The 72,089-nt window shown below is 42.0% G+C and overlaps 1 protein-coding gene across 1 annotated transcript; it reads right to left on the bottom strand.

The window, feature by feature from the left end:
• Positions 1-29,930: 29,930 nt before the first annotated feature.
• On the bottom strand, positions 29,931-55,507 carry LOC126284293 (uncharacterized). The gene is made up of 2 exons (XM_049983123.1): positions 54,653-55,507; positions 29,931-30,061 (listed from the first exon to the last, which is right to left on the bottom strand). The coding sequence occupies exons 1-2, from the start codon at positions 55,481-55,483 to the stop codon at positions 30,032-30,034; spliced, it is 861 nt and encodes a 286-aa protein (XP_049839080.1). The 5' UTR covers positions 55,484-55,507; the 3' UTR covers positions 29,931-30,031.
• Positions 55,508-72,089: the final 16,582 nt, after the last annotated feature.

Below are 72,089 nucleotides of genomic sequence, written 5' to 3' on the forward strand. Positions count from 1 at the left end.
GACACTGCGATAACCCTCGAGGGGTATCATTTCATGCGTGCCAGCGAAATCACGACACATATTCGATATTATACGGTGTGAGACATAATTATGTGAACACGTTTCGAGGGAAAACACTCATAATACAAAGAGCAACCTGACTGCCATCACAATTAATGCACTCCAACCAACGTTCGACAGTACAGTTTAGTGCCAGAGGACACATTTATGGAGAAACATTGGATATCACAGCTTCGATTCTGTCCCTGAGTTCTTCGAGGTCTCTCGTTTTTGGGCTATACATGAGCTCCTCTATCTTACCCCATAGCCAGCAATCAAAGGGTGTGAGATCCGAAGAATAAGGAGACCATAACAACGGTCAAAAAATGGTTCAAATGGCTCTGAGCACTATGGGACTCAACTACTGTGGTCATTAGTCCCCTAGAACGTTTTCTTGTGACATGAAAATAATTTTGTAGAAAGCTCTCACACTCTGGGAGTATATTGCTGGAAATATCAAAAGCAACATCGGCAGCATTCGTTATCTCACTTCGATAGTGTCTCCTACGAGATCTCACCACATATGGCGAACGACAGTGTGTCGTAACGACAGATGAACTGTTGTATTTAGGCGCAGTGACCAGTGTACACTGGCTAATACCTACTAGTGCAAATAATAATAATAAAACGAGGGTTGAATTTTACAAATTTGGATAGGATAAGGAATTGCACCTTATGCATGACCCCTTTTCAGTTTGGTTTCACCCAGACAAGTTTCAGGGCTTTTTGTGCTATCTTCATTGGGTTACTTTATTTTCTTACTTACGTGAAGATATTTTGTATTTATGTTGGTAGCTAATCTGCTACACAATCTACAACTTGTCTTGGCTTCGATGTTGTAGTGTTTTCAAACATGTCTCAAAATTCGTAGAAAGTGCATTGTCAAACGACCATAAGTCACAAATATCGGCGTATTCATCTCGACAAAACATATGAGACAATACTACAACACCAAAGCCATGACAAATTGTAGACTGTGTAGCAGACTAGTTACCAACATAAATACACAACAGCTTCATGTAAGTAAGAAAATAAAAGAACCCTTAAAGGTAGTACAAAAAGTGCTTAAACAAGTCTGGGTAAAACAAAACCGAAAATGTGTCTAGCATAAGGCGCAATTCCTTGTCCTATTTTAATAGCAACTGTGGACATAAGAAGAACTGCGACACCACAAGATTATTATTTACATATTTGTTTTGCAACGCTTTGCTGGTAGACAGTACATAGGCTATGATACAAAATGTCTGTCATTTTTCATTAGCGCAAAATATATTGGTAAGCTTTCCTTTTTCACCTATTAGTCTTGATCATTAATTACAAGTGAAACTTCCTGGCAGATTAAAACTGTGTGCTGGACTGAGTTTCGAACTCGAGACCTTTACGTCTCGCCGGCAAGTGCTGTACAATCTGAGCTACCCAACCACGACTCACGACCCGTCCTGACAGATTAAATTCTGCCATTACCTCGTCTCCTACCTTCAAAACTTCACAGAAGCTCTTCTGCGAACCTTGCAGAACTAGCACTCCTGAAAGAAAGGATACTGCGAGACATGGTTTAGCCACAGCCTGGGGGATGTTTTAATCTGCCAGAAGGTTTTATATTAGCGCACAGTCCCCTGCAGAGTGAACATCTTATCCTGGATAAATTAGAAGTGGTTAGAAGCTGTGCTTAGGAGTATTATACCTCTGCAGTTTAAATGCAGTTATGTTCCCTTTCTTGTATATAGGAATTATTATTCCAGTTTTATTGTTATCTGGCATAGTTTCTGTTCCCCATATATCTGATATTAATGTGTGCAGTTCCTTTATTACAGCCTCACCACAAGTTTTTATTAATGCAGGGGTTATGCTGTATTCCCTAGGTACTCGATTGTCACTTTGACTTATGCGCAGCCTGGGAGACCTCTTATAGTGTTGGCTTTCTTGCCACATTGGTTTCATTGTCTGCTTCCAGCTCCACTCTTTCCTCCCCTGAAGCTGTCTCTTCATCTTCTAGGCTGGTGCTTTGTGTATCTTTGAAATACTCTGCCCGTATTACCACTATCTATTGTTCCTTCCTTATCATTATTATCAATATATTATTTTTTGCAATTTTTAAACTTTTTTAATTTCAGCCCCAGATTTCTTTTCCGTCACCAAATTGTGTCCTTTTTGTCCCTCTCATTTTTTATCAGCTTTCTTTTTATTTATTACTGCCTTTGTATTGGCTACAGAACCACCAGCTAGTGAACCGATAGTTGCTAGATATGATTATGCAGCCAGTAGTAATGGCGAAAATCGGTCTTCATATTTTGTTAATCAAGAATCTTCTTTCTTTTCCAATAGATATTCATCGATTTCGGTTTTGTTTTACCACTAAGTAGCAAAGTATAATCAATACTGAAGTTATTAATTTATATTGATGAAAAATTATCAAAGTTTTCACAAACCCCATCGATTTTCATCGACAGCTAAACCAACAACAGCTGACACAGTCTTAATACAGAGTCCCATTCCTAATTTTCGTTTTCCGTAAATTGTTCCTCCGACTGCAGTTGCCGTCGATTTTTCACAAAGTGAAGCATCTTTAAAATACATTCTTTCTTTTGCAAGTAAGTCCTTTATCTGCTTCATACCTTTTTCCCCAACTCTTTATTATCTCAACAGGTAATATCATGCTTTTTATAAGGTTCGTCTAATGGATCAGCAGCTCCTTTATCACCTCTGGATAATCTTTCTTCTAATTTTGTTCCAGGGTCACAGTACATTTATAATTAGGAAGATGCGTTTCAAACGGTAATTTGCTAATCAAAGTATTTACTAATCCTTTTCCATATTTTTCACTTTTCCGAAATGTGGGAGGGATATTATTCAAAAATCTAATCAGGTATAGAATTCCTTTTGCATTGTTGATGATGAAATCGGTAAATTTATTAGTAACGTTTTAGTTATTCCAACATTTTCAATATGATAATTTTTATTTCCAGACAATTCTTCACCATAAACTACTGACAATTTATTGATTAAATGATGGACATCATCCATCCAGCCATACGTGATTTGTTTTTCCGAATATTTCTTTATTAGACCTTGACCTGTTTTTTCATCTAAACTTGATTTTGTATCAATTATGTTTTCTCTAATTAAGTTTAAAATACTCATCAATAATTTGTTTTATCAGTGCTAGAGTACCCATGTCGCCACTGTAGTGTCTTGAACCACAAAGGAGTAAGCGAGAGGACGTTGCAAGGGGCTAGTGTCCTCTTTTTACAACACAGATGCGCACGTGGATTAATGTAGTTCTTTATTTACATGAACATTTACTTATCTGGTATACAGTCTGTGTGTTGTGATACATGCTCATTTGTAATAGTTCTCTTGCAGACAACATCGGTAATCTTGCTATTACAAACTTTAATCTCAGTGTTAGTTAGCCGTGGTGCTGCTCTCGGGCGCAAGACGCTATCGATTACTCCTCTGGTTGAGATTGGCACTATGTGCGATCACGAGCGCCTCCTGTCGGAGCGGGTCCTAACGAGGGAGTGAGTGTGAGTACGGGAGTCTGAGGCGGACAGCAGGGGAGAACGGACATTGCGGTCGCACTCTGAGGCGACAATAGAAGAGTTGTTGTGCACGGCCGAGAAGGGAGCGTTGAGCAAGGCGGCAGTCAGCATCGCTTTCCGGGGGACAGAGTGCAGACACCAGCTCCGGGAGCAGTGCTCCGGTTCGTGGACGTGACGTGGATCGTATTTTGGCGCAGTATAGTTTGCTTGGTACGCATCTGCTGCTCCCTTTATGCCCACGTGTTGTTCTGTCCGTATGCTCATTGCCAAGGTTACGCTCGGCTGCAACAGTGGCTTGTGCTTTACGTGCATGCACCCTGACTCATTTGTTTTGCTGCAGGCAGCTGTAATTTCAGATATTTTTTTCGTCGCGGTTGTCTTAGCCCGGTGGTGCTTAGTATCCGAGAACAAGACAGCTAACGTGTGACCTGTTGTTTTAGGTTTTGGAGTCCTGTTTGGGCAACCTAGTTATCACGCACACAAATGTACTGCTGCCGAGTGAGGTTAGTCCTAATCTTGTGGAAGTGAGCTTTCAGTGACTGGCTCGTCTGCAACTTAATTAATTTAACCTTTGTGGTGTGGTGTATTTTGCTTTCAATGGTGGATTTCTTGTCATTCATTTGTGTATGTTTCGCCGTTAATGATAACTGTGAGTAAGATAGCAAGGTCTTAAACAGTTGCCAAAAATACAGTCACGAAAAGCAAGCCCTTGAATTTGATATCTTGTTTATCGGTCTGGTGAAAACTTATGCCAAGTTTACTAATTTCCGCCTGTGGTCCGGAAGTTAGTTTGAAGGTAAATCCGTGGGTAAATCTTTACTGGACTTAACTGTTAACTGATCTTGCGTTGAACTAATGCCATTATTAAATCGTTTCTTGTGTGCTATAAATTGTATTACCATAGACAAGGAGACAGGGCACATTATGCGGCACGGTTGCTGCTTTGCGCGTGGCGTCTTGCCGCTCGCTATCATTTCCCGCATTAGTACGAGCGGCGACAGATTTGTTTGCTCGCGGTTGTATGGCCGCCAGTCAGCTGTGCCTGCTCCCGCTTCAGGGTATGCCATGTTTCGGAAGGCGTACGTCGACTTTGTCACTGTTACTCCTGTGTTGCTGTCGGTCGCTTACCGAAACGTTAGTCTGTTTTAGCACGGTGGCCACTGGGTCATGACGATGTCGGTTGATGACCAGTGTTGGGACGGTCGTCCGCTCTGAGTGGCTTCGCTCGCTTGGACTCGGCAGTTATCTTCTGGTTAAACAGATTAAACTTGTTTATTTGCTGTAAATTCCTAAGTAGTTTGTGAGAAAAGCTGTAACTCAGCTTTTCATGATTTTACACAATTCAAGCATTTTGGTAAGGCATTTTCCTATCTATGTTTTATTTAAATGAGAATTCTTTATTGGGGTTATTCACCTGTTGAAGCTTAACATAAAATTTGTAGCTTAGCTTTCATGATTTTACCTAATTTAAGCATTCTTGTAAAGCAGTCCTTTATCTTCGTTTTATTGATTGGTGATTCTGTATTGGGGTTATTCACTGGTTGAAGGTTAACATATGTTTGTAACCAAGTTTATGTCCTTGCTTAATTGAGATTTGTTAAGAGCCTTTATTGCTGGAAGATCATTAAAGCTTGGGTGCTTGTAATTGTGAATACTGTTGTCTGTCTATGTTGTGGGCTACCCTTCCACCGCCAAGCTGTCCTATCTACCAGTACAGTTAGTCCCACTATCATCCCTCATATGGTCACTGTGAACTGTCGTAACCTGTGATGTGGACTGAGGCTGCTCTGTTAATGTGCCGACAAGCACCAAAGTCGATTAGTAAGTCAGTGAGACGCTCGAGTAAGCGGCCGCGACCTAAGTACATGCTGTCGAGAGGGCGTTGGCGGCGTGTTGCTTGTCGGTGTGTCTGGCCTCACTGATGATAAGTGCGCTTGATCCAGCCCCTACCACCAACCTTCGAGCTTCATCTTTGGCGACCAGTGTGCTAGCGACAGCTAAATCTAGCACATTCCTCCGTCCCTGTAATGCCAGACGGTCGACATGTATGGAGGATGCAAATGATAACGGGTGAGGGAGGCAGGATGCTGGGGACAGAGATGAGCTAGCAACCCTGACTGGTGGACGGCATTCTTTCGACCCTACCCTGCAATATGGCTTGTGACGCAAAGGGAACATCCTTCGGAAGACTGCTGCCAGGGCACACATCCAGGCCTGAGAGCGTGTCCTGGAGCGATGATGGCGACAGCGACGGAGAAGACGGCTCCACGTCTGTGGGGTCGGCGAGCGGGGGTGGTGGGCGGGGGCACACCGTCCATCTGCCCCTCCTGGGTCTCTGCAAAGACCACGCGGTTCCGTGAGTCCGTGAGTAATAGCAGCAGAATCACGGGGCAGATGGCACACACGAATGTGGGTCTGGTGGCGGCGCTGCAAACAATCCGTACCTGCAATGAAGTACATAACAGAACCTGTACGTTCCTTTGTCACACCTCTTTTCCAGCGCCTTGTTTGCCATAAACAGCGAAAAGAACAAGATCGCGTGATGCAAAGTGATACCAGCGGACCATTGGCGGCACCGGGTGTTGCGCTGGGTGCAGGAAGTGTAGCAGCGTTCGATGGCGGCTGCCATGCAGATGTACCGCCGGTGATGGTCCGTCTTGTGGCTATAAGCGACAGGAGGCGAGAAAGTTGCTGCACCTGTTCCCGTGTGGGGGTGATGCGGACCTTGCCCATCTCTTCTTTAAAAGTGCGTAGGAAGTGTTCTACTTCTCTGTCGGACTGGGGAGAGGGGGGTGAAACGTAGCACTTGTTATATGACGAATGTTGGATAACGAGCTTTCAGAATCACGTAAAGTGAACTGTAGTCTCTTGTCTGACACAAGTACTCCTGGGAAAACTTTAATGCAAAATATGGAGGACAACGCTTGAATGGGCTATGTGACGTGGTAGTCTTCATATGAGGCAACGAGTGTTCCAAAATCGTCCTGCAAAGTCTACGTGCACTCGTTGCCGTGACGACTGTTAGGCCAAGCTGAGAATGTTTGTGGCGGAGCGGATTGGTTTTGCTCGCATGTGCGGCACTGCGACGTCACCTGTGAAAGATAATCTGGGCCTGAGAGTGCCCGGAATTTACAGCATTCCTTGCGAGTGTGGCAAAAATTATGTGGGTCAGTCTATAAGAACTGTTGCCGATCGCTGTGTGGAACATCAGCGTCACCTGAGAAACAGGTATCTAGAAAAATCAGCGGTGGCTGAGTACAGTTTGTTAAATAAACATAAGATTTTATTCGATGAAACAACACTACTTGCTCACGCTTCAAACTATTGGGTCTCTGTCATCAAGGAAGCAGTTGACATTAGACTCTGTGAAAATAATTTCAACAGAGACTCCGGCTATGCACTCAGAAATAGATGGCAGCGCGCAACTGATAAAGAAAGAGCGCAGAGGGAGACTTCTTACATTCCTCGCAGTTATCCGCCTGTTGCGATGGATGGCGCTGCAAGAAACGCTGGATAAAGTGCGCCAACAAAATCTGCGGATATAGAGGCCGCCAACTCGGTACGGGCTGTTTTCACTGTGACGTCATCCAGCCAATGAAAAGCCGTCTACTGCATATAAAAGCGGAAGCCTCACCGGTCCACAACAGTCAGGTTTTACCCTGACGAAGATGAAGGAGGTAGTCACCAAAAGCTTGGGATTTTATCCAAATTTGACGCGGCAAGTAAACCGAGAACTATTAATGCAACCATTCTATCGATCTTTCCATGTGGGTCAGGCAGTCAGGGAAATGGCGTCCCACGTGCCGTACCGCCAGCGCTGAAGCTGCTCTGCCACCTCTTGTGGAACGGAGCTGAGCAGGCGACCAATAAGCTTTCAGCACTCAGATAGTACAATTTTTAAGTGTAGCGGGAATGGCAGGCCGTTCATTCTCTCTGTTTCTGACCGCGACGCGCCACAGATCGACTTTATGAGATACCTCCTCCTGCGCAGGACGCCTGCATCCCTCTTCCTATAGAACACTTTCGTGTCAGTTACACCTCCTTCTCCTTACCCCTAAATTTCCAGCACATCATTTCGTTCACATTCCTAACTTTGTCACTCTGTACAGCCTTTGCACGCTCCATAATTTCACTAATTTTGTCTTAGTGCACCTTAGTGCATACATATGTACGCTTCTACAATATATTCCTATATTACTCACTTCACACATGTTTTTGAAACATCTCTCAGGACCTGTACATTACTTTTACAGGGAAATGGATAACCGTATGTCTTACTTTGGTGTACTATTGTAAGAAAAACATGAGAAAACACAAATCCGAATCCTTTAATCTATATTACCTACATTCAAAGAATTCGCCATATCCACCTAAATGATGCTAACGAGATATCCATTTCTCTTAAAACCATATTATCAAAATTTTCTCGTTGAAGGACGATTTCATAATGCCGTATATGTTATGTAAGGCATTCACAGTACAATGTAGCAATGTAGATGAGTAAGAGAAACAGGGAAAGAGGAGATTTAGTTCTGCTTTGACTGACATACAAACATAATAACACGAAAGTATCAATACAAGCTTAATATAAAAGCTCATCAACTGTTTCTCATATAATTTTTCCCTCTACCCCAAGCCAAATAAACTCTAATAGAAGAAAAACTCAGAAAAAAGTTTTAATGGTTTCAGTATGACACAAGTTACGACTGACCAGATTTGCAAAAAAGGTTATTAAAAGTATTTAAATTCTAAATACATATACTCCAATATTTTTACTGTTTCAAATGTAAATACAAAACGGTTTTAAGTAAAGGTATTTAAATACGAAATGCTAACCACATGTTCTCGAATATCTTTATTCAAATACCTTTATTCAAATAAAATAGCTCCAGCTAGTGGACAATTTACAAACCTTTTGTTTCACCGATTTTAACACTAATAATAGTTCGAATATATCATCTTTTATGTTGCACGTATGTGGCCTTATTATTATTCCACATAAGGCAAGTAGTCGTTCAACAGGAGCAGAATTTGGTAAAGAAGTATTATAAATATATTTTTTAAAAGTTTGATATCTCTTCAAGGAACCTAGACTATTATCGTCATCCTTAAATATTGTAGTGGTATCGAGATCTATTATAGTGTAGCCACTATCCCTGTCCACAAAAGAATCAGTTCTCAATCAGAACATAATAAACTTCAACCTTTTCTATATCAGACTGTCGAAAGTTCTTCCCATCTTCTCGTTCTTGTTTCTTCTTCTGCACTTCTGAAATAAACTGCTCTTTAGGGTACTCTCCGCTAGTTTTCGGCACCCATTTCAGCTTGGAAAAAAGGACAAATATCCTAATATGCCATCATTTGCTTTTGGTTTCTCTACATTATAGACTCTTTCAAAAAGTCTATAAATACCTTCTACATCACAGTGCGCAGGTTTATCCATTTGCAATCTGCTTAACAATTCGTTAGTTCTGGCAGAAGACACCCGTAGTAGGTATTTTTCTTCCTTTCTCATACCGTCAGCAAAATATTTAGAACAACTTATGTATTCATTAATAAACTGTATTTCAGTTTCCTTAAAAGCTCCTAATTTGAGTTTCGTTTAAGCATCCTTGAGTGTCAGTAGATCTTGAAAAGAATTGTAGTATGTATTCCATTGTGTTGAACATGTACAAGTAGGGGATTTTCCAGTTGCTATTAAGTAGGTTTCATAGCCTTAGAAGACTTTGAACAAAAACTTCAATTGTCTTCCTATGTTGATGTAAATGTGTCAGAAACTTTCTTGTATGGATTACTTCTAGATCTGGCCTCATACTTAGCTCTTGAAGTTGTTAAATGTAATGTGTGTGACGTTGCTTCCGCCTTCAGCCAGACCCATGGCGTTATCAGATCATTTGTGTGCGTTTTACATTAAAGCAACAATAATGATAAACACATAACATGTACTCAAGTCTTACAGACTTTTCTAATAATTAGGGTCATCGACATATTCACTCGACAGGTATACCTTTGGCGCTTATTGCGCCATTTGTATCTGTCGTGGATGAAAACTACGAAGTATGATATTAAAAATTTCAAGAGAATCATTTTGAATTTTACAAATTTCTATTTTTAAGTGTTTCAAATAACGTACGAAATGCTTTTCGAAAAATAATGTTTCAAATGCTGAATAAAAATAGGTATTTGCCATTTTGTATTTGCTTTACCGAATTTAAGCGCCGTACGGCTAGGCCAGCACTTGGATGGGTGACCGTTTGGTTTGTCAAGCGTTGTTGGAAAGCGGGGTGCACTCAGTCATTGTGAGTCCAATGGAGAAGCTACCTGATTGAGAAGTGACTGCTCCGGTCACGAAAACTGGCAACGGCAGAGAGACTGGTGTGACCTCTGTCCATATCCGCACCCAGTGGCGCATGTGGACTGGGGTTGACACGGCGGTCGGTCAGTGCCGATGGTTCCTCCTAGATCTGTTCGGACGGAGCTTAGTTTAGAATTTTACATGCGGGTAATGCCAGGCACCACAGATAAAAGAGAGTCGGGAGTACAAAACTTTGTTATTTTATTAAAAATAGTACCATTTAGAATCAGCGTATATATGTCATAGTTTAGGATGCACTCCTGCAATATGAATTAAATTCAAAAGTTCCCATCTATGTAGATGATCTTTTTATACCTACTAGACAATGTGAGGGGCACTGTCAGATACCTGGAGAACTATTCAGAGCACTTAATTAGGGCAGATATGACGCTGAAAATTGATGAATTAGAATCTGTAAAAGAAAGAATCATGGTTTTCGAACATTACGTTTCTCAAAAGGGAACTGAAGTGAATTCAGAAAAGGAAGAGCAATCAAGGAAGCACCTCATTCGAAAGATAAAAGGCAGTTAAAATCACAATTCATAATGTGGAAACTATATCGCGAATTCATACTGAATCAAGCATGCATTGTACAATCAGAATTTAGCAACGTTACGTTAGATCAACAGCATTTTACTATGGAGTCTCGATGACAGCAAGTATTTGAACAGATTAAAGGAACTTTAGCCAACGTCTTAACATTGCAGTGGCCTAATTTAATGTACCATCTTGTCTTGGACCAGAATCAGGTGACCGTAGGACAGCATGCCATCTATTTCAAGAAACACAAGAGAGTGGGGAGAAACAACAGGAAATAACATCGTTTTCAGTCATGATCTAACGACCTGCAAAGGGAATTACAATATTTTGAAACGGAAGCTCCGTCTGTTATGTAGGGTTTAAAGACAACATGCGGTAGTCGTCACAGATCGTAAAGCACTGAGATACTTGAAGGGACGACATTTCTTACATGGATGCTTGGTCAGGTAGTTATTGTTCCTGCAGCAATTACATACTGATATTATAAATGTAAAAGGAGAACACAGTGTGTTAGCAGATGCACTTCCGTAATGCCAAGAGATACAGAACTGGAAGATAACATACTAAAAACCAAAAGAAAATTCAAAATTATGTATTTCAAAGGGATTCCACATAAAGTCAAAATTAAAAGAATTATGAGAAGCTACACGTAATGAAAGAACAGGACACTTGTTTGAGAATAATACGAGACATAATTCAGCAAGAAGAAAAAAAATTCAATCACTACTTCATTCACAGGGAGACCCACTTCTGGAGAAGACAGGAGGAAGATTCTGACTGGACAATTTGTTGGCATGAAAAGTTTGTGGCTACACGTATGGCTGTTGTGATGCTGTTGGGGTCCGATAGTGTTTGGTAAAACTCCTAGTGTACCCAGTGGATCTACCCTCACAGCAGGGTGAGTGGCGGATGGTAATGCATTCGTGTCGCTCGAGGCGGAGGGCCAATGAGCGTGCTGACCATCCGTCCTCGCATATTCACCCTGTGAGTAAACAGGTGGGGGCCATTCCTTCAGCAGGGTCTCAGTAGGCAGACTTGGGCAGAGGTTAGCTGGGCCGCGGGATCTCCTAAATTATTCAGCTCCTTAGGAAGACATCACTTCCACCTAAAAAAAATGTTCACTCAGTATGAAACTTCCTGGCAGATTAAAACTGTGTGCCGAACCGAGACTCGAACTTGGGATCTTTGCTTTTCGCGGTCAAATGCTCTACCATCTGAGCTACCCAAGCATGACTCACGCCCCGTCCTCACAGCTTTACTTGTGCCAGTACCTCGTCTCCTACCTTCCAAACTTTATAGAAGCTCTCCTGCGAAACTTGCAGAACTAGCACTGCTGAAAGAAAGGCTATTGCGGAGTCATGGCTTAGCAAGAGAGATTCTGTAAAGTTTGGAATGTAGGAGACGAGGTTCTGGCAGAAGTAAAGCTGTGAGGACGGGGCGTGAGTCGTGCTTGGGTTGCTCAGATAGTAGAGCACTTGCCCGCGAAAGGCAAAGGCCCGAAGTTCAAGTCTCGGTCGGGCACACAGTTTTAATCTGCAAGGAAGTTTCATGTCAGCGCACACTCCGCTGCACAGTGAAAATCTCATTCTGGTTCACTTGGTATATCTGCCAGGGGCCCTTATCCGAGATGCAGATGCGATCTTGCCTGCGGCTATTGAGTGTGGAGGATGCAGTTGTGGCTCACACTATCACCAGTGATGCCTGTCGCGTGGGTTCTGATGCCATCCGCAGTTCATACAGGGTGCTGGCAGAGTTGATGAAGAATGCTGGTCTTGCGTGCAGAGTGCAAGCAGAGCTCGCAAGAAAAGCTGTTCCCAGAGTTGATTGGGGTCTTTTGGTTTGGAGCGGAGGAGAGAATCTCAACAAAGGCCAAATCTTGGTTGCACATTTCTGGACGTGCGTGGGGATTAGTAGAGCTAAGTTGACAGGAAGTCATGGGTCCCCTGTTGTACAGCTACTCCGGTAGGAGAATACTTGCGGACTGCACATCGGTTTTCTTATGCTAGACTGTAGGGACTCAAATGAATACTCGCCAACCAATGCGCATATAGCGTTATCAGACCGTGTTCAGGGTAAAGGCACTTCGACTATAAAAATTTATCAGTAAATTTGTCAGTGTTTTTCACATATTCCTTTTCTGTCTGATTCTGCGAAGAACCTCCTCATTCCTTACCTTACCGGTCCACCTAATTTTCAACGTTCGTCTGTAGCAAGCACATCTCAAATGCTTCGATTCTCCACACAGTCCATGTTTCACTACCATACAATGCTGTGCCCCAAACGTACATTCACAGAAATTTCCTCCTCAAATTAAGGCCTATGTTTGATGCCAGTACGCTCTTCTTGGATAAGAAAGACTTTTTTGCCAGTGCTAGTTGGTTTTTGTGTCCTCCTTGCTCCGTCCGTCATCGGTTATTTTGCTGCCTAGGTAGCAGAATTCCTTACCTTCATCTTCTTCGTGACCATCAATCCTGATGTTAAGTTTCTGGTTGTTCTCGTTTCTGGTCTTTCTTCAATTTACTTTCAAACCATATTCTGTACTCATAAGGCTGTTCATACCATTTAGCAGATCCTGTAATTCTTCTTCATTTTCACTCAGGATAGCAATGTCATCAACGAATTGTATCACTGATGTCCTTCCACCTTGAACTTTTATTCCAATCCTTAACCATCATTGCTTCTTCAGTGTATAGACTGAACAGTAGTGGCAAAAGACTGCATCCTTGTCTTACAAACTTTTCAATCCGAGCACTTCGTTCTTGGTCGCCCAGTCTTATTACCTCCTCCGGGCTCTTGTACATATAGTATATTACCTGTCTCTCCCTATCGCTTACCCCTATTTTTCTCAGAATTTCGAACATGTTGCACCATTTTACATTGTCTAACGCTTTTTTCCAGCTCGACAAACTCTATGAACGTTCCTTGACTTTTCTTTAGTCTTGCTTCCATTATCAATCGCAACGTCAGAACTGCCTCTGTGGTGCCTTTACTTTTGCTAAAGCCAAACTGGTCATCTAACACATCCTTAACTTTCTTTTGTATATTATTCCCGTCAGCAACTTGGACTGCTTTAGCTGTTAACCTGATTGGGCGATAATTCTCGAATTTGTCAGCTGTTGCAGTCTTCGGAATTGTGTGGATGATAGTTTTCCGCAAGTCAGATGGTATGTCACCAGACTGATACATTTTACATGTCAACGTGAATAGTCGATTTGTTGCAACTCCTCCCAAAGATTTTAGAAAGTCTGATGGAATGTTATCTATTTCTTCTGCTTATTTGATCTTGAGTCCTCCGCAGCTCTCTTAAATTCTGATTCTAATACTGAATCCCCTGTCTCTTTCAAATCGATTCCTCTTTCTTTTTCTGTCACATCAGACAAATCTTTACCCTCACAGAGACCTTCAATGTACTCTTTCCATGTATCCGCTCTCTCCTCTGCAATTAAAAGTTGATTTCCCATTGCACTCTAAGTGTTGTCATCCCTGCTCTTAATTTCACCGGAGGCTGTTTTGATTGTCTTATATGCCGAGTCAGTTCCGACAATCAGTTCTTTTTCGATTTCTTTATATTTTTCTAGAAACCATTTTGTCTTTTCTGCCCTGCAGTTCCTATTTATTTCATTTCTCAGCGACTTGTATTTCTTTTTTCTTGAATTTCCCTGATTATTTTTGGACTTTCTTTTTTCATCGATCACCTGAAGTATTTCTTCTGTTACCCATGGTTTCTTCGAAGTTATCTTCTTTGCACCAATGTTTTTCTTCCCACCTTTTGTGATTGCCCTTTTTAAGGATGTCCACTCCTCTTCTACTGTACTGCCTACTGAGCTAATCCCTACTGCTGTATCTGTAGCCTTAGAGAACTTCACGCGTGTCTTGTCATTCCTTAGTACTTCCGTATTCCACTTCGTTGCGTATTGATTCTTTCTGACTAATCTCTTAAATTTCAGCCTACTTTTCATCACTACTATATTGTGGTCTGCTCCTGGGTATCCCCTACAGTCCAGTATCTGATTCCGGAATCTCTGTTTGACCATTATTTAATCTTACTGAAAGCTTCCCTTATCACCAGGCCTCTTCAATGTATACCTCTTCCCCTTATGATTCTTGAACAGAATATTCGTTATTACTGGCTGAAATTTATTACAGTACTCGATTATTCTTTCTCGTCTCTTATTCCTTGTCCCAAGCCCACATTCTCCTGTAACCTTTTCTTCTACTCTTTCCCTTACAACTGCATTTCAGTCCCGCATGACTATTAGATTTTCATCTCCCTTAGGGCACTGTATTACCCTTTCGATATCTTCGTGTAGTTTCTCTATCTCCTCATCTTCAGCTTGTGGCGTCTGTATGTATACCAGAACTGTAGTTATCGATGTTGGTTTGTGTCGATTCTGATAACAACAACCTGTTCACAGTAACACACTTTCTGCCCCATTCCTCCTATTCACAGCGAATCCAACTCCCGTTATACCATTTTCTGCTGTTGTTGATATTACTCTATACTCTACCGACCAGAAATCCTTGCCGCTTCCCTGACCCCTACTGTATCTAGACTCAACCTTTGCATTTCCATTTTCATATTTTCTAGTTTCCCTACCATCTTCAAGCTCCTTGCATTCCACGCCCCTTCTCGTAGAACATTATCCTTACTTTGGTTAGTCAACATTTTTCTCATGGTCACCTCCCCCTTGGCAATCCCCTCTCGGAAATCCAGTGTTGTCACTTCCTTTGCAGCCTCATGTCGTTTATCGCTGCTGATTCTTCCGCCTTTATGGCCATTTTCCCACCCCAAGGACAAGCGAGTGCTCTGAATCTCTGCCATCTCCTCCGCCTTCCTTGAAAAGACCTTTGGCAGAATGAGGGTGACTGATTATGCAGAAGTCTTCAGCCACCAGTGTTGATTATTAATCGAAGTCTAAGTAGTGGTGGGTTTCGAAGACGGGACTGCCGCCGTTTTGATTGCTAATGAAAGACGCTACCCCTAGACCACCAGTGAGTTATTCTATCACATTACGTCTTTGGACTTGTAAGAAAAAAGTACTTTGAGTTGTAATGCTATTTTTAATATAATTATATGTAACGTCTGTGTATTTTTGAAAGCTTTGGCGTGGTAGGAAATATGGCACATATGTAAAAAATTATAAGTGCATCAGACCAAAATTTCTTTTGGTGTTACGTTATATAAAAAAGGAACTGTGATTTTTACAGTTCTATGGATTTATTACAAGTGGAGACTGTTCAATATGGTTCTGTGTATTGAACTATGTATTATCTTTAAATATTAGACCTAACAGTGTGAGGATCCTTGCTCCGAAATAGTTATTTCCAAAGTCTTAGAGTGTGCTCATCCACGAAACAACGTGTTGCACAATAACTGAAATTTTATTAGAATTTCAGTGATAAATTTTCTAATTGAATAAACAGCAACCGCCGCAACAACCGTTTTGCTATGTCCAGAAGTCTTCAAAGAACAGCAGCATTGCACAAGCGGCAAATAACTTCCTCCACTGCCATGCATCTCTAGATGAGCCATATTATCCATTTAGCGATTATCATTCAGAGGCCAGCTTCATTGTTACATCCTGTGAAAAACACAGTTTTGAGAAACTACTAAAGTAAAGTGAGCAAAAGTATTTGGGTCTCTACATAGAACCCACTATCAGTAGGAAACATTTTAGATATTAAAGAAAGATGATTGTATCCAGCAATATTAGTCAGTTACAGTAGGAAGTATTATAGTTTATATCAGGATTTCCCACACTTAATTAAAATTTTGTAAAACTGTTTTAACTAAAACAGTACTTGCGGATCGGCTTAGTCAGAAGAGTCAGAGAAGTATATTGAACCCGTTTGCACTTACCTCTCCCAACTTAATCTCTGCCACAACTGGTAGCAGGGTGTGGTTGTGTATTCCGAAGCTGTGCTCTTTTTGCTATGCCTACATTACTGATTAGTAGTTTTTCTTATGGTATTGCTTAACTGTTAAGGAATGCAACGACAGTGCTCTTTTATGCCTTACGGTATGACCATTTCATTTGGTTACTGTCTGTTTATTCGTTTATTCAGAGTCAATGATTGTGAATATTATGGAAAGATGTGAGTAGTGTTATGATGAACATTGTTAGGGGGTGTAGTAATAAATGTAAATGAATGATGTGTTTTCAGAAAACTATTTTTAGAAGGTAAACTTGGAATAATTAGAAAACGTTGTGTGTGTGAGTGTGTGGGGGGGGGGGGGGGTGAAATTAACCTGAAATATACTAAATAGGACACAATTGATTGAAGATGGGATGCTTACAGACAGTTCCTGTCATGTTTGTCATGAAAAGTGGATTTTTTTCAATGTTGTATGTATGTATGATTTTTTTAATTGCATGACATTCTGCCTGTAGCAATATGACCAGAGACAGATGAAGGGTAAATGTTGATGTGTACTCCCCATCGAGTATATCCTGTAATGATTTATTTCAGTAAATTGGCTTAAGGAGATATATTGTGTTTGCTGTTGATTAGACTGAAATGTCTGGGACATTTAGTTCCTTATGTACTGGTGAGGCATGCACTCCCCTCACTGTTGTGCTGCTTCTAAATGTTGCAAACACGCACGTTTGACCTTTTGTGATTAACTTGTCCACAAGTACCACACCCATGACTTAACAAACCATGGTGTGGCACCAGATGATGGAGCTCTAGCTTCCCCAGAGCCATTTTTGTAAGAAGTATCTGACTTTACACTCATCTGGTCTAACTGCATCATACATATCACGTAAGGACGTAATATGTTATGCTTGATACCAAGACGCTGCTGTGTTTCATTATATTTTTATTACTATAGGATTATTTCGGCCTTATTGGCATCGTCAGGCTATATCAGGTTGTGTTGATGTCCACATGATATCGCTTCTTAGTTGCTGCACTACAGTTACTGCTTGCTCAACTGTCAATATAGCTGTCAGTTCACATCATTACGAAATAAATTTTCATATTTGATAAACTCCAGAAGCAACATCCAGCTACAGTTTAAAACCTACCATACCTCCACCACCATCAAAGGAGCAAACTTATACTGTAGTGACAGCAACTAAAACAGCGATATCATATGGATATCAAGACCACCTGATACAACCTGAAGATGCTAATCAAGCCGAAATAGGCTTATAGTAATAAAAATGTAATCGAACACAGAAGCGTCTTTGCCTCACAGCATAATGTATAAAATCAAAAGTGTTAAGTTTAGTAATGGGGAGATTGCCCATAGATGTTGCAGAATAAATTCGCGTGCAAAGTAAAGAAGACAATTTCTGCAGGAGCCTTGATGTCTTGTGCAACATATTTAAATGACTGGTATTATGGAGAAAAGGCTTGCACCAGGCGAACGGTCCACGCGATGGGAAGCCCTAGCCACACGACATTTTATTTTATTTCATGAAGAATTACTACCTCTGGCCAGAGTTGAGTGACATGTGATGTTTAGTAGTAAACACGTACTGTTTTAATTCCAACTAGAGCTTTATGTAAACTGTATAAAATAAAATTTTGTCTAGTATTAGCGTATGTACAATGTGTATTACTTCATTCACAGTGTCGTGCTGCCAAGTATAGGAAACATGAAATTTTCATGGCCTTACGTTTGTTCACACATTTTTTTTCCAGTGATCCAGTTACATTTAAAAGAATGGAAATGAGGAAGGGTTGCAGTGTTCGAACAAAGTCAGTCAGATTGTAGAGATTGTGTGTACGTAATTTTCGGACCAAAGCAGACATCTGTTGTGTTTTGACAGTGTCTAAATGGAAGCTTTGTTCTGGAATAATTGTGATCACTACACTTGTTTGATCAGCTTGCAGGATGAATTAGCTCATGAATGCTGGTACCATTTCTGCTTATAGTTTATACAGTTCTTCCCAGGTATACTGTTTCAGTCCAGATCACTTTAATAATGTTGAGCAACATAGTCAAAAGAGTCACTCATTTGTGCTATTGACACTGCTTTTAACTTAGTATCACTTTGCAGTATAGTGCTATTGGAAACTTTGTCAGACTCAATTACGATGATGAAGAGATAAAATTAATGAACCACATTAAGTGCCTAATGCATGAATTTTTTCGGATGGCTGTTGTCAAACGATTGATTGAATAGCAAGCTGAGGGATTACATTGCTGTTACATTATACATACCAGTGTGTGCATCTTACAGTACTCTGTTGGGCGTTTTGAGACTAAGTCCTGGATGTAACCTAATGTTGAAGTTCTACTAAATGAAGTGGGACATTGTAAGGGTCCCACTAATTCTTTACCTTGAAATTGTTTTTTGACTGATACTTACGTTATTGTATTCTTTATAGATACTTCTGTGCCGATGAGACGGACTTCCCACTTTCATTAAATACGACTCTAGGCGGTGATGAGCTGTGTTAAACCGCTAGACTAACTACTGACTCCAGTGGAGAGCCACCTATTGTTGTAAGTAAATAGTGAAGTAATACATATGCTTAGTGCTTGTTTTATCATAGACAGGTATGATGAGAAAAAATTATTTTTATTGTTACATTTAAGAATGCACCACCGTCGGTCTATATCGGCAAATCTGCCTGCAGTCGGTTTTGGTGTGCTTGTCTGTTAACGGCATTCTAACTTGGCACACGTCTGTCATTGAAAAAATAGTCATTCACATAGGCTTTATTATGAATTTAAAGAACATGTAACGAAATTTAAAAAAAAACTGGTTATCGTATCATGAGAAAGGGTTCTGTTTAGATTAACTGCATAGCAGCAATCATTAGACAAATGTTCTTCTCCGTTATCGGGATCGTGTCCCATATCGCCACATCACTAACGGTTCTCAGGATGTTGCTTCAACGGACAAATGGATGAAAACAGTCTGATGATGATTTGTCCCAGTCCGAAACCGGCCATACTGGATTCGCAAGTAAATATAGAAAATACATTTGTGACTGACTGTTATTTAGAATATCACGACGCTGCCACAAACCTAACAGGATTTCGTGCAATTTTGTAGCTGCAGATGCAGAGTACGATGTTGAAAGTAGTAGTAGTAGCTTTATTCACTCGTAGATCACTTTTTGCAAGGATGTAGGACATGTAAAAGTATTTACAAATTTAGGCCAATTTAAAATAAGCTAATTCGTACACACAAATATTTACAGACTTCTAGTTAAAGACAATCATTAGATTTACTCCTGGTCTACTATACTTTTTTTTACAAAGTACTTATTAAATAATGTAATGCCACATTGTTCACCCATATCTCGCTATCAGTCACTGCACACACTATGCACACATTGTTTCATAACACTTCACTCACTACACACACACACACACACACACACACACACACACACACACACACACACTAGTGATCTTTGGGCCATTTTCTGTAACGCAACTCTTCATTTGCTATCCTGAAAAACTGAGTCAGCATCCCTCCATAATGAGTGAGATGTTGAACTGAGAAAGAGGAAGAGGTGTTAGTATTGTGCCATGCATAGCTTGGGGGTAAGTATTTCTAGAAAGAAAAAAAGCAGGAAAAAAACATAAAGCGATGGTGTTATGTGGAATGTTGGATATTTTATAATCATTATTATTATTTTATTTATCTGTATATCATTTTTTGTCAAATCCCTACTCTAAGTCATCCTTCAATGTATAAATTTTATTGCATAACAGGTACTTTTTGTCTGCCTTTTTAAATAAGTCTATTTTTCTAATTTCTTTAATCTCTTTTGGTAATTTATTGTACAGTTTTATTCCTTAGTAGGAAATGCTATACTTGGCTGTAATTCTGCAAGAAAGGTTTCACTCACTTTTGAGCCATGCGTGGCCCACGCTCTTGCCATCTCTTATTTTACATCCTGTTTTTTTCGTGTTTTCACCCGGTTATGTTAGTTTCAATTTCTGTTGTCACTGAATTGCTGTTTTGTCTGTCCGTCTTTGGCAGCAGCAGCGCCTATCGATATAGCTCTCAAGTGTTATCTTTGCTTTACTGCTATTACTTCCCGGTTGTCGTCTGTCGTGGAGTCAGTTGGAACGTGCCAGGAGGGCAGTTCGGACCTGCCAGTCGTGGAGTTGGGATACGGCACTAGTTCAGTCGGGCTGTAGCAGCAGTGAGGCCTGCATGTCCATGGCTCACCCGACCGTTTCCGCCTTGCATCACTTGAGCCGGGGACGGTCTTCGTGGATCGTCGGTCGGTCGTCGACCACGTGAATTGGCTCGCCGATCGTTTATGGTTGGCTGTGTGTGTGTACCTGCTCCAGATTTGTCTTCATGGTTGCACTGTTACTGCTGAGTGTTATTCAAGTCTTCGTGCAAGTGTTTGTCAAACTGTGTGTGTAGCTGGTGTCATTTCCACTGACAACTTGTTTTAAATGTTGTCGCCGTACTGGCAGTGAGTCGGTCGGTTCGAGCAGATCAGGAAGCAAGTCCCTACGCGGCACAGTTGGCCGGCTACGCTGGCGGTCTCTACGCAGTGTCTGAGCGTGTGGGGGCTGTTCCGAGTGTTACAAGGTTCGTGGCTCACCAACCCACGACATGAAAGTTGAGTGGTGATTTTATTCCCTAAGCCACGTCTGTTCACGTTGTCCCCTTGTTTGGCTGTTGGCAGTATTCCTGGAAGCAACAGCGAGTGTTCGAGTAGGTGAAGAATTATCCTCTATGTGGTGGAATTAATTATATCTGTCGATTTGAAATTCAAGTGCACAAGTGGAATTTTCTGCCTTGTGGCCGTTAGTGTTCCGGTTACCTGCACTGGTCGCTGACGTAGATTCAGGCAGTGTCCTTTCCTCACCTGTTATCGCTGTCCCACATGGTGTGTAGTTTTTGACCGCTTAATGTATTTTTGATTGTGGGTGGCTACGCCTGTAACAATTTGGCTTTGGAATTCTCGTATAGTGGTCGGTGGTTAGCAAGTCGTCTGGTCGTGGAACCCTGACTGTCTATTGGTTGTGTTGCCGGCTGATCGAGTATAGCTGGCCCGACTTCTTGCCTCCGCTAAGCGAACGTTAAGATGCCAACGGCTGACCCCCCTGAAACTTCTAAGCGCCGTTGCCTATAAATCCTTCTTATTAGAGTTTAATTGTGTATTTTTAATGGCTCATAGCCGATGGTTAGAATCTGTGTTTTTTTAAAACAAAGGCCATCAGCCCATTCAAAAGTAAATTTTCTAAACTGGGGAAGTCTTACGTTGTATGAACATAAAGCTTGGGCATTCTGCCTTTTAAAAATTTATTGTAGGTGTATTGTTCTTAAAATGATGGGCTTTCAGCCTCTTTAAATATTTGGATTCTTAGTTACCAGGGCTTACATCACTTGGGCTTGAATACTATTTAAGGATAAAAGCCTTCTGCCTTGGAAAATTGCTTGCAATTTTTTTTAAAACAGAGACCTTCAGAAATTTGAAGTAAAATTTCTTATTGGTTTTAAGGCTTGGGCTTTCTGCCTATTGAAAGATTATTGTAGTTGCGTTGTTTTAACTTTATGGGCCTTCAGACTCTTTTAAAAACTTAATCTGATTAGTAAAGTCTTACATCGCTTGGCCTTAAATACTATTGAAAGTTATATATATATATATATATATATATATATATATATATATATATATATATATATATATATATATATATACTCCTGGAAATTGAAATAAGAACACCGTGAATTCATTGTCCCAGGAAGGGGAAACTTTATTGACACATTCCTGGGGTCAGATACATCACATGATCACACTGACAGAACCACAGGCACATAGACACAGGCAACAGAGCATGCACAATGTCGGCACTAGTACAGTGTATATCCACCTTTCGCAGCAATGCAGGCTGCTATTCTCCCATGGAGACGATCGTAGAGATGCTGGATATAGTCCTGTGGAACAGCTTGCCATGCCATTTCCACCTGGCGCCTCAGTTGGACCAGCGTTCGTGCTGGACGTGCAGACCGCGTGAGACGACGCTTCATCCAGTCCCAAACATGCTCAATGGGGGACAGATCCGGAGATCTTGCTGGCCAGGGTAGTTGACTTACACCTTCTGGATCACGTTGGGTGGCACGGGATACATGCAGACGTGCATTGTCCTGTTGGAACAGCAAGTTCCCTTGCCGGTCTAGGAATGGTAGAACGATGGGTTCGATGATGGTTTGGGTGTACCGTGCACTATTCAGCGTCCCCTCGACGATCACCAGAGGTGTACGGCCAGTGTAGGAGATCGCTCCCCACACCATGATGCCGGGTGTTGGCCCTGTGTGCCTCGGTCGTATGCAGTCCTGATTGTGGCGCTCACCTGCACGGCGCCAAACACGCATACGACCATCATTGGCACCAAGGCAGAAGCGACTCTCATCGCTGAAGACGACACGTCTCCATTCATCCCTCCATTCACGCCTGTCGCGACACCACTGGAGGCGGGCTGCACGATATTGGGGCGTGAGCGGAAGACTGCCTAACGGTGTGCGGGACCGTAGCCCAGCTTCATGGAGACGATTGCGAATGGTCCTCGCCGATATCCCAGGAGCAACAGTGTCCCTAATTTGCTGGGAAGTGGCGGTGCCGTCCCCTACGGCACTGCGTAGGATCCTACGGTCGTGGCGTGCATCCGTGCGTCGCTGCGGTCCGGTCCCAGGTCGACGGGCACGTGCACCTTTCGCCGACCACTGGCGACAACATCGATGTACTGTGGAGGCCTCCCGCATGCCCACTATACGCCCTCGCAGTCCGTCAACTGCACATACGGTTCACGTCCACGCTGTCGCGGCATGCTACCAGTGTTAAAGACTGCGATGGAGCTCCGTATGCCACGGCAAACTGGCTGACACTGACGGCGGCGGTGCACAAATGCTGCGCAGCTAGCGCCATTCGACGGCCAACACTGCGGTTCCTGGTGTGTCCGCTGTGCCGTGCGTGTGATCATTGCTTGTACAGCCCTCTCGCAGTGTCCGGAGCAAGTATGGTGGGTCTGACACACCGGTGTCAATGTGTTCTTTTTTCCATTTCCAGGAGTGTATATATAGCTCTTGTATTTGATTCGTGGGCCTTCATTCGTTTTAGAATTAATGACGTCGTCAGTCAAGTTTAGAAGTTGCGCTGTAATGTTTGGACAACTAAATAAAGTGTTATGGTGGAGTGTAACTGACAGTCGCTCATTTTGGCCGCGTTCCACAATTCCTACTACTTATCCTGTCCTGCGGGTTTAGCATGGCGTATAAACTTCCTTAGTCTCCAAACGTTTCGTTATCTGCAGCACTTCAGGCTTTCCCAGCAATCTAATGACATCTTCGGTTGTCGGGTGTTCTGTCGGATATCAGCGTCGTACTTGCACGATATTTCCGTCACGTAGCTTGTAACCTTCATCAGGTGTGACCTGAGACTGCTCCTCGAGTGGACCTGGTCCAGTATTTATGCCTATGGCCTTCCCGCTCCACCAACGGTTGCAGGCGCTTCCTCTGTGGTCCACGCTCATTCCCTGCGACCTGCTGGAGCGCAGCTGCTCCGTTTTCCGTCCGCTGCGGTTCTAGGTGTTCCCTTTGCGGCCCGCGCAGTGACATATCTGCCTTATACTGGCTCTATTTCTGCCAGAATCAGTAGCATCCTCCGTAAACACAATATCAAAAATGGCTCTGAGCACTATGGGACTTAACATCTGAGGTCATCAGTCCCCTAGAACTTAGAACTACTTAAATCTAACTAACTTAAAGACGTCACACACACCCATGTCCGAGGCAGGATTCGAACCTGCGACCGGAGCGGTCACGTGGTTCCAGACTGAAGCGCCTAGACCGCACGGCCACACCGGCCGGCTAAACACAATATCAATTGTGTTTTCTGTCCATCCAACAAGATCGGGGGACTGCTGGGGAGTGTCAAAGACGACCTGGGGTTACGAAAACCAGGGATTTACAATATACCTTGTCAATGTGGCATGTCATACATTGGCCAGACGACAAGAACTGTGGAGATCAGGTGCAAAGATCATCATAGGCACACTATATTAAGACAGGTGACTAAGTCAGCCATAGCTGAACACTGTCTAGAACTAGATCATGCCATGAAGTTTGAGGACGCCAAGATTCTAGCACAAACAAACTGATTTTGGGACAGTGTTATAAGAGAATCGATAGAAATAAAAATGGCTGACGATCTTATGAACCGTGACACAGGGTACCAGCTAAGCAGAGCCTGGGATCCGGCTCTGGAATTGTTAAAAGAGCAACGGGGCCAGCTGCAATACTACACAAACAGAAGAACCAGAGACATGGAGATGGAAAACGAGCCCGTATCGGACGGCCAGGCGCACCAGGCCGATGATGGAACACCCAGAAGTGGGACTGGTGGGCGCGGACCGCAGAGGGAACATCCAGAGCCGCAGCGGACGAAAAGCGGAGCGGCAACGCTCCGACAGGTCCTGGTGAGCGGGTGCGGACCGCAGGCAGAACGCTTGGTACCCCACACCTTAGATGAAACCCCCAGGAGCGGGTTTGGTAGGCGCGGACTGCAGAGGGAACACCTAGAACCACAGCGGACGGAAAACGGAGCACCAACGCTCCAGCAGGTCGCAGGGAATGGGCGCGGACAACAGAGGAAGCGCCTGCAGCCGTTGGTGGAGCGGGAAGGCCATAGGCATAAATACTGGACCAGGTCCACTCGAGGAGCAGTCTCAGGTCGCACCTGATGAAGGTTACGAGCTACGTGACCGAAATATCGTGCAAATACGACGCTGATATACGACAGAACACCCGACAACCCAAGATGTCGTTTCGTTATCTGTTTTAGGTGACACGCAATGTTACTCACCCAAAAAAAGCTGCGCAAAACTACGAAGACATTGAATGTTTCCTTAGACTGCATAATAATCTGAAAAAGCTGAAAGTTGGGAAGATAAATGACACATATTTTTAAGGATAACCAACTCACAATTCCCTACGCTAATAGAATGTGCAACTCCCTGGTGTACTTTTCAAAGATATCTGATGGCATATCACCTCTAATTTCACACAAAACGGTCACGCCTTCAAGCAGTGCAGTAACCATCGTACAGACGGCTCAGTCGCGTCGCTCCGTCTGTGTCCGGTGCAGTACACCTCATTGCTCCAGAACACGGGACCATGTGAGCCTCTGATTGGCTGAATCCAGCACTGTTAAGTGGTATGTATATATATTCCAACATTACTAAGGAAATACAAGTACATTTAAGTGAATAATCATTCCTCCTGAATGTAGTTTATGATAAATACCTAAATATAGTTTGAAAGGTCCCTGTTGGATTCCTTTCATGTTAATTTCTTAAATCTGTTGTCACTTAAGCATACAATCCACTTCTAAATTTACTGTGGTCTTTCTGACTATGTGGGAGGAGACTTAGCAGTGGAACATGTTACTTTTACATATAAGCAAGAACGATCTGTCACACTACTACACTTTAAAACACAGTTTATATGTAATTCATGTGTGATGTCCTTAGGTTAGTTAGGTTTAAGCAGTTCTAATTTTTAGGGGACTGATGACCATAGATGTTAAGTCGCATAGTGCTCAGAGCCATTTGAACCATTTGTAATTCATGTCACGCAGTCCCATACGGAACCTACATCCGCTTTCTTTTATATACTGTATATGATAAGATACTGTCATCCCCCTTCCCTTATGTGTGAAAGGATGAATGAGCATGCTTGATGGCAGCAGACAAGCCTGTCTGCTAGAGAACAGTAGGACCAACGTCGGAAAAGGCAGCTACGCTTTCTAAGAGCAAAGAGGTTTCTATTCTTAATATGGTCCTGTCCGTCCCTTGTCATGTTGGTATAGGGAGCTGCTCTACGGTCACTTCCGTTTGTACCTGTTAAGCACCCTCGGTAGGGGCCAAGGCAGTCTCTCCGCGGCGACTGTCTGAAGTGGTAAGATCTCCGGCTAAGCGCGTTTCTGCTAAGTCCGTAGGACAATGGATTTCTTAAGTTCAGCCTAACTGAAAATTTAATAACCTTTATTTTAGGTTTAGATCTAAAATATCTAATGTTATCTTAAATTGCAACGCAGTGTAATTCGAGTGCGGAGTTCAGAATATCTTCCAGTAGTTGCTTTGTCACTACTTTGTGAGTAAAGTGGAACCACGTGTGGATGATCCGCAACTGTAACTAAAATCATCAATCTTCAATGCGAGTGTGCGTGAGATTAGAACGTCTCGTCTTGATAATATTTTTCAATATAGCAACTTTTCTTTATGTTCAACCCACGTGGGGTGTACTTTGTGAGACCAGTACCACGTGCTTATACAATTGTTTGACTCATTAGGTTAATAGTAAGACGATAGTAACCAGTACGAGGTTTTTATTTTGTAATTTGTGTTTCGATGTAATTTATTTTAATTATCAAAATTATTGTGGAGTTACACTCTTTGTGTAAACCAAGTTGACCACGTGAAGCATGTAGTGTAATCATCAAATTAGCCCTCAGCTATTCTTTTCGGGAAGATTTCACAGAGAGTCAGTATGAATTTAGTATACCAGTGTGTGGTAATTTCATGACGGACAGGATTGTGCTACGAACATAACTTCTTTGGGTGAAAATGGAATCGGTTGGTTGTGGTTAATTTCCTCTGGCATATGTTTCAATGTTCTTCGTGTGTTATTTTATGAATTCAGTGTTGTATGCAGTCTCACAATCTTGGCTCCATATTTTATGTGTTCCGTAAGATTACAAACTCACAATTTCACAATCCTAAGTAAGGCACCAGTTTAGTTATGAATCAAGTTTAATATGCTGAAATTTTAACGGAACAATGATCAATGTTAAAATAAATGTCCAAATATAAAATTTAAATTGTCTTTTTATATATATATATCACTGGTTATCGTAAGATGAGTACTAAAAGATTATAATTAATGTTGGTCTGGTTGGGAATTTGGTAAGCTGGACTGGATACCTGGTGAAGCAGTTGCTCAGTAATGCACGGTTAACTTCCCCAGATAGCTCACAGCTTTTAACCCGCTTTTATTGTCTTGAATATAAGCACCGCTTTCAAAACAAATTACCAAAAAATTCTACCAAGCACATATTCAGTGATGGATCGGTGTAAATATGCTCCTTGCCCGGTAAAATTATCATATTGTTCTGTAGTTTTCAGTTAACTCCGTATGCGTGATTATTTCACTACTGCGCAACGTTTCACACTCTTAATCATTATTACCCACAAATTAAAGATTCATTCCACACATACACTTCCAATTTACTCCTCACACATTCGAATAACATACCAACTGTTATTTGCCCTTAACTATTTCTAAGTTTGTGCTTTAAGGAATTTACGAACTTCCAGCATGCTGGAATAACTTTGGTCAGGAACTTCTTTTAATCAGTAGAACGAAAAACAAGACCAAGCTGAAAATTTTTACTTTCTATGACTAGTTTCGGGCCGATATACATTTTCAGAACATCATAACAAAGTCGAAAATGGCAATTCTGAACATGATAAGAACAGCAATGAATATTTACAGTTGATACACATAACTGTAAGAGCTGTAAATTTTCATTGCACGTTGCTGACATCTTCGGAAATGCCATTTTAGAGTTTGTTATGATATTCTGAAAATGGGTCTCGGCCCGAAATTAGTCATCGAATGAATAAAAAGTAAAAATTTTCAGTTTGGACTGGTTTTTCGTTCTGATTTAAGGAACTGTCTATATTGATAAAAGATATTGACTTGAAATTCATATTTCAAGTAACTGCATGCAAGCTTCATTTATATTGGACCATGGAAAGGAATAAAAGTGGAATCTCAATCTGGTGTATGATTTAGCATATTTCTCTCTCTCCAAGCACGTGTGTTGAAACATCGCAGAATGTAATGTGTACGACTATTTAATACTGATGACTACGAACGCACTTCATCAGAAGTTCTCATAATAATTCTCACGGAGAACGTACAGTTCTGGATATTAACAAGCGTGGAGGAAACGAAAAAGATGTTTTATTTTTTATTACTTCGAAGAAACCATCAACCTGCGTATTAAATATAGAAGACAATACGCACGAAGTGTAACAAACAATCTTTTTTTATAGAAACAAACGACGCTTTAGGAAGCGAAGACATACTGTTCTGGCTTCTCATTTGTGAATCTCAGTGTATTAGGAAGTACATGTTGGTTCATGGAATAATAATCTTATCCTTGATTATTGGTGTCTGCAATTATTATAGAAACTTTTCTCATCATAATATTAATTTTATTTAATGATCTCATTTGTTTCAGGTAGATGAATCAGGTTGAACCCTCAAATATATTTTTACAAACTCCGAAATAATATTTATCATTACTTTTTACGTGCATGTCCACATAGTATTGTATGTTTATGATTAAAGGGCCTCCAAACAATGATGACGTTCAGTAGCCACCAAGACTGATACTTCAAAAGATCAAGGTACACGCTCATTCAGTCCAGTAGAAATTTCGATTGTATGCCGATGTGTGTCCTCTTATTAACCACATTGTGCCATCAAATTTGTGGCGTTTCTTTCCTGGGGCAAATCTTTCTTCATACATAGCATACCATCAGAATTTAAATATTTCTCTGTTATCTGCCGCAAAGAAAAGATTCTTAACAACACAAACGCCATTCCACAAATAGAGATGGAAACAGGTAATAAACGTCAAGAGAGGATAGGATGACAGGACTAGGATATTACAGGTAATTAAACGAGGAAGATGAAAACGAGTTATGGAGATGACAGCAGGCAGACATTACGTCGCTGATAATAGAGTAAGCGAAGAGCGAGGTCCGCAGTCACCACTCAGTGTGTGAAGCGCTGCACTCGCAGGCTGGAGGACGCTGGTTTGTAGCCCCTTACGACAGGTTGACTCAGGTTCACCGTCATTTCCCGGAAGTGCTTCAGAAACTTGTCAGGCTGGTCCCTGAGAATCGGTACGGCCAACGTCTGTCCCTGCAGTGCCCCAAACACTGCTTGCACTCCGTCTCTGACATCTTGTCAACGACAAGAGGCTAAGTCCGAATCATCCTTCCTTTCCTTCGACCAACAGTAAAATACTGAAGGCAATCAATAGTTGTAATAAACATTTGTCCTCTGGATAATGCTGGCCATCGGAGTTGTATATTTCGCATTTCATTTATCGCCGGCCGTTGTGGCCGAGCGGTTCTAGGCGCTTCAGTATGGAACCGCGCGATTGCTACGGTCGCAGTCTCGAATCCTGCCTCGGGTATGGATGTGTGTGATGTCCTTAGGTTAGTTAGGTTTCAGTAGTTCTAAGTTCTAGGGGACTGGTGACCTCCGATGTTAAGTCCCACAGTGCTCAGAGCCATTTTATTTATCTTGGCTCCCTGTAATTATGCAGTGCACTTACCTGAATCATACGTTTCTAGAAAGCGTATTGATTAGTGTACAACTATGGAATTAACTCCGCAGAAGGAACTTTAAAGGGGGAATAAAGTTACGTAGCACGAACTCTGAAGATCAATTATTCATATTTATTGTAATAGTACAAAAGTATTTTAATTTCTTAAGTGTTCCTGCTTTGTCGTCTTCTGCCTTCATGAGTGACCTGGCTTTCAATCTTGTGGCGTGTTTTCTGGCTGGGGCTGCAACAGAGAAACAACAAACTTACAAAGGAAGAGAACACAGGTAAGTCACACAAGTAAAAAGTTACTGGGGGTTGAATCTGCTGGCCCCTTCGAGGTGGTGTAAAAGCCATCGAATTTGTTGCTGTATTATTTTAAATATAGTTATTATGTAATTCGCTTCGTTGTGTAATCAGTGTAATATGTTAATGTATAAATCGTATAAATAAATTATTATTAATTTCTCTTTATTAATAATGGATAAGAAGGCTATAATAATATAACTTATAACAATAGAAATATATTGTTTAAATATTTGATTTAAACTTTTTATTAACGATAAAACAAGGAATGTGTTGCGGTCATATGAGATACGTTTTATTCTTTTTTAAATTTATTTTTAATATTCCCTATTTTCTTCATTGTTCTGTTATTTTAAAAAGTTGGTTAATCAATCAGCTTAAGTAAGGTTTAACTATTATTGCAAATTTTTGTATTTTGTTAAAAGTTATGTACGTGCTCATGTATTCACTTTTTCTTTACCTTATGCGTTATCCCATCTCCTCAGTTTCTGTGAAAGCTGCTGTTGTCTTTACATATTCGCATCTTAGCGATTTGAAATATTAATATTTACTTAAGGTTCTGTTACCTGACCAACGTAGAATTTAAGTTGTTCACTGCAACCTTAAACTTTTAAGCATTCCTCACTGCTAACCACAGTTTCAGAAACTCTTCACAATGCTATCTTAAGGTTGGCAGAAACTACCTTCCGTCCTATGACAGACCATTTAAGGGTTAAAAATTACTTCAGTCCATCTCTGTAAAGTACAAAAATCCTGTCGCGATAATATTCTGCTTTAGGGGGGCTATTCAAACAACACACAGTAAATTGAAATGTTCTGTACCTGAATCCACAAACGAAAGATTACCATCTCCTTTTATTTTCACGTCCTGTCAAAAGCTATTTTTTTTATTGTGTAATGTGCATATGAAATACTGACAACAAGTGCTTGAGACACGTTGAGAACTCTCAAAGGTCAATAACGTGCACTTGGAACGGACTGCAGACAACTGTTGTACATAAACACAGCTATGTTTTAAGAGGGCTTCGGCTAGTCCTTACGGCTCCAGTTATGTTTACCAAATAATGATACAAAAAGTCTGTTCGTGTTGTCATCCTCCGCCGTTTCCTCATTCTTTTTTTTTCCCACCACCCTCCACACAACAAAGTTTTGCTTTAATTATAGAGCATTACCATTGCCGATTTTGTAAACATTGTTGAATACGTAATATTTGTTTCCATTTTAATTCCGGTACACAAAAAAGCAGTTTTCTTCTTCCTTTTAGTGTATTTTCTGCACATTATTTATGGCGTTTACTGCTATAGGTGGTAGAAAGAAAATTACACTCTTCCACGTACTTCGTAATGTTTTCAGAGTATAGGTGCAGATGTAGATACCCATACTTAGTATAACAGTGAAGAGTAGCCTATGGAATGTAAACGGAATAATTTTTGAGACTCAAAGAAAATTTTTATTCCAAAATATGAATCGATAAACATGAAAGTCGTACGTAGACGTGGCAGCTCTGAGTTCCATGCTGAACTACCTTCATCCTGGACAAAAGTTCTGCTTACTGGTGCTCTTAAACTTATTTGACTAAAACAGACGAATTCCCAAAATAAATAGAGCGTCGTATTTCATGATTGCCACCTTCTTTGTCGAAGGATATGCTTAAATAAAAGTCTTCGGTATTACGTATTAAATCCGTAAGTGGTATGCCGATTGAGTACATTGTGAGTCAGCTAGTTAAGGCAATGGACGCTTACTGTGGAGGAAGAGGATTCAAGTCTCTGTCGGACTACCCAGAATTCTGTTCGCCCTGTTTCTGTGAATGAAGTCACGCCAATCGAGAGGCGTCTGCATTGATTATCCTCCTGCCGGCTGGCCCAGCTTCCCCTTCTTCGCCCATTGCGTATCTGAGCTCCGAATCTAATGATGTCTTCGTCGTCTCAACTGACAGCAATTTAAGGCAGCTAGAAATTACAAAACACACAAAGAAAATTGTACCTAATGGCTCAAAATTAATAGTGGGAAATATATTGTATTCGATTTGCTGATATATTATAGTTTCAGTAAATTCCGTAAAAGAACATTTTTTTTGTTAAAAACAGTATCTAATGCCTTGGACAGCTACAAACTGAACATAATGACAAAAGTCTAAAATATGCCAGTAGCTAAATCGAACAGAAGAGTAAAGAAAATGAGGTAAGAAATGCAAATGACTGTTCGTGCATGGGCATTACCTCAAGGAAGAGAGTAAATAAGAAAGTGAGTGATATCTCAAGCTCCATGTCGCTTCGGCAGATGATGCGGTTGTCTATAAGAACGTAGCAATGTCAGAAATCTGTACGAACTGCAGGAGTAGCTGAAGAGGAATAATGGACGGTACAAGACTGGCAGTTCACCTAGAACCTAAATAAATGTAACGTACTGTGGGTGAAGAGATGAAGGCATCGACTAATGTATTTTTACAACATTAGCGACAAATATAAAGAAACAAAAAATACCTAGAAGTTAACATCTGGAGAAACCTAAGGTGGAATTCGCTGCAAGACTCTTAAGGAAATCTATTTTATCTACGAAAGAAGTAGCTTACGAAATACTCGTTCGACTGAATGTTGAAGGTTGTTCATTAGTCCGGAATCGTTACCAAGCAGACAAGATCCAACGAAGAGAGGGTTTGTTTCGACGCTGGATCGTTTAGTCGACGCGAGAACATTACCGAGATGCGCAACAAATAACAGGCAGACGACACGGGGCGGGGGGATTACATTGTATGAGAAATTTCTCCCCCACACACTTTGAGGTGCCTTACGGACTACAGATGTAGATATGGATGACAACAGATGACAACCAAAAATAATATATTTTGAAATAAGGTTTGAAATGCTCAAGCAAGCCTTAGAAATGAAAGTCATTTATCAACAGATACCCACTTTTATACACGACGAGCAAAGAAATTCAATGCGAGATTTTGTTAGAACATTTTAACTATGACTGTGAAGTATGGATTCCGATGAAACAGAAAAGGAAAAATTAGAAGCAACAGAGATTTAGAGATGGAGAAGATACACAAAAGTGTTTCAGAATGAAAAAAATTACAGTAAAAATTCAAAAAGAAATTAAGGAGAGAAAGCACAATGAGATTATGTCTGGATGCTACATAAATCCATAAATTATCCATCACAAAGCGGCTCAGATTACTAGATCTTCATGTGATCTGGAATCTTAATCTGATGATGGTTATTACAACCGAAACAAATTACCTCCAGTAGGCCGAAAATAAATTGCAGTTTGGAGAGTTGCTTTAATTTTTTATAAAATGTGCACAGATAAACATGGCACAGAGAATGGATCGAAATTCTCGACAAGTCATCATTGCACACAGGGTAGTAATAAAATTGTTGCAAAACTAGTTACAATCATCAACAGACCATCTTCAGGTGTCTGTATACAACGAAAAATTAAAATAAGGAACAACGAGTCATTAAAAAAAACAATAGTAAATATAGTACTCAACTTTTATAACCTATTGGTAACGTGCATTGTCTTATTCAGATGTATGACAACACCTATGATTCCGATATTAAAGTTATGTGCTAATGTCACTACAGAATGATTACAAGATCTGTACATTGAAATGTTGGGTTCACTTTTGGTGCAAGGCTATTCAGTTTCATCCTTCCCAGAGCCTGGAGTTAATTTAGGTTACTTAATATCACCATTGACTTAGGACTGATTGTATTTAACATAAAGCATGAAGTAAGTAAGACACATAAGGCTTTGTAAGTTGGTTACTTAAATTTGTTACTTGGTTGTCAATATGGTGTGTTCACTCTTCTTGACATTTTATTTTTCTTGTGTTCTGCTATGACTATAGATTGTAAGCAGAATATTTTTAAGGTTTTGACAACATGGTATTTTCAGCCATTGTCTTAATGTAAAAATATCTTCATGTTTCCACCTACCCTAATAAATATGTGAATAATGATGTAAGATGGCATGAATGCTGAGAAAGTTATTTACAAAAGGATGAAAGATTAACGCCTGCAGAGTATGTTTATTTCTCCTAAACATTTTATTTTGTGGAAAGCTGTAATCTAGGGTGACCGTTTGCTACTTGCAAAACGGATTGCCTTCATGTTTCCACTTACTCGTTCTAATTTTGCCATTATGTGAACAATAGTAAGGTACCACAATCCAGCGACGCCTTTAAAGTATAAGTATAAAAGACTCTTTGGATATGTGAGCGTCTCTTCCTGCCAATGTGACACTGGCGACGATTTTCTCATTACTGAGAATTGCATGCTACGTTTTATAATTTCAAATGCTTCACGACAGAATTACTGGACACTGCATGTGCTACAGATTTGTATTTCATTGGAGCTGTTGGCTTAATGCATGACGGCTTGTAGTTGGTTATGAGTTGCCGCATGTCTGACGACAGTTTCGCAGTGTAAGTTGTCAGCAGGTTATAAATGCTGAGTATAACGTTTATGTTGTTTTTGTAATGATTCATTGTGACTTAATTTTGTGTTTCGCTGTAGTCAGATACCTGGGTATGGCCTGTAATCACTGAAACTAGTTATGCAAAAAAATGATTAACACAGCTGTGTGCAACCATGATGTTTTCCACTACTTTTACAGTATGTAAATCACCACCTCCTCAAAACTATGTAAGAACTCAATTATCTGGGCACCTAGTTAACACAACAACTTCACAAACTACATCTTAGAAAGAAAAATCCTGGGAAAAATCATGAGGCTGGCTACGAACATCAGCATCACACAGTGTTATCAATGGACAACTGGAGCCAAATGTTAAAGACGCGAGGGACATAGAAAGATGTTTATATCATCAAGGCGTTGCTATTAGTGTCTGATAATGAGCAAGAGCAAGAGGGAGACCAAGAAGTGAATACACTAAGCAGATTCAGAAGGATGTAGGCTGCAGTAGGTACTGGGAGATGAAGAAGGTTGCACAGGATAGAGTAGCATGGAGAGCTGCATCAAACCAGTCTCAGGACTGAAGACCACAACAACAACAATGAGCAAGCAGGTGATGAGTCTATAAAAGACGGATTCGCTTAACGTATTCTTGGTATGATACAAGAATGTGAAAAGTGAATGCATTCGAACTGTTTAGCGTAGTCGTCAATTGGTAAACTAAGTTACTCGCGTGTACTACTACGTAAGCTAAAAGTGCAACCAAAGAGTAGGTCTTCTTAATGTGGAGAGAGCCACACTACCGTCAAGTAGGTTTGCCAACTCTCTCTTATTACACGGCAACTCCCTTATTCTTCTGAATATTTAAGCCTAATACCGTTTTTATTTTATACAGCAGATACAGTCTCCTGTGTTTGAGAAAATGACACCGATTAAGATTTAGTCCTGCTGCATATTTTTCAAATCTTGATGCTGGACGGTCCCTACAACATCGATTAATCGATACGACGTAGTATTTTCCATACAGTTATTACATCGATATGAAGGACTGGTTTGATGCGGCCCGCCACGAATTCCTTTCCTGTGCTAACCTCTTCATCTCAGAGTAGCACTTGCAACCTACGTCCTCAATTATTTGCTTGACGTATTCCAATCTCTGTCTTCCTCTACAGTTTTTGCCTTCTACAGCTCCCTCTAGTACCATGGAAGTCATTCCCTCATGTCTTAGCAGATGTCCTATCATCGTGTCCCTTCTCCTTATCAGTGTTTTCCACATATTCCTTTCCTCTCCGATTCTGCGTAGAACCTCCTCATTCCTTACCTTATCAGTCCACCTAATTTTCAACATTCGTCTTAGCACCACATCTCAAATGTTTCTATTCTCTTCTGTTCCGGTTTTCCCACATTTCATGTTTCATGCTGTACTCCAGACGTACATCCTCAGAAATTTCTTCCTCAAATTAAGGCCGGTATTTGATATTAGTAGACTTCTCTTGGCCTGAAATGCCTTTTTTGCCATAGCGAGTCTGCTTTTGATGTCCTCCTTGCTCCGTGCGTCATTGGTTATTTTACTGCCTAGGTGGCAGAATTCCTTAACTTCATTGACTTCGTGACCATCAATCCTGATGGTAAGTTTCTCGCTGTTCTCATTTCTACTATTTCTCATTACCTTCGTCTTTCTCCGATTTACTCTCAAACCATACTGTGTACTCATTAGACTGTTGATTCCGTTCAACAGATCATTTAATTCTTCTTCACTTTCACTCAGGATAGCAATGTCATCAGCGAATCGTATCATTGATATCCTTTCACCTTGTATTTTAATTCCATTCCTGAACCTTTCTTTTATTTACATCATTGCTTCCTCGATGTACAGATTGAAGAGTATGGGGGAAAGGCTACAGCCTTGTCTTACTCCCTTCTTAATATGAGCACTTCGTTCTGATCGTCCACTCTTATTATTCCCTCTTGGTTGTTGTACATATTGTATATGACCCGTCTCTCTCTATAGCTTACCCCTACTTTTTTCAGAATCTTGAACACCTTGCACCATTTTATATTGTCGAACGCTTTTTCCAGGTCGACAAATCCTATGAACGTGTCTTGATTTTTCTTTAGCCTTGCTTCCATTATTAACCGTAACGTCAGAATTGCCTCTCTCGTGCCTTCACTTTTCCTGAAGCCAAACTGATCGTCACCTAGCGCATTCTCAATTTTCTTTTCCATTCTTCTGTATATTATTCTTGTAAGCAGCTTCGATGCATGAGCTGTTAAGCTGATTGTGCGATAATTCTCGCACTTGTCAGCTCTTGCCGTCTTCGGAATTGTGTGGATGATGCTTTCCCGAAAGTCAGATGGTGTGTCACCAGACTCATATATTCTACACACCAACGTGAATAGTCGTTTCGTTGCGACTTCCCCTAATGATTTTAGAAATTCTGATGGAATGTTATCTATCTCTTCTGCCTTATTTGACCGTAAGTCCTCTAAAGCTCTTTTAAATTCCGATTCTAATACTGGATCCCCTATCTCTTCTAAATCGACTCCTGTTTCTTTTTCTATCACATCAGACAAATCTTCACCCTCAAAGAGGCTTTCAATGTATTCTTTCCACCTATCTGCTCTCTCCTCTGCATTTAACAGTGGAATTCCTGTTGCACTCTTAATGTTACCACCGTTGCTTTTAATGTCACCAAAGGTTGTTTTGACTTTCCTGTATTGTGAGTCTGTCCTTCCGACAATCATATCTTTTTCGATGTCTTCACATTTTTCCTGCAGCCATTTCGTCTTAGCTTCCCTGCAATTCCTATTTATTTCATTCCTCAACGACTTGTATTTCCGTATTCCTGATTTTCCCGGGAACATGTTTGTACTTCCTCCTTTCATCAATCAACTGAAGTATTTCTTCTGTTACCCATGGTTTCTTCGCAGCTACCTTCTTTGTACCTATGTTTTCCTTCCCAACTTCTGTGATGGCCGTTTTTACAGACGTCCATTCCTCTTCAACTGTGTTGCCTACTGCGCTATTCCTTATTGCTGTATCTATAGCGTTAGAGAACTTCAAACGTATCTCGTCATTCCTTAGAACTTCCGTATCCCACTTCTTAGCGTATTGATTCTTCCTGACTAATGTCTTGAACTTCAGCCTACTCTTCATCACTACTATATTGTGATCTGAGTCCATATCTGCTTCTGGGTACGCCTTACAATCCAGTATCTGATTTCGGAATCTCTGTCTGACCATGACGTAATCTAATTGAAATCTTCCCGTATCTCCCGGCCTTTTCCAAGTATACCTCCTCCTCTTGTGATTCTTGAACAGGGTATTCGCTATTACTAGCTGAAACTTGTTACAGAACTCAATTAGCCTTTCTCCTCTTTCATTCCTTGTCCCAAGCCCATATTCTCCTGTAACCTTTTCTTCTACTCCTTCCCCTACAACTGCATTCCAGTCGCCCATGACTATTAGATTTTCGTCCCCCTTTACATACTGCATTACCCTTTCAATATCCTCATTCACTTTCTCTATCTGTTCATCTTCAGTTTGCGACGTCGGCATGTATACCTGAATTATCGTTGTCGGTGTTGGTCTGCTGTCGATTCTGATTAGAACAACCCAGTCACTGAACTGTTCACAGTAACACACCCTCTGCCCTACCTTCCTATTCACAACGAATCATACACCTGTTATACCATTTTCTGCTGGTGTTGATATTACCCGATACTCATCTGACCAGAAATCCTTGTCTTCCTTCCACTTCACTTCACTGACCCCTACTATATCTAGATTGAGCCTTTGCATTTCCCTTTTCAGATTTTCTAGTTTCCCTATCACGTTCAAGCTTCTGACATTCCACGCCGCGACTCGTAGAACATTATCCTTTCGTTGATTATTCAATCTTTTTCTCATGGTAACCTCCCCCTTGGCAGTCCCCTCCCGGAGATCCGAATGCGGGACTATTCCGGAATCTTTTGCCAATGGAGAGATCATCATGACACTTCTTCAACTACAGGCCACATGTCCTGTGGATACACGTTACGTGTCTTTAATGCAGTGGTTTCCATTGCCTTCTGCATCCTCATGTCGTTGATCATTGCTGATTCTTCCGCCATTAGGGGCAATTTCCCACCCCTAGGACAAGAGAGTGCCCTGAACCTCTATCCACTCCTCCACCCTCTTTGACAAGGCCGTTGGCAGAATGAGGCTGACTTCATATGCCCGAAGTCTTCGGCCGCCAATGCTGGTTATTTAACAAAATTTAAGCAGTGGCGGGGATCGAACCCGTGACCGAAAACGTTTCGATTATGAATCAAAGACGCTACTCCTAGACCACGGGTACAATTTTCGTAGATTGGAAATATTATTTTGGAAACATTAAAATATCTCAAGATTTCAGATTTAACTATAATGGAGACCTGTAGTGCCATTGGAGCTTTGTCAAAGAAACTTTTAGCGAAGAAACGATGACTCATTTTCTGGAAGCAATGAGACTCAACATTTGAAATAGATTAAATCCTACCAAGGAGAAGAGAATTCAAAATAATTTTGCTGATTTTTATAATCCCTTTTACACTTATATTGCAAAAAATGTAAAAATTTCGGACAATGGTACAATGATGGTCTTGCTCCCACTGTTTCTAAAGAATTCGGTTAATTTTAATGATTTTCAGAACATGCTTACTCATTTGCAGGCAGACATAAAATAAGGATAATATGTACAATCAATTTTGTTCTTTGAAAAACATAATAAATACAAAATTTGCCACTGACGGTAGTACAGTTGAAAAGTGGATATCTGTGATGACTGGGGCAGAGACCAAAAGAATTACATCCAGGGAGATAAATAACATTCTTGGCCTTGTTTTCAGTATACTGTCATCTAATGCTCACACTGAAAAATTTGTTCTTTGGTGAACAACAAATGGTTTGGTGATAGGAACGGTTGCAATCTAGATTTAATGAAAGCTGAACTAAAAAAAAGTGTTAATTCTGGTTCCACATGTGACGAATCTGTCCAGTTTGTAATGAATGATCGCAAACATCAGACTTCTGCCAAAAGTGTAAACAAATATAGTTTTAAGTAAAAAATTGTGTAGACCTTCAGCTTATAATTGTTATGAATAAGTTATTGGTTTGTACATACAATAAACCAGTTTTGAGGCTTAAATGAATTGTGTTAGGCCTATTAATTTTGTTGCATCAAAGTGTCCCTTATTTTGACAAAGAAGATTTGGTAAAGGAAAAAAAACGACATTTTGTCAATGGAGTGAGTGATTGATTATTTTGTAAAATTTTTTTATTAATAGATGTAATCATATTCTTATGACACAGTCATAACCGGTGTCGGCCATACAATGACCATCTTCAGATTCTGAAGGCGGTATACACTGAACGCAGGTACATGCATTGTCAAACAGGTTCATGCATTGACAATGCTTGGACCTGTGTTCAGTGTATGACACCTTTAGAATCTGAAGATGGTCATTGTATGACCGAAACCAGTTATAACTGTGTTTTAAGAATGTGATTGTGTCTATAAATAAACAAAAAAATTACAATAGCTGGTTACCTCACAGTCAAGAAGTGCAGCATGTTCAACAGGTTTGCGTGATTTAGTCTTGCTACCTCCAATGCTAATTTTATTTTATTTTAATTTTATAAACAAACACTGAATGATGCTAATTTCATAGAATTACCATTATCATTACAAGTAAGAACAGAAAAAAGGAAAAAAAAATATCTCCTGTCTACAACTATCTCTCGAGTATAGCTTGTATCTTTTGAAACTTTTTTGAACCAAGCTGACAGTTGACATTCTACTTAGGGAAGTGTTTTATTTATTGTCAAAGAACAACATGGTTCACGTTCTGAGTTGTGATCTGATAAAGGAAGCAATATTAGATAATGGAAGTAAAATATTAAGCAATGTGGACAGTTTTATTCACAACAAAACATTAGGATAGATACTCTATTGGCTCCAATCTCTTCATTTTTGTTTTTTAAGTCTATGAGAGATAATATAATATAAAGACATAGTCCATTTTCAAAATTCTGAAATATTCTAATATGAGCTTTAATTAAACAATGTTTTTGTTATCATAGGGCGAGAGAGCTGTACCTAGAGAATAGTGAATCCAGCAATACATGATGTTTTTAGTTTGTGCTTTAGTCGAGTGACTGATTTTAGAAACATATGAAGGAATGCACACTAGAGGTCATCATAAGCAAATCTGCCACATCCTACAAGCTTTTTTGTTGCTAGACATCAGGTTGGATTTTGGGTCACATTTGCTAATAATTGGGGCACTGTATGTTTAGGTGATGTATAGTACATTTAAGCTATGTCGAATATATTTCTAATTCTTCAGTTACTCAGTTTAAAGCAAATGAAATTCTATATATTATTAGAACTTCTTGTATAATATGTGGGCAGTTAAATCAGACATCGTCAATTATACACTATCTCGTACCAAGAAACTGAGGAAGTTCTTTTACTGTTGAACATGTGACATTTACAAAATTGCAGTGTTTGGTTAATGTCCTAACAAATAAATCTTTCTTGAAGATGAAAAATTCTATTACTTTCTAATGGCTTCAGTTTCAATGTTTTTTAAAATTTGTGTTGTTTTTGATAATACTTCTCCTGAATTATTTTCAGTTATTGATTATTAATGTGTAGTAGAAATATGATGTAACAGATAGACGACTAAATACAGAATGGACAAGATTTTTTTGACTGCAATGCTTTTAACGGTTATTAGAAAATTTGTTCTCAGGTGCATGACCAAACTGTATGTTTTACATTAGTGGATAAACTGTACTCTTCTGGAGTAATTTTTGCAATTCCAGGAAAAGACTGCAACACATAAAAAGTGAGTGTCATTTAAAAGTTGAATAAGAAAATACGCTAAACTTCTATTAGACGGCGGTATAGAAGCAAACAGCTGAAAAGTATTCCAAGGTACAGCACTCTAACATATCGATAACAATGTCAGCCTAATTTAATTACTTGACAGCTTGACAGGTTATCAGAAAAAAGGTGAATATAACTGACAGCAGGAGACAGGATTGCAGCCCATCCTCAATGTTATTTAATCTGCACATTAACCAAACTATGGAAAAGATTGGCAAAGGAATAATAATTTAGGGAGAAGAAATGAAAACTTTGAGGTTTACTGAGGGCATTGTAGTTCAGTAAGAGACTGCAAATGACTTGGAAGAGCAGTTGAACGAAATGGATAGTGTCTTGAAATGAGACTATAGGACGAACACTAGCAAAACTAAAAAAAAAAGGCAATGGAATATAGTCGAAGAAAATCAGGCGATGCTGAGGGAATTATATGAGATACAGCATTAGGAATGGTATATGAGTTTACTCACGAGGGGCGTGCAGTAAGTAATGCAACAAATCTTTTTCTAGGCCAGGTTCGATTGAAAAGCGGCGGTACATAGTGGAATAATCCAGCTTCAGCCGCTATAGTTTCATGAGGTTCCGGTAGGTGGCGGCTTTATGTAGCTTGCAAATTACATTCCATAACAGAGAAGCACTCCAAGTAAAGAGCAGTCATTAGTTTCTTTTAAAGGAAACCCAGAGCACCTCAGACATTCGTAGGCGTTTGCAGAATGTCTACAGACACCTGACAGTGAACAAAAGCACGGTGAGTTGTTGGACGAGTAGCCTTTCATCGTCCCGCATGCTGCACACAGCAAATCCGACAGTATGTCACATAGCACCAAATAAATCCTCACATTAAATTAACCAAAGTAATACGATCAACGAGTGAGCAAATGGAATACCACAGGCTAACACAAGAACGCCTAAATGCATGTCATACCTTCCCACCGTAAAACAGATGCAGTTCCGAGGGAAGAAACGAGAACAGAAGCCGAGAGCAGAACCGTGTTAAGCTACAAGGCCCTACGATAAAGGACGGACACCCACGTCGTCAGCCAACCACCAGGACCACCCCCAGCCTATGTTAAAACATAGAGCCCTCCATAAGAAAAGCATAGATCTTACAATAACACTAAAAGGGCCACACCAGCTTCACGTTTTAGCGTGAGACTTTTTCGCGTTTCTGTTACGTTGCAAACGTTAAAAACATTGCCCCACCATGAAAAGTATAACGTTTCTCATTGGATAGACAGAATTTTGTAGCTTAAGGTTAACATTGAGACCCTGATTGGTCAGATGAAAACACAGCCAGATATTTTTTTTTAAACCAACTTGAGTAAATTGTAGTAAGGAGAAGTTAGGAAAGAGTTGCTTCCGAGGCGGCGAGGTGCGTGGAGCTGTGCCGCCCGCCGACCCCTGACGAACACCGACAAGGTAATGAACGCACGCGATGCCGCATTTTTGAGCGCATAAGGCTTCACTCAGAACTGCAGAAGTGTCGTCTGTTACATCCCCTTTTTACGTAATACTAGCGTCGATCGTCAATTGGAGCTCATGGTATTCACATTTGCTATGTAAGTTAAAACCTGAAATGCGATGATTTTTCTGTTATATAATTACTGAGAAGCCACATCAGCCACTGTAATTTACGACAAGTTAGATAAGTAATTAAAGATAATTGAGGGTCACTGTAGACCATTTTGATAGTTTTCTCTTTTGGGAAACTTAATTTAAACCTAGATTACTGATGTGATATGGCATAGGTCATCCTTCGATCGATTGTAGAACTTGGAAACCCATTCAGGGAATATTCGTTCACATTTTTGTTGAACGCAGTTGGTTTTTACCATCCTGTATTAAAACATCTCCTTTTGTCAATAGTGCAATTTATAAACAATGTTTTGTGAGTAGAATAAAATTTCCAATGGTAAACTTAACTGGTAAAACAACGTCGAAAAAGCAGTTAACTAAAAATAGGAAAGCCTTGAACCCCTTCCACTAAATTCAGTTAGTATTAAGATTCTTTTACAGGGAGTGCAGTGGAGCTGACGCTGAAATCATTAAGTATTTGGTTATATCATCGCTAGTCTCACTGAACTCTTCTGAACTCTACATGTCATGTGTGGTCTAGCGCCTCAGTACCAGCAACAGGTCCCAGGTTCAGACTAGTCAATTCCCTAAAAAACACGCTCAGAACGACAATGCGCGAAAGTGGTAGGGAGGCACGACTTAGAACAAACAGACACCACGCAGAATGTTAGAGTTGGAGTACGCAAAGGAGCTCTAATTGGGTTCCCCACTGACTACGTACCTTCCATCTGTTTGGCCTAATGAGTTGCACACTGTGGGGAGCAGTACGTGATGATGGGGAGGTTATTGATGCAGCAAGATGTTGACTCCGACGTAGACCAGTAGGGTGGTACAGTGCTGGCATAGAGGTCCTCCTGGTAAGGTGGCATAAGGCCGCAGTACTGAACGGAGATTATGTTGAAAAACAGGGTGTTGCAGCCAAAAGAGTAGGCAATAATAAGGTATATTGGAATCCTGCACAAAATCAACCTACTTTTAAAAGAAAGTGTTGCATTATTTACTGAACGACCTTCGTATTTAGGCAACATAATAACTAATGACGTGCGAAGTAGAGAAGAGGAGCGGATACAAAGTGCAGGTTTGTTATAGTAAGACAAGTATTTCGGAAAAAGAGGAAATCACTAACATCTATGTGTTACTAGGTTCTTCTAAGGGTATTTATAAAGTTTGTGGCTTTGTACAAACGTGGAACATGGGCACTAAGCAGTTCAGACAAAAGGAGATTAAAAGATGGAGTAACTAATGAGGAGTCAATTAACCGAAACGGGAAGAAAAGAAATTTATAGCACAACTTGACTAACAGACGGGATTGGTTAATAGATGGAGTAACTAATGAGGAGTCACTGAACCGAAACGGGAAGAAAAGAAATTTATAGCACAACTTGACTAAAAGAAGGGATTGGTTAATACGATACATCAACCAATAGTCAGTTGTGTAATTGTGGTAAGTGTGGTAAGGCGGGGGGGGGGGGGGGGGAGGGAGAGGAGTGGTGGGGGGAGTTGTTGACGGAGGCCTAGGCATGAATAAAATAATCAGGTTAAAAAGGATGTATGTTGCAGTAGTTATTACTGGACTAACTGTGTGCACATGGAACTCCAATGGAATTCGCAATCAAGTAGGAGATTTCCGTCAATTCCTCCAAGATGAAAGAATCGACATGTGCCTTGTCACCGAGACACACTTGAAACTCGACATCCAAGTACGAGTCGCCAACTACAGCTGTTTCCAGACGGACCGGCCGACTGCTGGTGGAGGAACAGCAGTTGTTGTTGTTGTGGTCTTCAGTCCTGAGACTGGTTTGATGGAGCTCTCCATGCTACTCTATCTTGTGCAAGCTTCTTCATCTCCCAGTACCTACTGAGACCTACATCCTTCTGAATCTGCTTAGTGTAGTCATCTCTTGGTCTCCCTCTACGATTTTTACCCTCCATTCTGCCCTACAATGCTAAATTTGTGATCCCCTGATGCCTCAGAACATGTCCTACCAACCGTTCTTTTCTTCTTGTCAAGTTGTGCCACAAACTCCTCTGCGATTCTATTCAATACCTCCTGATTAGTTATGTGATCTACCCATCTAATCTTCAGAATTCTTCTGTAGCACCACATTTCGAAAGCTTCTATTCTCTTCTTGTCCAAACTATTTATCGTCCATGTTTCACTTCCATACATGGCTACACTCCATTCAAATTCTTTCAGAAACGACTTCCTGACACTTAATCATTACTCGATGTTAACAAATTTCTCTTCTTCAGAAACGATTTCATTGCCATTGCCAGTCTACATTTTATATCCTCTCTACTTCAACCATCATCAGTTATTTTGCTCCCCAAATAGCAAAACTCCTTCAGTACTTTAAGTGTCTCATTTCCTTATCTAATTCCCTCAGCATCACCAGACTTAATTTGACTACATTCCATTATCCTCGTTTTGCTGTTGTTGATGTTCATCTTATATCCTCCTTTCAAGACACTGTGCATTCCGTTCAACTGCTCTTCCAAGTCATCTGCCGTCTCTGACAGAATTACAATGTCATCGGCGAACCTCAAAGTTTTTACTTCTTCTCCATCAATTTTAGTACCTACTCCGAATTTTTCTTTTGTTTCCTTCACTGCTTGCTCAATATACAGATTGAATAACATCGGGGAGAGACTACAACCCTGTCTCACTCCCTTCCCAACCACTGCTTCCCTTTCATGTCCCTCGACTCTTATAACTGCCATCTGGTTTCTGTACAAATTGTAAATAGCCTTTCGCTCCCTGTATTTTATCCCTGCTACCTTCAGAATTTGAAAGAGAGTATTCCAGTCAACATTGTCAAAAGCTTTCTCTACGTCTACAAATGCCAGAAACGTAGGTTTGCCCTTCCTTAATCTAGCTTCTAAGATAAGTCGTAGGGTCAGTATTGCATCACGTGTTCCAACATTTCTACGAAATCCAAACTTATCTTCCCCGAGGTCGGCTTCTACTAGTTTTTCCATTCGTTTGTAAAGAATTCGCGTTAGTATTTTGCAGCTGTGACTTATTAAACTGATAGCTCGGTAATTTTCACATCTGTCAACACCTGCTTTCTTTGGGATTGGAATTATTATATTCTTCTTGAAGTCTGAGGGTATTTCGCCTGTCTCATACATCTTGCTTACCAGATGGTACAGTTTTGTCAGGACTGGCTCTCCCAAGGCCGTCAGTAGTTCCAATGGAATGTTGTCTACTCCGGGGGCCTTGTTTTGACTCAGGTCTTTCAGTGCTCTGTCAAACTCTTCACGCAGTATCGTATTTCCCATTTCATCTTCATCTACATCCTCTTCCATTTCCATAATATTGTCCTCAAGTACATCGCCCTTGTATAGGCCCTCTATATACTCCTTCCACCTTTCTGATTTCCCTTCTTTGCTTAGAACTGGGTTTCCATCTGAGCCCTTTATGTTCATACAAGTGGTTCTCTTATCTCCAAAGGTCTCTTTAATTTTCCTGTAGGCAGTATCTACCTTACCCCTAGTGAGATAAGCCTCTACATCCTTACATTTGTCCTCTAGCCATCCCTGCTTAGCCATTTATCACTTCCTGTCGATCTCATTTTTGAGACGTCTGTATTCCTTTTTGCCTGCTTCATTTACTGCATTTTTATATTTTCTCCTTTCATCAATTAAATTCAATATTTCTTCTGTTATCCAAGGATTTCTACTAGCCCTCGTCTTTTTACCAACTTGACCCTCTGCTGCCTTCACTACTTCATCCCTCAAAGCTACCCATTCTTCGTCCACCGTATTTCTTTCCCCCATTCCCGTCAATTGCTCCCTTATGCTCTCCCTGAAACTCTCTACAACCTCTGGTTCTTTTAGTTTATCCAGGTCCCATCTCCTTAAATTCCCACCTTTTTGCACTTTCGTTAGTTTTAATCTACAGGTCATAACCAATAGATTGTGGTCCGAGTCCACATCTGCCCCTGGAAAGGTCTTACAATTTAAAACCTGGTTCCTAAATCTCTGTCTTACCATTATATAATCTACACTCCTGGAAATTGAAATAAGAACACCGTGAATTCATTGTCCCAGGAAGCGGAAACTTTATTGACACATTCCTGGGGTCAGATACATCACATGATCACACTGACAGAACCACAGGCACATAGACACAGGCAACAGAGCATGCACAATGTCGGCACTAGTACAGTGTATATCCACATTTCGCAGCAATGCACGCTGCTATTCTCCCATGGAGACGATCGTAGAGATGCTGGATGTAGTCCTGTGGAACGGCTTGCCATGCCATTTCCACCTGGCGCCTCAGTTGGACCAGCGTTCGTGCTGGACGTGCAGACCGCGTGAGACGACGCTTCATCCAGTCCCAAACATGCTCAATGGGGAACAGATCCGGAGATCTTGCTGGCCAGGGTAGTTGACTTACACCTTCTAGAGCACGTTGGGTGGCACGGGATACATGCGGACGTGCATTGTCCTGTTGGAACAGCAAGTTCCCTTGCCGGTCTAGGAATGGTAGAACGATGGGTTCGATGACGGTTTGGATGTACCGTGCACTATTCAGTGTCCCCTCGACGATCACCAGAGGTGTACGGCCAGTGTAGGAGATCGCTCCCCACACCATGATGCCGGGTGTTGGCCCTGTGTGCCTCGGTCGTATGCAGTCCTGATTGTGGCGCTCACCTGCACGGCGCCAAACACGCATACGACCATCATTATCACCAAGGCAGAAGCGACTCTCATCGCTGAAGACGACACGTCTCCATTCATCCCTCCATTCACGCCTGTCGCGACACCACTGGAGGCGGGCTGCACGATATTGGGGCGTGAGCGGAAGACGGCCTAACGGTGTGCGGGACCGTAGCCCAGCTTCATGGAGACGATTGCGAATGGTCCTCGCCGATATCCCAGGAGCAACAGTGTCCCTAATTTGCTGGGAAGTGGCGGTGCCGTCCCCTACGGCACTGCGTAGGATCCTACGGTCGTGGCGTGCATCCGTGCGTCGCTGCGGTCCGGTCCCAGGTCGACGGGCACGTGCACCTTTCGCCGACCACTGGCGACAACATCGATGTACTGTGGAGACCTCACGCCCCACGTGTTGAGCAATTCGGTGGTACATCCACCCGGCCTCCCGCATGCCCACTATACGCCCTCGCTCAAAGTCCGTCAACTGCACATACGGTTCACGTCCACGCTGTCGCGGCATGTTACCAGTGTTAAAGACTGCGATGGAGCTCCGAATGCCACGGCAAACTGGCTGACACTGACAGCGGCGGTGCACAAATGCTGCGCAGCTAGCGCCATTCGACGGCCAACACCGCGGTTCCTGGTGTGTCCGCTGTGCCGTGCGTGTGATCATTGCTTGTACAGCCCTCTTGCAGTGTCCGGAGCAAGTATGGTGGGTCTGACACACCGGTGTCAATGTGTTCTTTTTTCCATTTCCAGGAGTGTATCTGAAACCTGTCAGTATGTCCAGGCTTCTTCCATGTATACAGCCTTCTTTTATGATTCTTGAACCAAGTGTTACCTATGATTAAGTTGTGCTCTGTGCAAAATTCTACCAGGCGGCTTCCTCTTTCATTTCTTTGCCCCAGTCCATATTCACCTACTATATTTCCTTCTATCCCTTTTCCTACTACCGAATTCCAGTCACCCATGACTATTAAATTTTCGTCTCCCTTCACTATCTGAATAATTCCTTTTATTTGATGATACATTTCATCAATTTCTTCGTCATCTGCAGAGCTAGTTGGCATATAAACTTGTACTACTGTAGTAGGTGTGGGCTTCGTATCTATCTTTGCCACAATAATGCGTTCACTATGCTGTTTGTAGTAGCTTACCCGCATTCCTATTTTCCTATTCATTATTAAACCTACTCCTCCGTTACCCCTATTTGATTTTGTGTTTATAACGCTGTAGTCACCTGACCAAAAGTCTTGTTCTTCCTGCCACCGAACTTCACTATTTCCCACTATAACTTTAACCTATCCATTTCCCTTTTTAAATTTTCTAACCTACCTGCCCGATTAAGGGATCTGACATTCCACGCTCCGATTCGTAGAACGCCAGTTTTCTTTCTCCTGATAACGACATCCTCTTGAATAGTCCTCGCCCGGAGATCCGAATGGGGGACTATTTTACCTCCGGAATATTTTACCCAAAAAGACGCCATCATCATTTAATCATACAGTAAAGCTGCATGCCCTCGGGAAAAATTACGGCCGTAGTTTCCCCTTGCTTTCAGCCGCTCTCAGTACCAGCACAGCAAGGCCGTTTTGGTTATTGTTACAAGGCCAGATCAGTCAATCATCCACACTGTTGCCCCTGCAACGACTGAAAAGGTTGCTGCTCTTCTTCAGGAACCACACGTTTGTCTGGCCTCTCAACAGATACCCCTCCGTTGTGGTTGCACCTACGGTACGGCTATCTGTATCGCTGATGCACGCAAGCCTCCCCACCAACGGCAAGGTCCATGGTTCAAAATGGTTTTTGTGATAGGCTGTAGTTCGTAATCCCAGACAGCCTCATGGTCATGCAACTGGATAGTTACAATGGGATCAGTGCCAAACACAAATGAATGTATTCCACACTGAAGGAAGCCACTCAACAAACTTCTCTCACAGATCCGCGTGTATCTTTATCAATATGCACGATAGGAGTACTGCTGCACCATCAGTCCACTTAGCTTGGATTTAACTAGTACTGCTTATAACTAGCATCTATTCCAACAAGACCACATTTCTTTTTAAAATGCATTTCATGGTTACTTCCTGTTCCATGCTGAAAGCATTATGTTCTGCTCAACAATAAGACATACGGCCCACCAATATTTTTCAACACTTCTGAGTTTATGAGTCTGCTTCAGGATTATTCTGCCTTTCTTTGTAACCATTTAATGAAACAAATAAACTGCTAACATTGGGTGCTTTCTTTTAATGAATAAATTGCTTTGCTTTCCAGAGAAATTACCATTTCATGTTTCCTACTCAACTGCCCACCTTCTTTGTTCACACATCATAAGCTATGACTGTGACCAAAGGGAGTAATCCTTGACGAAGTCTGTTCCCTAATACTCACACTCTAGTCTTGGACACAACTGTTCAATTTTTTGTCTTATACTGTGTCCTCTATCTAGAAAGCTTAATCTGAGGCTAAGGGGAGAAAACAGTGGTGAGGTGTTGTGAGTTAAATTCTCATTTACTGTTTCAAATATTGACTGCTCACACAACTTCAGTGTTGTGAAAGTGGTCACAGTCAATGATGCATCATTTTTCAAATGCCAAAAAATCTAACACTTTTCCTGACAGCCTCAAACATTCCTTATATGAGGAGACAAAACAATAAATATTTAGCCGTGCCAAAGACCAGAGTCAATGCGTCAGAAATACAATGCCACCAATGAAGTTCTTTGGTGACTGATAAATCAGCTTTAACTGTGGGAGCACTCTTTCACAAAACCATACTCCCTTGGCATGAAAATCACAATGTCAACTAACTAGTAACTTTTCTTCATTTCTCTCTTAACTTTTAGTAATGTGAAAGACTTCATATGATTTACCAGAACAACATCCTACACCAGCTGAAAGCAACCAAATACCAAGAATTGCCTACAGCAGTATATGTAAGAAACTCCTTGATGCATCACCAACTGCCAACCCCAGCATTAGCCACAGTAGAAGCCACATCGGCTGCATCAAGAGGCCGCATAAAATTCGTTAAAGTGTACTGGACCCCCCGTGGCCACCTGGAAGAAGCAGACTTTGAGGCGTTACTGTCACAACAAGGAAATCTTTTTCTTGCTGGCGACCTTAATGCCAAAAATACCAATTGGAACAGCCGCATCACTAACATCAGTGGACGCCTTCTCCTACGAGTTGCAGAAAGAAACCACGCCATCATTGTGGGACCATACGATCCCACATGCTTTCCAAACAGAGGCCAGAATGACGTGCTGGATATAGCCATCATTAAGGAATTTCCCAATAATGTTACTGCCACTACCAGAACGGCCCTTACATCACATCATGAACCTGTCATCTTTGATGTCGACCTCGTCGGCATCAATAAACCGGCAACACACCTTCTTGATATTCGAGACAGCAGGAGCAGAAGTCACTCTATTATACATAACATATAAAGCACTAGACGTTGCAACAGAAGGCACGTCTTCGAGACAGCCTACACCACTAAAAACACCAACTGCCTCCACTTATCATAGCAGCCATCAGGGGAAAAAACGAGCATTCAGAGAATGGCAGGTAACGTGCAATCTAGCCACAAAGCGCCAAGTAAATCGACTGCAACGAGAAATAAAGGCAGAAGTAGGAAAACACAAGAATCACGTCTGGGCAAACAAGGTTGCACTGCTACAGCTACAAGACCAATCAGCCTGGATGATGACAAAGTCTGTACTGAGGAACCTCACTACACGTGGCCAACAATGTAATTAGCGAACCAGATGCCAAAGCTAATGCTTTGCTAGATGTATTCGCAAAAATCTTCACGCCGGTGAATGACCCCGCCGACGCAGCCCACATTGGCCTAGTCAACGAGAGGCTTCCAAGATTCGTCGCCAATCGAGCCGAAGATGACCACATTCAACCGATTTCTACAGCAGATGTTATAAAATAGCTCGAAGAACTAAATGGAAAAAGGCTGGAGGACCAGACCGCCTAACAAATGAGCTGTTGAAGCAACTATCACCTACCGCAGTACCACTAATAGCGGCCGCTTTCAACGAGATCTTGGCAACTGGCGACTTCCCCCTCACATGGAAACATGCCGAGGTCACCGCCATACCGAAGGCAGGAAAGGACCCTCTATCACCTGCTAGCTGCAGACCAATCTTTTACCTGCTATTCGAAACTTTTTGAACGTTTATACATAAAGAGACTTCAACAGCATGTGGAAGCAGAGCACCTGATACCAGACGTCCAGTTCGGCTTTCGCCGAGGCCTCTCCACCACCCAGCTGCTACTACGCCTAGATGAGGAAGCATTCGGCGCCATGGAAAGAAAGGAATTTTATCGGGGCTTTATTTCTGGATGTCTCTCGTGACTCTGATTGCGTATGGCACGAGGAACTCCTGTATAAACTCCTAGATAAAGGGGTCCCCGTGTCACACGCAACACTCCTGAAGGGCTATCTCGAAAACCGGGCATTTCATGCCCGCACTCAAGATGGTATATCGTCCACCAGACCCGTCAAAGCAGGATTACCTCAGGGCAGTGTACTGGGACCACTGTTATACATCTTGTATACATCCGATCTACCATCGACGGCCAGAACACACCTATCTTTATATACAGATGATACAGCCATGTACTCCCGAAGTATGAATGCTGCACACCTCCAGGCAAGACTGCAACATGCATGTAATAAGCTGAGTGAATGGGCGACGAAATGGCGATTGTCTTTCAATGCCACTAAGACGCAGGCAATAGCTATTTGTAGAAGACCACTCCCGCCTAACATCCACCCCATAAGATAAGAGGCACCCCAGTCCCACGGTTAAAATCAGCAAAATACTTGGGTGTGACCTTTGATAGGTGATTGAAATGCCAACCTCACATAGAAAATATTCGAGAGAAAGCCAGGAGAAGAATGGTAGTTTTATCCACTACTAAACCCATCGTTAACACTACCATACAGACTGGGAGTGATATTGTACTTCACATTGGTGCGACCAGTCTTGGGCTACGCCGCTGTTGTGTGGGGCAATGCTGCTCCAACCCACATACAACGGCTACAAAGAATTCAGAACAGTGCTCTGAAAAGAGCACTCCATCTGCCATACCAGTTCCCAACGAACGAACTTCACCAACTCGCAGGGGTACCCTATTTGAGGGACCGATTCAGAACCACTGCCAAAACCTTTTACGAAAACACACAACAGTCAGATAACGACCTTGTTCAAGAACTTGGACACAGGGTGCACTACCTGGCCTCCACCAGATGGCCTGACGATCTACGCGAATAACAAGACTACACGTCTTGTGTATATATTTTTATATAATTTTAATTTTATTATATTTTGAATCTTATTTTAGTGTATTTAATATTTATTTATTTATTTGTTTATTATTTATTTATTTATTTTATTATTTTATTAAAATAAAAGGTGGATGAATGAGTGTGAGAATGTGTTAACTGTAATATGTATGAGTGTGTACAATGTATGTACTGTGTGAATGTGTGAGAGAATGGGAGAAAAAAATAAAAATAAAAAAATAAAAACAAAAATAAAAATAAAAATAAAAATAAAAATGAAATATAATTTAAAAATAAAAAATATTATCATCGAACCAATGTCTTTTTAAATCATTTAAAAGCAGAAAAAACAAGGCAACCAAAAAGCTATTGTCTTAATGTCAATATTTATTATTGAAGGCATAGCCGCATGGCTTGAACTTCTATTTTCAGACTGGGCAATCCTAGATGCCCCAATATATTCTGCAGTAGTTATTCAGTGACGAATAGGCTACCACATGATGGACTGGCATGTCGAGCTGCACCATAATGGTCTTCAGACTGAAGAGTATAACAGAAACTGTCACATAAAGTAAGTAAACTAAATCTCAACTAAAGTACGCATTCTTCCTCTGTACAGTCACTCAAAAACAACGTTTTATCCAGTCATTTCGCTGATAATCTGGTAGTGACTATGACAACGCTTTATATGCCTTGAAAAAGAAACGCCGAAGGGCACTAATGTGGCTTGAATTACCAGGTAGTCGTTAGCTAGCTTATACGACTAGCGGAATAAGCGCTTCCACGTCTTCCCAACGAGCTAAAGAATTATACTACGGATTAAGGTGACTGCTTCACCATTCTCCTTTTGGCTGATGTGTGCTAAAGTCTAATAACAACTAAAGTCATGCATCATTTGAAGAGAAAATTCACCATCTGGTGGTGACAGCTGTAGCAGTAAAATTACGAGTAGTTGTTTGTAAATGCCTTATTGTAGGAGCTGTCATAGCACAAGCTCTGAGATCCTCGAAATCTATAGTTTTGAATCTTGGGTAAAGGAAGCAAGTTATTAAAGTCAATGGTTATGTTAACTTGGTCCAAATCCGCGTTCTATGTGCTTCAGTAGCTCATCTTTTGTTGCCTCTAATACAGCGCTGTTATTAGTTATGTGGGCAAAAGTTTTTGGTTAGAATTAACAATGTAATAAAAAATTACTAGGTACTAATACTAGTAAAAGTATTAATTGCATGTGATCGAATAGTAGCGTGGATTAGGTGAAAGGACTCCATTCCAAGAAGTATCTACAGTATTTCCCGCTAGCCGGTATGGCCGTGCGGTTCTAGACGCTTCAGTCTGGAATCGAGTGACCGCTACGGTCGCAGTTTCGAATCCTGCCTCGGGCATGGATGTGTGTGATGTCCTTAGGTCAGTTAGGTTTAACTAGTTCCAAGTTATAGGGGACTGAGGACCTCAGATATTAAGTCCCATAGTACTGAGAGCCATTTGAACCATTTGATTCGCAAACTGAATAAAAGTTCAGACGCAAATGCAGAGAAGGTTTCTTCAAACTGGTGGACTGCTTCCACAATGTTGCTGCTGCTCGACGTGAGAACTCAGGGAGAATGGGGGAGAGAGCGAAAATAAAAGACATTAAGAGTCACACTTACCGGATAGCGAGAAGCAGCGTCGGGGTAACTGCAGTAGTAAGTGACGTCATTCAGCAACAGCAGCTCGAAGTGCGCCGTTCCATTAGACGTAGCTTGGCGGGAGCATACGACACGCGGGCGCGTGCCATCCTCCCGCGTGGGGAGTCCGCTAATCAGAGACCGGTACAGCCGTTCCTCTGTGTGCGTGCCCGGTAGAGGCAATTCTGAATACACACGGAACGCGCATTTGAGTGGGTTATCAGCGATACCCGGCAGGTTAAAATGATAACGCCCGTCAGATTGGTAACTCTCTCCTTCAGCAAAAATTTGGCAAAAGATCGTCGGGTATCCTGGAAACCTGAGGTACAGTATTCCTCTGTCGTAATGCAGAAGACATTTCACTGGATAGTCCTCATGAGGGCGCTTTACTCTCAGACGGAAATATTCGTCTGGTAACGGTGAATCACTAGTGCAGTACATGCTATATCCCCTAAAATTTACGCGACGTCCCTCGCTGAAATCGAAAAGACGCGGCGCGCTCTTTCGGATTAGGTTGAAATTACTGTCTATCGTTGCGTTTCCTTCGAACGAGCATTTGTAGGGAGAGTACCCTCGTGGCAGACTGAGACAAAACCCGGCCTCTAAGAGGCCTTCCAAGGCGCATTCGAGATCCTTGTCTGGCTCACATACGAAGGGTGGGACATTGGCCACGAAAAACACGAGGGCATCTTCGGCCCTAGAAGGAGAGTAATGGAACTGCTCCTCCTCGAAGTAATCTCGAGCGTTGCGGCCGCTGGACACTGCAGCCATCGTCAGCAGCACGAGGCTGCAAGCCCTGCCCGCGCTCTTCATGGCGCACTGAACTCTGGCGCTGCCCGCACCTCAGTGGGCCCAATACTGTGCTATAAATGCAGCAACCTTACGTCACGACCGTGCGTCACTGTGCTGGTTTTTGTTTCTAAGTTTGTCCGCTGCCTCAGTTTCTTGTGAGCAATTCTCGTATCTGACGTCACCACAGCTGCTGCGGCTGCGGTGACCCGTTTGGATGTTGTCTCTAGGTCCCAGTGTTTAGTGCCGTCCCATGACCTTTTTCTGCTTACTGTTTGTGTCTGACATGCGAGCACGTGTTGCTGCTCGCTGAAAATATTGCGTAACACTGTTTCAGGGTGAAGTCAGTGATATCACTCTCCAAGAATCTCCAAGGAACGACCGCAGGCCACCATTGGCTGACGCCACAGAGTGCACTGGGAACTACGATAACTAAATCAGTCACAAAGCACTTTTTACCTGTCTTCGCAGTTACTTGTATTAAGCGTGGAATAAATGTTGTCAGGCTATGCTACGGATCAATCCGTTACCATACCTTTTGTCGAGTGTTCACCTTACCCCCGCTATTATCTACCAACGTCACCCTGGCCTTTTGATATGCTGTCAGCTACAATTTATCTGATTTTATCCTCATTCTCCTTAAATGTTCAAAAATGGTTCAAATGGCTCTGAGCACTATGGGACTTAACATCTGAGGTCATCAGTCCCCTAGAACTTAGAATTACATAAACCTAACTAATCTAAGTACATCACAGACACCCATGCCCGAGGCAGGATTCGAACCTGCGACCGTAGCGGTCACGCGGTTGCAGACCGTAGCGCCTAGAACAGCTCGGCCACTCTGGCCGGCTTCTTAAATGTATCTCGGAATTTTGACACCAGTGATTCCGTACTACACGCGATATGGTGCGCGCCGCTATCCTGTGATCTTGTTCAGAGAGCGCACTGCAATCGACTATAGTTCGCTGTCCTGGTGCGGGTGGCGCTCCGGTGGAGATTTGCTATGACATCGCTGGCGTGTGTTTGCAGTGGTCGGCGGAAAGCGAGAGGGCAGTTGGTTTTCCTAGTAGTGCACGGAACGTGAAGTTCGCTCTGCCTGACCTGCTAGTGGATAGCGCTAAGGTTGTGGTGCCTCGCAGTATGAGCAGAGTGGTCTGGGGTGGAGGCGACTCGGCGCTGTGTTGGCCATGCAGTGGTGATTAATTGGAATCGGTGTACTTGCTCTTCCTGCCTGTCTGATGTGGAGGTCCGGTTGGGTCCTGTGATACTCTGGCCCGGAGACAACTAGTTGCTGAATGTTGGAGTTGTCTGCCGGGTTAGGGGGTGGGCTCGGTTGGCTCTTCAGATTTTCCCCTGGAAGCTCAAGCAGCGGTTTCTGAACTTTTGTGATGTGGGACAGTATTGTTGGAACTTTTTTCTGTGTGTGTAGCTCGTTACGATATGTTGGTACTAATTTATTTGCTCAACTGTAGTCCTGCCCGGAGTTGCTTTCATGTATGGTACATTTGGCATTCGATGTGTTAGAACATAATCAAGGTGCGTAAGTGATGGGCAGTTGTGGGAGGCATGTCGGGGAGCTATCAGCGGTCTATTTCAGGGACCGTTTCTAGTGGGAAGGTTCCGAAATGTTGAGAGCTCGCTCGTCTGTGATTCGTTGGGAGTTGCCCTCGCCCTTTGGTTGCATCAAATTATTACTCTGTTATCATATTTATTGGTAGTGTGTTGCGCTTCTTTCCTTTTATGGTGTTAAGCGCCATTATCTTTCTCAACGTTTTTTATATAAATCATTTTAAATTGTAATGCCAAGTTAACTTATTATTTCATTTTGTCTTTTGGGTAAACTCTAAAAGCACTACTGTAAAAGGTTCTTGATTTTATTGTGGCAAGCCGCCGTTACTGTTTTTTAAAGCTCACTCTTTAACCATTTGTTAAGTTTTGTAAATTATATGAATTTGTTGTTATTTAAAAGAGTTTAGTATTGGCAATTTAATAAATTGTGTGCAGAGTCTGCTGTTTGGATATTATTGGGTGGAACTCCTTGGATAGTTGTCCTGTAAGAACACACATTTCAACATGGATCCCAGCTTTGATCTTCTGTTGGTGGTAAATAACTTCTCTCTGGGTGTCTTGCTATGACAAAGCTAATATGTGACTAAAGATTCTGTTTTTGATCTTTTCTGTTTCTTCTATTTATCCAACCTAATACTGCTTAAATGATAATCCATCGACCATAAACTGACAACTTCGTGAAAAATTAAATTTCTGTAGCATTCTTCTATGAATCTACGTCTGGCATTTGCCATAAATATAACTAATTTTATTTTGGCGTTCTACCTTACAGAGCAACACATTTCTATCGCACGGTTTGATCAATCATTGTGTAATGGAACAGTAATTAGGATTCATTTTTTCAGCTGAGGTGTCCTGTTTACACACTACTAGTTTCTAATTTAGATTCATCTTCAAGCTCTTAACTAAGATTCATAAATCATTCGAGATTAACAAAACTGTGCTATCTCATGAAACCCAAGCTCTTCTGATTTCCACGTACGGACTTATTGAAATCGATGCAGTTATGAAACTACAGGGCACTCATCAGACAAATAGCGCTTGTGGTATCAGGTCTCCGCATTATTCACGCTTTGTCTAAACGATGTACAACAACTTTATAATGATATACACTGCTAGAAAAAAATTAGTTCACCCTTTAGAGGCTTCCAATTATTATTATTGATGCAACAGTGGATACGGAGTACATGATACAAATGGCTCTAAGTACTATGGGACTTAGAATCATAGGTCATCAGTCCCCTAGACTTAGAACTACTTAAACCTAACTAACCTAGGGACATCACACATATCCATGCCCCAGGCAGGATTCGAACCTGCGACCGTAGCAGCAGCGCAATTCGCTACTGAAGCGCCTAGAATCGCTCGACGACAATAGCACAAGCAGTTCTGAGGTACCAGGTATCGATCTATGCTGAAATACCTATGTCAGTACATGCTGTAGCCTCCACGGATGGCAAAGCAGTTACTGATTCTTGCGTGCAGACGCGAATACCGTCCTGGGATCCTTGAATGCGTCATGCTGCCGCGCGGGATTAGCCGAGCGGTCTCTAGTACTGTAGTCATGGACTGTGCGGCTGGTCCCACATGGATGTCAGTGTTTGTCCTAAGTTAGGTTAAGTAGTGAGTGAGCTTAGGGACAGATGACCTTAGCAGTTTAGTCCCATAAGATTTCACTTTTTTATTTTTTTTTTATTTTTTATTTTTTTTTTATTTTATTTTTTTTTTTTTTTTTGCTCTTGCGTCTTGCTTCACGTACATCTGTAAGAGTTGTTAGCTGACGAGTTCCACCAGCTACTTCTTGTTCCATCATATCCCAGACGTACTCGTCTGGAGTCAAGTCTGAAGATTATCCAGAATGAGATTTTCACTTTGCAGTGGAGTGTGCACTGATATGAAACTTCTTGGCAGATTAAAACTGTGTGCCCGTCCGAGACTCGAACTCGGGACCTTTGCCTTTCGCGGGCAAGTGCTCTACCAACTGAGCTACCCAAGAACGACTCACGCCCCGTCTTCACAGTTTCACTTCCGCCAGTTCCTCGTCTCCTACCTTCCAAACTTTACAGAAGCTCTCCTGCGAACCTTGCATAACTAGCACTCCTGAAAGAATGGATATTGCGGAGACATGGCTTAGCCACAGACTGGGGGATGTTTCCAGAATGAGATTTTTACTCTGCAGCGAAGAGCTTCTGTAAAGTTTGGAAGGTAGAAGACGAGATACTGGCAGAAATAAAGCTGTGACGATGGAGCGTGAGTCGTGCTTGGGTAGCTCAGATGGTAGAGCACTTTCGCCGCGAAAGGCAAAGGTCCCGAGTTCGAGTCTCGGTCCGGCACACAGTTTTAATCTGTCAGGAAGTTTCTGAAGATTATGTTGATGAGGGAGGTTGCTGCACGTCTTGCATAGCACACTGAATTTCATGGGAAGTGTTTGGACAAGCATTAACCGTTTGGACCAACTCATCACCTTAGCGATGGAAAAAGAACGAGACTGACAACATTTGGCAAGTACCACTAGGTGATTAGCGTTTCCTCCAGAAACATCAGAAGTGAACGAGAATTGTAGTTTATCGCGCCTGAACCATAAAGCCTCGGATGGGGCCATTGGGTCTTGGAAGGATGCCTGTAAGAGACAGTGCTCACCAGGTATACGACCAGTACGTGCCATTCCATCAGACAAGTGATCTTCTGTCAGCGCTAATCGAGCCGTGCACGTCGGTGCTGTGGCGTGAGTAGAAGACGGGCTGGGGGCGCGCGCGCCCATCATCCCACTGCTAATAGTTCGCAACAGCTGGTGTTGACACATGAGGGCTCACGAGGCCTCTTATCTGCGCTGCTGTAGCCGTGGTAGCTGCGACAACTGCTGCCCCTACAAGACGACGATCCTGGCGTACATCTGCGCTAAGTGGACGTTCAGAAGCATGTCTACGGGTCTAACAATGTTCACGTGACCGCTGATACCAGAATCGTTGCACAACTGATGCAGCACGTCCAACTTGCGTGACCCCGCAACCAGGAAGGCCAGAATTTGACACCTTGCTAACTCGTTCACTTTCCTGTAGGAATCACGAGTGCGCCTCCGTGGCAGGGTTGCCGGCTTCCTTCACACGTCTGCACCGCAGTGAGCCTTCTGTCTGTGAGCACCCCCTATTGAAGGGTAGACACAGATAGTTGTCTAGGAGCTGTGCCACTTCGCTGCCTGTTGCCGGACGACGATGGAACCAGATCGCCAGCCAAAAGTGAAACTCTAAATGGAATGAGATAAATGTTTGTTGACTCCATCGACCACGTTGATAACGAAAAGGACAGTGAAAAACTAATGTTATCTCTCGTTTCCAAGTTAAAGAGCGTTGAAATTAATTATAATTATGTTTTGTTATCTTATTCTGTTTATTTATTTTATATATTATTGTTTATATATTATTTATTTCATATATTATCTATATATTTTCTTAGCTATGTTCTGTTCTTGTTCTGGAAGATTGTGTTACTGAAGTTAGTGCATGTGGGCATTTTAATTCCTGTGATTCAATATGCTTTGCAAATCCATTTACAGCACTGGCAATTTTTGCAGTGCAGGCTGCACTGAAATTGCAAAGGGGGCCTTTAACGCCATGTATTAGGAAGTCGTAAAGACTGTACTTTGACTATGAAATCAGGGGCCCTGGACAAGGCCCGGGCTACTCATGTGTGCTGCACATCTTGTACCTCAAGTCTTCATTGGTGGTTGAATTGTAAAGCCGGGCCGGCCGTTGTGGCCAAGCGGTTAAAGGCGCTACAGTCTGGAACCGCGCGACCGCTACGGCCGCAGGTTCGAATCCTGCCTCCGACATGCATGTTTGTGATGTTCTTAGGTTAGTTAGGTTTCAGTAGTTCTAAGTTCTAGGGGACTGATGACCTCAGATGTTAAGTCCCGTAGTGCTCAGAGCCATGTGAACCATTTTTGAATTGTAAACGATCTTTCATGGGCTTTGCTATACCCATGATCTGCCGAGAACCATCAAAGCATGTCACTGATTGTTATTTTGTGTGACAACTCCATTAGCACATCGCTTGCGTAATGAAAAAAAATTCTTCCCTGAGATATCCTAGCATGCCGTCGACCATGCGATCAGTTCCTTTTCCTGATGCACCTGACTGTGTTAGTGACGAGGACGTTAGTGAAACAAATGCTGCACCATCACTTTCAAAACCCAGTTGTTCATGAGATCCTGATTTTGTGTGTAACGATGAGTGTATGGAGGTTCACAAAATAACACAATGTGAACTTAATGACCCAGTGAGGGATCTGAAATTGCCGAAAGGCAAAGCTGAACATTGGAATTATATTGATAAATGTGATTGCGTTCCGTAACCACCATATTCCATTCATTCCATTCTTCTAAAGTGAAAAGAACTTGCTATTTCGTAGTGATATGCAGGGACTAATAACAGATATGGGCAATGCCTATAAAAGTGATTAGTGGAGGTTGTTCATCGACTCCTCCAAAATGTCAAATGTATGGAATGGAAACGTGTTATCATCGACTCCCGTGGGGCATTGTTATTGCGATTGAACTATGACAAGTTTAAATGGCAGATTTACCGGGATCTGAAAGTCATATACATATAACGTGAGGTACAACAAGGATTCAACAGATTCTGTTGCTTCCTGTGCCACTGAAATAGCACTGCTAAGGCACTACATTATGAAAAGGAAGATTGGCCTAAACATCAGTCATCTGAATCAGGATCTCACAGTGTCATGCACGAATCACTTGTCGAACATGTCTCCCTGCTCTTCATATAAAATTGAGCCTAATGGAAAACTTCGTTTAAGCCATGGACAAAATTGGGGAAGCATTTCTCCATTTGCACGAGAAATTTCCAAGTCTTAGTCAAGCTAAATTAAAACATGGGATTTTAGTGCGTTCCCACACACGTTAACTGTACAAAGACGAGTTTTTCAAAACTATCCTGACAGCTGCTGAAGAGTTAACTTGGGACTCTACTGAATTTGCAAAACGTTGCATTTGTTTATGTTGAGATACAATCACCACTCCTCCATAGGTGTTCCAGCTTTTCGCTATAATTTTCTAAGGTCTCGACTTCTCTGTAATGACAGCATTAAGGTATCTACCACAGGTGGTCGAAGAAAAGTGGAGACCCTGGCAAAGAAAGAACACCAAGTTTATTTGAGAAAACGGAACATAATCTTCAATCTTGGGAATCACTTTCAAGACACCCATGAACAACATAATTCTTCTGGTTTGAGCAGAAACAATACGTGTGGTAGAAGACCTTTAGCTGGTGAAAAACATAGAGTTCTGAACTGGAGTAAAAGCATATAGTTCTGAACTGAAGTTTGTGTGCTTGGTAACGACTCAAAGACCTCATGGGACCACCAATAATTCACACCGATAATTTTTTTAAGTCCAGCAAAGCTGATTTTACAGACGAAAAGTGAAATATTACAAGTAGGCTGATCGATTCCCACGTCGGAACTACGTGGGCCAAGAGCGAAGTTCAAATGGTTCAAATGGCTCTGAGCACTATGGGACTTAACTTCTGTGGTCATCAGTCCCCTAGAACTTAGAACTTCTTAAACCTAACTAACCTAAGGACATCACACACATCCACGCCAGAGGCAGGATTCGAACCAGCGACCGCAGCGGTCGCGCGGTTCCAGACTGTAGTGCCTAGAACCGCTCGGCCACCTCGGACGGCAAAGAGCAAAGTCCTGGTTGTGGAAATGCTACCGCATTTGGCGCCTGTCCCAGGAATCTCACTCGGACTGAGCTGTCCCTCGAGGCACATTCCGGGCCTAAGTACATCCCTCGGTGCCTGGATACAGTCGGTCTTGTTTCGTGTGACGTAGCCAGCGTAAGGAAGAGGTCTGTGGAGCGCCAGCGATTTATGTTGGAGCTTAGGGCTCCGTCCGGTGATAGCGTATATCGTGGCAGCACTTGAGTTTCCTTTGCTGCGGAACCGACTGACTGCTTAACTTGGATTTAATGTGTATTGGTGGTAGCATAGGTGTACATCTGCGATGCAGCTAGCATTTTGCGTGATATGCACCATGGAACTTCCGAATTCATTTATATACAGGGAGTCCCAGAAATGTTGTGACAAGTTTCGTGGGGTTGTAGAGGGAGTCTTGACAAACAAATAGAGAATAGGAAACTGTGTCCAGGAACGACATACAACGACGCTACTGAGCGCTGAAGTTATAGGCGCCATCGCCAGCGCCTACCACTAGGATACCCCTTTGGCAGCAAACGTGGATTTTTTACGTTGATTGACCACAGACACAACATCTCACAATATTGAATCTTCCTGGCAGATTAAAACTGTGTGCCAGACCGAGACTTGAACTCAGTCCTGAGTTCGTCTCTCGGTCTAGTACACAGTTTTAATCTTGCAGGAAGTTTAATACCAGCGCACACTCCACTGCAGAGTGAAAATCTCATTCTGGACCTCACAATATTGTTTGTTACTCAGTTATCATGACTGGTTGCCACGAGCGCCGTTGTAGAAGATGGAACTAAGTGCTACATAGAAAGGCCTTGTCTCCTATGAATGTGACGCTCGAGGCCTTGGTGGATGAAGATTTCGGACACAGGTCTCTATCATCAGTTTATTTCCCTCGTGGAACATGATATAATCTTCACAGTTTTTTGATATATATGAGAAAAATGAACAGAATATGAAAACCCATGTCCGAAACCATTATCCACCAAGGCAATAGAGCTTTACATACACGGAAAACAAGGCCTGTCTAGGCAGCACCTATCTCCGCCATCGATCGTGGCAGTCAGTCGACACCACTGAATAACTATGGTCTGTCAACAAACAAAGTCGCGTTTCCTGCCGCAGTGGTGACCTAGTGGCAGGTGCTGTCTCCTGTAACGTCGACGCTCTCTAACGTTGTTGGATAATCTTTCTGGACATGGGTTCCTCTTCTCGATTTGGTACCTAAAATACCCTCCACATCCACTTGAAGTTTGTCACAATGTTTCTGGGACACCCTGTAAGGATTGTTATAGATAATATTCCTACAACATTCTCTTGGGGCACGCCGGAAATTACTTTTAAGTCTGACGACTTCTCTCCACTCATAATGACATGCTGTGTTCTCTTTGTTACAAACTCTTCAGTTCAATCACGTGGTTTCTATGATATCCCATTCGCTAGTATTTTGTTCAATAAGCGGTAGTGTGGAACTATATTTAATGCCTTCCAGAAGTCAAGGAACGTGGCATCTACGATGGTGCCTGTATCTACTCCTTTTTGAGTCTCGTGGACGAACTGACAGTACAGTGAAAGTCGATCATTGTTGTCGGAACACACGTTGATTCCTACAGAGGAGATTTTCGGGTTCCAGAAGTGTCACAATACGCGAACATAAAACGTGTTCCATAATTATACAACAGACATACGACAGAGATATGTATCTTGTGCGTCTTTTTCATGACTCTTCTTGGAAACGGAAATGACTTGTGCTTTTTTTCAAATCATTAGGAAAGCTTTGCTTCCCTGGAAACCTACGGTATGCTGTTGCTAGAAGAGACGCCAGTTCTTTCACACATTATGTGTAGAATCAAATTGCTATCTGACATTTCAGTTGCTTTTCTATCCCTTGCTCACGTATTTGATATGTGCCTTTTTAAAGGTGAAGCTTTAGAAAAAAGGCGTTTAGTATTTCAATTTTTTCTGCGCTACCCCCTCCTACTCTGCACAACAGCTGTTTTATGCGTCCTGCAACATGACGGACAGAAAAGTGGAAAGTAAAGCGACTACCTGAGGCGACAGTCTCAACACAGGCTGAAAAGTGCTTGGTGCCAGGAGCAGCAGAATGCGGTGTCACCAACCCACAGTGATGCTTGGTGTAACCTGAATCACGGTGTGACATATCCGTGCTGTGTTCACCGCGAGGAGGTGGTGAAGTTTTGTGCGTTTGCTCTATGGAAAAATCCTCTGGTCCCTACAGGAAGTGAAAGGGCAGACCATTGTATCTGGAGAGCGAAAGTTATGTGTGGCCTATTGCTGCTACGATCTAAGGTTACTTTCTCATGTGTTCTGGTGATTCGATCTCGTCAACAAATCATGATAGTCTGTATTATGAAAACTGACGGAGTTACAGCAAATGCACGAAATACATCGCTACATTAATTAATAAAACTAACATAGATGGGTCCGCAGCTCGTGGTCTCGCGGTAGCGTTCTCGCTTCCGGAGCACGGGGCCCCGGGTTCTATTTCCAGCAGGGTCAGGGATTTTCACCTGCACCGAGACGACTGGGTGTTGTTGTGTCGTCTTCGTCATCATGATTCATCCCCGTTACGGTCAGAGGAAGGCTACGGCAAACCACCTCCACTAAGACCTTGCCCAGTACGGAGCGGTGGGGTCTCCCGCATCGTTCCCCTACGCTGTCATGAAGTATGGGAATTCATTTCCAACACAGATGGAGCTTAATAGCTACAAGAGACGTACACTATTTCAAACTATATTTGCTGTTCACAGATACATATGGCTGAAATATTTCAGGTATTCATGAAACAGTTCAGAAGCTACAATATGATTGGAAACAACGGAATGCTCAGACTGAGCTAGAACACCGTAATTCGGACATTTAAATTTAAAAAAAAAACACGACAGTACGATAAAAATGTACACTTTACTTATCTCACTGTGTAGAAAGCTTGTTGATATATTATTGATTTTGTAGTGAAAGTAGCATTTAATAGAAGTGGTGATCAGTAGAAATGACTAACTACGAAGTGGTGTAAAATATGTAAAATTTGAAAACACCAATTAAAAGCCCGTAAAAAAAGCTTCAAAATGACAAGCCATTTCAGTCAACTGAATGTTGGTCCCGGTCGTATAGCGATAAACTTCCCGTCTAGAAACTCAAAGGTCACGAGATGGAATCCCTGTCAGACATGAAATTATCAGTCAGCCCTTAACTTAGCCTTCACCTGTCAGTGATATGAAGATTCTTCAGGAAGAACACGTGGTTGGTATCCCTCGTTAAGGGGGACAATAGGGTGACGGCCAAAAAAATATTAAGTTTGTATTATGGAATTCGGATGTATATACATGGAAGAAGCCACGATTCAGCGTGCACGGTACGCCTCGGCGTTAGAGAACCGGTTGCCACAAGTCGTTGTCGATGCCATCACCCCTATATATACTGATTTGGGTAAACCTGATTTGCTGGAGACTTGTTTCAGAGGTTTTACACAAAATCTGAAAGAAAATTTCAATTGTCTCATTTGGGAATACGCTCCAATATATGTAATCCATACCGTATTAATGAAAGTGGCCAATCCCCTTCAAATCAAATGGGGCGGTGAAAAGTGCCGGCTCTATGAAGACAGAGACTCCAGCGGCCTTGCGCTCAGCCATGAAAAGTGCTCTGAGGACCAAATTAAAGGCTTATCAGGTCAATGTAGCAAATAACGGGCATCCACTAGCCGGGCAACAGTTATTATGAACCAGCATTGATGATATCCTGTAAGTTCCAAACTTTGTCCCTTTTTTATATGACAGACACTTGTCATATTTTAAACGCGTTTTTCTCAAAACCCTGTTTTTCTGGATGGCTGTCGTCACCCATCCGATTTTAAAGATTTTGGTCTCCCATGAAGCAAAATGAATTCTCTTCAGTTAAATGTAGTTGATTTTTTATGTTGATATTTAGTATTTTTTTCGGCCAGAAGAGAGGAATCCAAAAAAGGGCCATTTTTTCAAATATCTTTAATTTCACCAAATGATATTTGCAAATCCCTACGATGAACTGAAATTATATCTGCAACGATATATGTTTGAGATAACGACAACCGGAGCTACAGCGACGACCATGGACCTGCCTCATTTCAGAGCTACCAGGGGAAAATCCCAATCACACAGTGTAGATATTTATATTTTTCAATAAAAGAATACCAACAAAACCTTCAATGTCTGCTTTACTCGTTACAGCAAACTCCATTTGTCTACTACATTCCAGTACGGTGAAAAAATTCCTGAATCTGAGCAATATTTTCGTCCGTCACCCTGCCGTTCCCCCTTAGACTGTAGGTTCCTTTCCGCAGAAGAATTACTGAGGTACGTCAGAGACATGCAAGTCGCCTTGATGGCATTCAATTAAAAGATTTTACTACGTCGTTGAGTATCACGGTATTATGGTTATTATTAATATTACCGTTATAGCACCCATGGTCAGAAAAAGAACAGAACACCCTGAACGACTAGATAGAGGACGTTCCTGTTCACAGGACATATACACTTTTATGTTCTGCAGGAGCCGTTAGCATTTCAGTCAGCGCAGTTCAGCGTGTGTCCCGTTGTCTAGTAGCCACAAGGCCCACCACGGTGCTGCAACCGTCATTTCACCGTGTCCCATACGTTTTATATTGGCAGCACGTCACGTTATCTGGCGAAGCATGGCAAAAGGTTGACATCTTGTGACTCCAAGACAGCAACAGGTGGTCGTGGATCGTCCTGCTGAAAAATGGCGTCTGAGGTGTTCTTCAGAAAGGTTATGGTTGTAGATCGCAGCATGTCATTCAAGCAGGTCACTCTGGTTACACTGTCCAGGACACGCATCAACTGTGATTTATGGTTGTATCCAATAGCACACCACACCGTAGGTCCTGGAGTCGCAGCTGTATGTCTTGTGCGATGCAGTCGCTGTGATGCAGCTCCCCCTGTCTGCGGCGGACCAAAATGCGGCCATCATCTTCAAACAGACAAAACCTAGATTCGTCAGGAAACGCTGTCTGAAGCCGTTCCTGTCCCCAGTGATGTCGTTACATACACCATTGCCGTCAAGCATGTTTCTGCACATTCGTCGAAAGTAGGCGCGGAAGTGGTCGACGCGCACTTAACCCGTGCCGTAATAAACGGCGAATGACTGTCAAGCACTGATAGTGTACGATGTCTTACACTGTTCGACGGGTGCGCCAGAGCCGAGGAGGACGTAGATCTCTCCTGGAATGCCATTCGGATGAAAAGTCTATCTTCTCGAGGGGTGGTCTGAGTGGAGCGACCTGACTCATCTCGTCCTACGGCCTTCCGTGACCCATTCTGCATGCACCCGTTGTACTGCCGAAACACTTCGTCCCACACGAGCAGCAATTTCCCGAATGGGTGCATCACATTATTTCATGCCAATAATGCCCACTCTTTCAAATTCACTGATTTGACGGTACGGTTCGCGTATACGTGTACGAGGCATCCTGCACGTCTGATTAGTCACATGGTGCATTACCGTCATGTTACAGCGACAACGAGAGCCGCAGGCACATTTTACCGGTAGGTTGTGTTCTGACGCGACATCGATGTTGACATTTAATTCACTGGCCGACATTGTTAAAATGCTGATTTCTTCCGCAGAACACACTAATGTACATCTCCTGTAAATATGAACGTCCTGTCTCTAGTCGTTCTAGTTGTTCTGTTTTTCTGGACGTGAGTGAATTATTGTTATTGTTATTGTTATTATTGTTATTAGTAGTAGTACTATTAATAGATTTTTCTCTTATACTAATGTATTCTTGATATTTTCTATTTTAATGACTCAAAGAGGAGTACTAGATGTGATTCAACTGCGAGGTCTCGGATCTGACAATGAAAGGCGTAGAGATAAAAAAATGCTTTTCCATTATACGAAACATAATGATAGCCTACGTACATGTAAATGGTCTTTTCCTAAATTTTTACACCGCATGCTTGAAACAATCTATTTTCGTACTTGGAAGCGTACATACTGTGTGGTTGACAGGAGGAAGGTTCGACCTCGGGACTTGGTGAAATTCTCACAGTGCGAGGCAAAACCCTAGATTCACCAGGTGCCCAGCAAACAAGGTTACCGCTCAGTAATACGCTGGACGCGCAGAAATTACGACATAGTAATTTTTCTGCATCGTGAATTACACGAGTACGTATTGTAAGTGCACTTTTCTATAACGAGTTGAAAATCTGAATGTGACTTTAAATAGCCACTATCCCTGTCTTCCACTTAATCTATCATCAAAGCTTGTTCATAAGACCCTGTTGTAAAATCTTCGTCTTCTTGTACTACTACTACTACGTCTTGCGAATTCTCTACGGCTGACGCCACCTCGCCACCCCCGCATCTTTTTCTGGCTTGGCTACGTTCATATCCTTGATTCCGTTGCCTCCTGAACATCATTTTGCCAGTTGCTACTTGGCCGATCACTTTTCTTCTGCTGGGGTGATATCCATCATAGTATACTATCTGGTATCCTGACCTTATTCATTCTATTCACATGGCCAAATCAGATCAGCTGTTTCTGTTGTATATCGTTACAGACATCCCTACTGATTTTTGTCCATTGTAGGATTATGTCATTTCTTATCCTATCCATACTAGCACAAGTTGAGCTTCATCTTGAATGATCCATCTCAGTGGGAAGCACTTTGTTATTATTTCTTTTGCTAACGGCAAAAAAAAACAAAACACTCTGGACTATAGAGTTATACATTCTCTACTTCGTTGTTCTTCTTATTTTTCTGTTCCACAGAACAGAGTTCATTGCCCTTGTTACAACTTGTCCTTCATTAATCCTATTACTGATTTCATCATTGCTTGTGCCCTGTTTAGTAAATAATACCCCAAGATATTTTGCCTTTTCCACGTCTAGAATTACTTCTCTATCTGCCTTCAAATTTTGGCTTTCTCATTCTAAAAGGCAAGTACTCAAATTTTTTAATGTTCAGCTTTAGGCCAGCTTTATTGTATTCCACTTTAAGCTTTCTTGTTATATAGCTTAGATGATGTTCGTCTTCTGCTCTGGTCATCTGCAAAATACAAGCTAAATGTCTCGCTGTCCTCTACTTTCATTCCCATAATCTGGTATTTTCTTTGCCAAGTCTGTAGGATTACACCTAGATACAGCCTAAAGAGGGTCGGTGACAGCCGTCATCCTTTCCGCAAACCCTTATTCATCTCGAATTCTTCCTTCCAACTATTCCCAGTCCTTACTCTCGCTGTGTTATTTTCATACAATTTCATGACAGCTTTCAGCAGTTGATCTCACATGGTCGCGAATTGAACTGTGACCCAAATATAGAATAACTTTTTTTTACTTCGCGTCTATGGTCACAATTTTTTTTTACCATTAGACTACCGGTTTCGGTCTATAATGTCCACCTTCAAATGTGTTTTATAAAAACATGTCCTAATGTACTGGAACCATAGTGGCATAGTGTTTGTTGGTGGGTACATTAGCATATGATTTCTCTACATCAATCGATGCAAATGGTTCAAACGGCTCTGAGCACTATGGCACTTAACTGCTGCGGTCATCAGTCCTCTAGAACTTAGAACTACTTGAACCTAACTAACCTAAGGACATCACACACATACATTCCCGAGGCAGGATTCGAACCTGCGACCGTAGCGGTCGCGCGGCTCCAGACTGCAGCACCTAGAAGCGCTCGGCCACTCCGGCCGGAATCAATCGATGCAACATGAGTCTCCAGTCCAACCTTTGAGTATCTTTCACATATTAGTCTGACTGCGAAATGTTGTCCATTACCTAACGTTATAAAACTTCTGCCACTGAAGAGCATATGAGTCTTCTGATCCCTGTAAAACAAACTGTTTCAATCTGCCACGCATATCCAGACTAGCAAACACACCACTATCAGGTAAAAAATTATATTCTTGGAAAACAACGCAGTAATAAGTGGAGGAAGTAAAGTCTCTACATAAGGCACAAACACCCAATTTTACACATTTTTCATATCTTTTTATTTCATATTATCCACATTTCGGGTACCAGGACATTTTCTGGTGCTACTCTTCGAAAAACAGAGTACTTAACAAAAAAATGAAGCAACCAGGAAGATTATTGCGGTGATTAGAAAATCAAGGCAGATATACAAAGAAGTTGGCAGTTTGAGCCCACGTGTCAGTAGGGCACTGTACCCTCGCAAGACTGGATGCACTCAGCTATTCTCTTGGTAGGGGTGTCATAAAGCAGCTTGAGCAGCGCACCATTATCTTTCCCCAGTCACCTTTTTTCATTCTCCCCGCCTTGCTGTCTCTTTGGTTTAATCGACTGTGGTCTTTAGTTTGCCTTACAGAGTGTAGCGAGTGCAGAGAGGTGGACTATTTGGGAGCATGCGCGGTGACGACGGAGATCAGCCGAGTTGTACAGGTCTGTTTCTGGTGGTTAAGACCTCACGTCTGATATCTGGTACTGGCGCCAGTACAGTCGGCCCGCTGTGTGTGTGTCAAGCTAGCGCGGCGCCTGCGTGAATTCGGTGTGGTGTGGTTGGTGTGCGTTCGTGGTGTCCTGTCGGCGCAGTGAGATGCGTTTGTGTGGGTCAGCCATCGCTCCGGAACATACATCCCAACTGAATTCTCATCACTACTGTGGAACGTTCTCAGCACTGCGACAACCTGACCACCGGAGTCCTGGTCGTACTTCCCGATTCCGGTAGTCGGTCGCCACGATGTTGCTATAGTCACAGTCAGAGGAAACTGAAATATTCAAAACGTGTTCGACAGTATTCAGAACCACGGAAAAGCGGTGCGAACTTGTTCTACAATAACAGACTAGATCTTAGCGCACTTGCAGTCCGCCCCCTTAGTTGAGTGGTCAACACGTCTGACTGCCATGCAGTGGGCTTGGCTTCGATTCCCAGATGGGTCGGAGACCTCACTGCCCTCGATCACTGGTGCTGTGGTGTTCTCACCATCCTTTCATCATCAACATTGTCATCCAAATCGCCCAGAGTGGCGTCAACTGAACGGACTTGCAACTGGGCGGCGAGTGCCACACGATCATTTGATTTTTCAGAGCACTGGTTAAAGAGTGTTTATTTATGTGAAACCTAAGAAAGTTTCATTAAGTACTTAAGTAACTTGCTTAGCATTAAAGTGACCTGACTGCCGGTAGCGTTTTTGTTGTTCTAGTATAAACTGAAATTTTATGAATGCAGAAATACTAAAAAGTAATGATTTCGTTTAAAACTTGTAAGTGATATACCTTGTGTATTTTGTATACTGTTTCCCGCTTGTAGTAATCGTTTTATGGAACAGGAATTTGTTG

This window comes from Schistocerca gregaria, chromosome 8 (assembly GCF_023897955.1).
Source record: "Schistocerca gregaria isolate iqSchGreg1 chromosome 8, iqSchGreg1.2, whole genome shotgun sequence".
NCBI lineage: Eukaryota > Metazoa > Arthropoda > Insecta > Orthoptera > Acrididae > Schistocerca > Schistocerca gregaria.

What these genes read in the sequence shown, in the direction of transcription:
- LOC126284293 (XM_049983123.1), bottom strand. Translation starts at nt 55,483, where the DNA reads ATGAAGAGCGCGGGCAGGGCTTGCAGCCTCGTGCTGCTGACGATGGCT. An exon ending in ACGCTGCTTCTCGCTATCCG is followed by an intron (nt 30,062 to 54,652) that starts GTAAGTGTGACT and finishes TCTCTGTTGCAG; the next exon opens with CCCCAGCCAGAAAACACGCC.